A 71,920-nucleotide genomic window follows, 5' to 3' on the forward strand; every position below is an offset into this window, starting at 1 on the left:
CATAAATATTGGACATGTTCGGCGTTACATAAATTATTTAAAAAAACCAACTACGGGGCGAAGAAGTCGCTGAGCGCGGAGAAGTCGCCTACGTCGCCGCCGTCCTCGGCGGCGGCGGCGGCCTTCTCCTTCTTGATGGCGCGGCCACCGCCCCTGCTGGACCCCTGCCCGGCGTCTCCATGGCGGACCGGTGGCGGCGGCACGTCGTCGTCGTCGCTGTCGTTGAGGACAACCACACCTCCCTCGTCCCGACCTCGGCGCCGAGCTTCGAAGGCCTCGAAGGCGAGGCGCTGGCGCTGCAGCTCCGTCTGCGTCCAATCATTGCGCGCCCACTTCAGGGCCGGCGCGTCATCGAGCTCCTCCTCTTGGACGCCGCCGGCGAGCCCGGGCTCCGTCTTTGGCTTGACGTAGCCCGGAGGAGCCGAGGAGGGGGCGCGCCTGCCACCCTCGTTGATGACGATGCCGGCGCTGCGGGTGCGCTGGCCGAGCGGTGTCTCCGCGGCGGGCTCGGCCTTGACGCGGAACAGCGCCGGCGAGCCGGAAGAGTGGGAGGAGGAGCGGGAGGACGAGGAGGAAGAGGAGGAGGAGCCGAACCTCCTGGGGGCCCATGGCCCGGCGCTCCGGCGAGGGAGGGGGCGGGGGGCCCGCGGCCACCGCGGCAGGGTATGCGAGCGGCGGGTCATTGCCGCCCTCGAGGTACGCCAGCACCTCGTGGAGTGTGCGGCCGGGGACACCCCACCAGACGCAGCGACCGTCGCTGTTCTTGAGGCCGCCCAGCACCGGCGCCCCGTTGGTGGACGCCAGCCACTGCACCTGCTGGCACTGGAAGTAGTCCGCCCACACCGCGTGGTTGTTGGCGGCGTACTGGGGGAGGGCGCGCTGCTCGTCCGTCAGGGATGAACGCACGCGGTCGACCTCGGCGGCGAAGATGCCGGGGCGCGCGTCGGCATCGGGCACCGGGGGGATGGGGACGCCCCCGTTGCTGAGCTTCCACCCCGTCGGTACGGCGCGCATGTCCGGCGGCGCCAGGATGTTGGCCTCGAAAAGGAGCCACGCCTCCCACTCCTGGAGCGAGCGGTGGCCGAAGCCGTTGGCCGCCGCGGCGTCGTCGGGGAAGCGTTCAGCCATGGAGAGGGAAAGGGGAAGGGAAGGGAAGGGGAGAGCAGCAGAGCTTGGCGGCGGACGGGAGGGACGGCGTGTGACGCCCCCGATTTGACCGTACGCTAATCATGCACGCAAATATGTACGACCAAGATCAGGGACTCACGGGAAGATATCACAACACAACTCTAAAACATAAATAAGTCATACAAGCATCATAATACAAGCCAGGGGCCTCGAGGGCTCGAATACAAATGCTCGATCACAGACGAGTCAGCGGAAGCAACAATATCTGAGTACAGACATAAGTTAAACAAGTTTGCCTTAAGAAGGCTAGCACCAACTGGGATACAGATCGAACGAGGCGCAGGCCTCCTGCCTGGGATCCTCCTAACTACTCCTGATCGTCATCAGCGGGCTGCACGTAGTAGTAGGCACCTCCAGTGTCGTAGGTGTCGTCGTCGACGGTGGCGTCTGGCTCCTGGACTCCAGCATCTGGTTGTGACAACCAGATAGAAAAGAAAAGGGGGAAAAGAGGGAGAGAAGCAACCGTGAGTACTCATCCAAAGTACTCGCAAGCAAGGAGCTACACTACATATGCATGGGTATATGTGTAAAGGGGCATATCAGTGGACTGAACTGCAGAATGCCAGAATAAAAGGGGGATAGCTAGTCCTGTCGAAGACTACGCTTCTGGCCATCTCCATCTTGCAGCATGTAGAAGAGAGTAGATTGAAGTCCTCCAAGTAGTATCGCATAGCATAATCCTACCCGGCGATCCCCTCCTCGTCGCCCTGTTAGAGAGCGATCACCGGGTTGTATCTGGCACTTGGAAGGGTGTATTTTATTCAGTATCCAGTTCTAGTTGTCATAAGGTCAAGGTACAACTCCGGGTCGTCCTTTTACCGAGGGACACGGCTATTCGAATAGATAAACTTCCCTGCAGGGGTGCACCACATAACCCAACACGCTCGATCCCATTTGGCCGGACACACTTTTCTGGGTCATGCCCGGCCTCGTAAGATCAACGCGTCGCAGCCCCACCTAAGCACAACAGAGCGGTCAGCACGCCGGTCTAACCCTATGCGCGCAGGGGTCTGGGCCCATCGCCCTATGCACACCTGCACGTTGCGTACGCGGCCGGAAGCAGACCTAGCCTAGTGGCGTTCCAGTCCAATCCGGCGCGCGCCACTCAGTCGCTGACGTCAAGAAGGCTTCGGCTGATACCACGACGCCGGGATACCCATAACTACTCCCGCGTAGATGGTTAGTGCGTATAGACCAAATGGCCAGACTCAGATCAAATACCAAGATCTCGTTAAGCGTGTTAAGTATCCGCGAACGCCGACCAGGGCCAGGCCCACCTCTCTCCCGGGTGGTCTCAACCTGCCCTGTCGCTCCGCCATAAAGCAACAGTCGGGGGCCGTCAGGAACCCAGGCCCACCTCTACCGGGGTGGAGCCACCTGTCCTTTCAGCCCCCTCATCAGAATCACTTGCGGGTACTCCTTGAGCCGACCCGACTTTAGTCACCACATGTGTCATGTATATAAAGTATATAGTATATACCCGTGATCACCTCCCGAAGTGATCACGGCCCAGTAGTATAGCATGGCAGACGGACAAGAGTGTAGGGCCACTGATGGAACACTAGCATCCTATACTAAACAGTAGGATTGCAGGTAAAGGTATCAACAGTAGAAGCAAGGGCAGGCTATGCATCAGTATAGGATTAACGGAAAGCAGTAACATGCTACACTACTCTAATGCAAGCAGTATAGAGAAGAATAGGCGATATCTGGTGATCAAGGGGGGGGCTTGCCTGGTTGCTCTGGCAAGGAGGGGGTTGTCGTCGACGTAGTCGATCACAGGGGCAGCATCGGTCTCGGGGTCTACCGGAGAGAAGAGGGGGAAGAAACAGTAAATATAAAGCAAACATAGCATCACAAAGCATAACGTGGTAATACGACGTGTCGGGTGTGACCTAACGTATGTCTACACGAATAGGTGAAGGGGGAAATTCAACCGGGAATGTTTTCCCGGTTCCGGACCTGTGCCAGACAGATGACCGGAGGGGGAAAGTTCCATGTTCAGCATGCTAGAGGCATGTGACAAACGAACGGACCGCGTATTCGGATTCGTTGGATTTTTCTGAGCAACTTTCATATAGAAAACATTTTCATCCGAGCTACGGATTATTTTATATGATTTTTGAAAGATTTAACAATATTCTGGAATTATTTATATTAACAGAAAAGGAATATGACGTCAGCATTGCGTGGGGATGACGTCAGCAGTCAACAGACTCGTTGACCAGGGTCAAACCAGACAGGTGGGTCCAGTGGGACCCACATGTCAGCCTCTGTTAATCTAACAGTAATTTAAACTAAACTAACAGTCTAATTAGAGGGGTGGGCCCCATATGTCAGTGAGTGATTAGTTAATCTAATTATTTTTATTTATAAACCAATTGTTAGACTAATTAACAGAAGGGGGGCCCGCATGTCAGTGGCTGGGGGCCGCCCAGTCAGCACGTTGACCGCGGTCAACAAGTCAAGTGGGGCCCTGGGGCCCGTGTTTAGTGGCTGTGAGATGGGGCCCGAAGGGCCACGTCGGCGGGCGGCGCCGGAGACACGCCGGCGACCATCTCCGCGGCGGAGCATCGCCGGACTTCGCCGGAAAAACGCTACGGGGCACGGGGAGAGGTGCGGCTAGGCGCGTTCGATCGAGCGTCCGACGCCGCATCGATCTACGTCGGTCCCGTGGGCTAACTCGACCGGAGTGGCGCACTACATCGACGGCGGTGTCGACCGTGGCGGACGCCGGTGTTCTGGTGTCATCGCGAACAACGACAGAGGCTGCGACATGCCCAAAAGAGGGGTCCGACGGGGTCCTAGAGGTGCCCGGAGCACGACTACGAGCTCGGTTGAGCACTTTATCGTCGGTAGCGACGGCGACGAGCACCGCGGCGGAGTAAAGCTCGGGTGAAAAATGGAAGTGGCGGCTACGGGCATCTACGAGCAGCGCTGAGAGAGGGGAAAGGAGAGACTGCTCACCGGGGAGGCACACGGAGGCCACGGTGGTGGCTTAGGAGCCGCAGGGCGTCGGCAATCGGCGGAGGAGCGCCGGCGACCGTAGGCGCGGAAGAGCTCGATTCCGGGGCTGTGGTGGCGCCGAGCTCGAACCCTTGGTCAGAGATGGAGTAGAGGAAGCAGGCGGAGCTGTTGGACTCCTCGGCGAGGCGCGGGGAGCATGGTGGCCGCGTTAATGGCGAACGGCGGCGATGATGGTGTTCGGGCGAGATGGAAAAGCGAGGGAGAGGAGCAGGCGGGGGAGAAAGATCTCGAGGGTTGTCGACGAGGCCTAGGGGACTCGTCCTTATCCCCTCGGCGATGTGGCGGCGTGGGGCGGCGAGCAGGTCAGGCGGGGGCGGCGAGGGGCGTGCGCCCTCGGTCGGTTGAACAGAAGAGGAGGGGGAAGACGACAAGGGGAGGGGGGAGGTGCTGGGCCGCTGGACCGATTCGGCCGGCTAGGGTGGGTCGACGGCCAGCTGGGCCGAGGCCCAGCGGGGAGGGGGGTTTCTTTTCCTTTTCTTTTTATTTATTTATTTGTAGTTTCTTTTATTTTCTTGTTTTACAAAAAAATTACCACTAGTGCCTAAATTTGTATTTATCAACAAACTACTGTGAGATTAATCCTTAACCCATAATAAAATAGTTTTAGCATTTTATAAATTCAATAGGCATTTGTTTAATTGTTTTCACTATTGTTTTAATTGTTTTAGAGCCTTTAAACATTTTGTCAAAGCTTGGTTTCTCCACCATAATTGCTTATGATTTATTTGTCACTTTTAGAACATTTTAGTTTTGACATTTGAAAAGTTTTATTGTTTGCTATATTTTGAATTGATTTTTGAATCGGTTTTGAACTAACGAAGGATTAGAAACAGTAACGGAGGTGACGTGGCATCATTAGCAGAGTTTTACTGTAGCTTGATTATCCGGGCGTCACAATTCTCCTCCACTACAAGAAATCTCGTCCCGAGATTTAAGAGGGGAGTAAGGGGGGATGGTTTGGTAACGAATCTAGCGGGTCTTCTCATCCTGGCTTGCTCTTCTCGAAGAGGCTGGTCCAATACATTGATGTCTTCATTCTGCTGTTTCAGGTCATCATGATAAAGTTGTCGTCCTTTCTTCGGGAACTCCATCGTACTTACGACAGAGTAAGGGGGTATTCTGGAAGAACGGACTTCTGCAGGGTTTACTATCTGGTCAATATCATCGGGGAAGGTGGCGGAAAGTATCTCTCGAATTGCAACTTAAGAAATTATCGAGAGCAAAGTAAGAAGGTACAAAAATAGAAGTTTTCAAGCGCATAGGCAATCGTTCGTTGCCTGAAACAAAGTGTTGAAGGGGTTTAGAGCAATGTGAATAAGCATTGCATCTAATACGAGTATAGATCACTAGGCAGGTGGCCCGTGAATTACATACAAAGTCAAGAGCGAGGAATAACTCTGACAACACGGTGTACAGGAGAGTCAGTTTTCGATCCTGTGGAACTGTGGGTTATGGGCCCACCATGTGGGTTAAAAGTAGGAAGGGCGGTGACATCTTGCACGATCATGATAGCAAGGCATGTCAGAGGGTAGCCTGTCAGTTATATGTCAGCAACATCGTCGGTACCAAGGGTGAGGGACGAAGAGAACCATTTTCCTGCTCGTTGAAACGAGGCGGACCATTAGGCAAAGTTCTCGTCCATCGGTGGTTACCGAAATGTCACCAACAATAATAACAGGGTCTTACTGACAGAGTTGTACACCGAGGTGTTTACATAAGCAGGAGAATATTACTGCTTAGATCATATAGATCACTAGAAAGGTTAAACCAAACAATGGAAAGGAAAATACGATTATTAGATTAAACAGAAGAATGGAAAGGAAAATGTGTTTAAACACATATTTCAAGGTTATATCCTTCCCAAGGACAAGCTGAGCATGATATTCATGACAGGATATAATGTAGAAAACTCTTTAGGTAGGGGAGAGAAATTTCATGACATTACCCATACAACGGTGTTTGGATAATTGAGCAGGAACATTTAGCATTGGGCTTCAAATGTTCCTGTTTTAAAATCGGAGTACCATAGACATGATTCGAGGTAGCATTGACATGGTCAACAGGGGAAGATCAGACTTTGGAAACAAAAAGGATCCATCAGGAACAACTTATAGAATAAGTCTTACAATTTCCTCATGGAAGAACAGCTAACCTTGCTAAAAGGAAAAAAGAAAAAAAACTTATAACAATAGGGCCTCCGGCCAGGTGTGCTGGGTATCATCACCTTACCGGGTCATAAATAGGCCAATGTTATAACTCTTGGAAATATGTTCCAACCATCATATCTGACCGAGATTCAGATCTGATTGGTGTCAGGATAACTCAGACTTAGGAGGCCTGAGAAGAAAGGTGCAACACAAATTGTCGAAACGACATCGAAGATTCTCGGGAGATGAACTATGGAAGCGAGTTCCGAACAAGGGTTCATCATTACATCAAGGAGAGGTGAGGAGGTGACGGATTGACTCAGCGACAATCCATTGAGATTTCCAAAAGATGGATTTCCATCACTATGTGAACAAGGAGATAACATTAGCTAGATCGAATGACTTAATGATGTATGCTCGAGGAAAACATACACAGTTAAACATTGGTTGAAATGTGCACTCGAAATATGGGCTAGGTAGCACAATCAATGTCCGAATGATGATTCATTAAGCCATAGACGTAGAATGAAACTATAGACCAATAACTTCAAAGCAATAGGGTTGCTAGAAGTTTAGAATTTACACATCACAGACCATTGGTCGGTATTCCTTTTAGAAACAACACGGGGACCAAGAAAGAATGGTGATGGGGAGAAGTATCACTGTACCAAGATGTCATACGAGGTGGTGAAATTCTTACGACATACTTGACATAAAAGATGGTAATACTCCAAGGTAGAACATATCATAAGCTAGATAGCAAGGAAATTAAGGTACAACACAAAACACGAACAAGTTTGTGTTGAATGGAAGGCGATAAAATGGTCGATGATAAAACAAATCATCGAGGTCAAGGATGGTATTTCTCATCCAGAATTCGATAGATATCTTGGAAGAGCTCAGAATGTTGATGATGTTCACGACACATTTGTAGCGAGAATTTATGAAGAGGTAATCGATCGGTGATGACATCAAGTCAAAGGAATGATGAAGCGAAAAGTTATTGGAACCAGGGGTACGACACAAACTCGAAATCAAGCTTGCTGTCCAAGGCGAAATGATATGACGAGGAAAATCGACGTAAGCTTAGCTCAGCGTCGAAGGTGGTGCTCCGGGAATAAAGACCAGGTAGCACAGTTAAAATCAGCACGATAATAACATAGCCGAGCAGGCTAGGGATGACGTGATCGAGTACGAACTCGTAAACAAGGGAGATTATTAAGAGTTGTTTAACCATGATGCGGACTCGATTCAGTTATCGATGTCCTTGAGTGTTTAATAACTCGGAGCCCGCGAAAAATTGGAATCCATGAGAATGTAATACTTGATGGAGAACTCATAAGAAGTTATGCAGTTCCGTGATAATCTCGAGATGCCAGGGGGTAATACTCGACGACAAACCAAAGTAGAGGTTGGACTGGGGTATTGCTCTTACAGAAGACAAGTGCTTAAACTTGTACGAGAAATGGTATTTAAAGGAGAACATGGTCGGAACCATGATTGAAAAAGGCCAGATCCCAGATATAATATGAACTTATACCAATGGAAAAATTAATTTAAGAAAAGCTTTAATGATAAGATCTACATCAGGTCCATGGGCATGAACGCAAAGTTCAAGGTCGACCCCCACTTTTTCAATGCATAACCTTTCATTCACCTCTCGCGTTCGATGAAGTTGTATGGTAGAAAATTATCTGGTAAAATACCAGAAGGGTATGGCTTGTGAAAACCTTCGGGTTCATACGGTTTTTAGGGAAGGTATAGGTTCAACCCATCAAGGCATCTTAGGAACATATACCACAAACTTCGGAGTAAATATTACAAGCTCGAAAGAAGAGCATTGTGCAAAAACAGATGATACAATTTACCAAAGGCATTATATATCCATGGAAAGGCTCACAAGGTTATTCATTATGAAGGACACTGTCGGATAAAATCCAACAAAGGAACCGATGGTCCACAAGGGACCTGTTGTGAGCATCGGTACTCAACCAGAGGAAGAAGGATGCAAGGAGATCTGATTATAGAAACAACTGACTAACTCAAAGTTCAAATGCAAAGGAATTATGATTTCCAAATCAGGGGGTCAGAAGCAACGCTCTGATCAAGGATGGATAAGTTGAGTAGGCTTAGGGGTACCATCGATGGCAATTTGATAGGTCGAGATCCAGCTCACGTTTAGAATGGCGTCTGAGCCGGAAGAGTGAATTCTAGGATATGATTGAGGATTGCGAGCATTCGCAACAAATTGAATCAACGGACTCAAAATGATAATGACAAGAGATGCCAATAAGATTACGAGAATTTTGGGATTAACCATAATGCAAGCAAACAAGAATTTCAAGAGCAATAGGCTCCTGAGGATTATCGGAAGATCGAATAGTATTTTGAAGACTATTGTGGAATACTTGAAACAACTGGGGATGACCGGATACTCAGTAAGTGTGAGAATTATCCGTAGGGGTATTCAGGTGTCAAAGAACAGCATAGCAGTAAGCTCAAAGGATTCTTGGAACAACAGAGAGCATTACGGGGTATCTTGTAATAACAAGATCAACTGGGAAACATTGTATGAATGGCGAGTATACGTGGTTATCCATAGGAGTTTATCGATGAAAGGGAATTGCAAAAGCGATGAACACAAGTTCTCGGGTTATCAGCGGAGAGTATCTTCAGGGTCTTCACGTGCAGCAGACGATCATCAGTAATAAGGGGCTCTCCGGGTGAAAGTGATAACGAGATCCTAATGTTAGATTTAGCAAAATTCACTTAACCCGAATAGAAGAGAGATCAGAGTCCCAGAGTATAGACAAGGAGTAAAAGATCCTAATACCACCCAATGGCGACGTGGGCCCGTAAGCCACACAGTCATGTTAGTAAAAGTTTTTCAATGTCTAGACTCGACTTCGGCCAAGGAGTTGGAAAGGGGGATTCCTACAGGCAGTCGGCTCTGATACCAACTTGTGACGCCCCCGATTTGACCGTACACTAATCATGCACGCAAATGTGTACGACCAAGATCAGGGACTCACGGGAAGATATCACAACACAACTCTAAAACATAAATAAGTCATACAAGCATCATAATACAAGCCAGGGGCCTCGAGGGCTCGAATACAAATGCTCGATCACAGACGAGTCAGCGGAAGCAACAATATCTGAGTACAGACATAAGTTAAACAAGTTTGCCTTAAGAAGGCTAGCACCAACTGGGATACAGATCGAACGAGGCGCAGGCCTCCTGCCTGGGATCCTCCTAACTACTCCTGATCGTCGTCAGCGGGCTGCACGTAGTAGTAGGCACCTCCAGTGTCGTAGGTGTCGTCGTCGACGGTGGCGTCTGGCTCCTGGACTCCAGCATCTGGTTGTGACAACCAGATAGAAAAGAAAAGGGGGAAAAGAGGGAGAGAAGCAACCGTGAGTACTCATCCAAAGTACTCGCAAGCAAGGAGCTACACTACATATGCATGGGTATATGTGTAAAGGGGCATATCAGTGGACTGAACTGCAGAATGCCAGAATAAAAGGGGGATAGCTAGTCCTGTCGAAGACTACGCTTCTGGCCATCTCCATCTTGCAGCATGTAGAAGAGAGTAGATTGAAGTCCTCCAAGTAGTATCGCATAGCATAATCCTACCCGGCGATCCCCTCCTCGTCGCCCTGTTAGAGAGCGATCACCGGGTTGTATCTGGCACTTGGAAGGGTGTATTTTATTCAGTATCCAGTTCTAGTTGTCATAAGGTCAAGGTACAACTCCGGGTCGTCCTTTTACCGAGGGACACGGCTATTCGAATAGATAAACTTCCCTGCAGGGGTGCACCACATAACCCAACACGCTCGATCCCATTTGGCCGGACACACTTTTCTGGGTCATGCCCGGCCTCGTAAGATCAACGCGTCGCAGCCCCACCTAAGCACAACAGAGCGGTCAGCACGCCGGTCTAACCCTATGCGCGCAGGGGTCTGGGCCCATCGCCCTATGCACACCTGCACGTTGCGTACGCGGCCGGAAGCAGACCTAGCCTAGTGGCGTTCCAGTCCAATCCGGCGCGCGCCACTCAGTCGCTGACGTCAAGAAGGCTTCGGCTGATACCACGACGCCGGGATACCCATAACTACTCCCGCGTAGATGGTTAGTGCGTATAGACCAAATGGCCAGACTCAGATCAAATACCAAGATCTCGTTAAGCGTGTTAAGTATCCGCGAACGCCGACCAGGGCCAGGCCCACCTCTCTCCTAGGTGGTCTCAACCTGCCCTGTCGCTCCGCCATAAAGTAACAGTCGGGGGCCGTCAGGAACCCAGGCCCACCTCTACCGGGGTGGAGCCACCTGTCCTTTCAGCCCCCTCATCAGAATCACTTGCGGGTACTCCTCGAGCCGACCCGAATTTAGTCACCACAAGTGTCATGTATAATGTATATAGTATATACCCGTGATCACCTCCCAAAGTGATCACGGCCCAGTAGTATAGCATGGCAGACGGACAAGAGTGTAGGGCCACTGATGGAACACTAGCATCCTATACTAAGCAGTAGGATAGCAGGTAAGGTAACAACTGTAGCAACAAGGACAGGCTATGCATCAGGATAGGATTAACGGAAAGCAGTAACATGCTACACTACTCTAATGCAAGCAGTATAGAGAAGAAAAGGCGATATCTGGTGATCAAGGGGGGGGGCTTGCCTGGTTGCTCTGGCAAGGAGGGAGTTGTCGTCGACGTAGTCGATCACAGGGGCAGCATCGGTCTCGGGGTCTACCGGAGAGAAGAGGGGGAAGAAACAGTAAATATAAAGCAAACATAGCATCACAAAGCATAACGTGGTAATACGACGTGTCGGGTGTGACCTAACGTATGTCTACACGAATAGGTGAAGGGGGAAATTCAACCGGGAATGTTTTCCCGGTTCCGGACCTGTGCCAGACAGATGACCGGAGGGGGAAAGTTCCATGTTCGGCATGCTAGAGGCATGTGACAAACGAACGGACCGCGTATTCGGATTCGTTGGATTTTTCTGAGCAACTTTCATATAGAAAACATTTTCATCCGAGCTACGGATTATTTTATATGATTTTTGAAAGATTTAACAATATTCTGGAATTATTTATATTAACAGAAAAGGAATATGACGTCAGCATTGCGTGGGGATGACGTCAGCAGTCAACAGACTCGTTGACCAGGGTCAAACCAGACAGGTGGGTCCAGTGGGACCCACATGTCAGCCTCTGTTAATCTAACAGTAATTTAAACTAAACTAACAGTCTAATTAGAGGGGTGGGCCCCATATGTCAGTGAGTGATTAGTTAATCTAATTATTTTTATTTATAAACCAATTGTTAGACTAATTAACAGAAGGGGGGCCCGCATGTCAGTGGCTGGGGGCCGCCCAGTCAGCACGTTGACCGCGGTCAACAAGTCAAGTGGGGCCCTGGGGCCCGTGTTTAGTGGCTGTGAGATGGGGCCCGAAGGGCCACGTCGGCGGGCGGCGCCGGAGACACGCCGGCGACCATCTCCGCGGCGGAGCATCGCCGGACTTCGCCGGAAAAACGCTACGGGGCACGGGGAGAGGTGCGGCTAGGCGCGTTCGATCGAGCGTCCGACGCCGCATCGATCTACGTCGGTCCCGTGGGCTAACTCGACCGGAGTGGCGCACTACATCGACGGCGGTGTCGACCGTGGCGGACGCCGGTGTTCTGGTGTCATCGCGAACAACGACAGAGGCTGCGACATGCCCAAAAGAGGGGTCCGACGGGGTCCTAGAGGTGCCCGGAGCACGACTACGAGCTCGGTTGAGCACTTTATCGTCGGTAGCGACGGCGACGAGCACCGCGGCGGAGTAAAGCTCGGGTGAAAAATGGAAGTGGCGGCTACGGGCATCTACGAGCAGCGCTGAGAGAGGGGAAAGGAGAGACTGCTCACCGGGGAGGCACACGGAGGCCACGGTGGTGGCTTAGGAGCCGCAGGGCGTCGGCAATCGGCGGAGGAGCGCCGGCGACCGTAGGCGCGGAAGAGCTCGATTCCGGGGCTGTGGTGGCACCGAGCTCGAACCCTTGGTCAGAGATGGAGTAGAGGAAGCAGGCGGAGCTGTTGGACTCCTCGGCGAGGCGCGGGGAGCATGGTGGCCGCGTTAATGGCGAACGGCGGCGATGATGGTGTTCGGGCGAGATGGAAAAGCGAGGGAGAGGAGCAGGCGGGGGAGAAAGATCTCGAGGGTTGTCGACGAGGCCTAGGGGACTCGTCCTTATCCCCTCGGCGATGTGGCGGCGTGGGGCGGCGAGCAGGTCAGGCGGGGGCGGCGAGGGGCGTGCGCCCTCGGTCGGTTGAACAGAAGAGGAGGGGGAAGACGACAAGGGGAGGGGGGAGGTGCTGGGCCGCTGGACCGATTCGGCCGGCTAGGGTGGGTCGACGGCCAGCTGGGCCGAGGCCCAGCGGGGAGGGGGGTTTCTTTTCCTTTTCTTTTCTTTTTTATTTGTAGTTTCTTTTATTTTCTTGTTTTACAAAAAAATTACCACTAGTGCCTAAATTTGTATTTATCAACAAACTACTGTGAGATTAATCCTTAACCCATAATAAAATAGTTTTAGCATTTTATAAATTCAATAGGCATTTGTTTAATTGTTTTCACTATTGTTTTAATTGTTTTAGAGCCTTTAAACATTTTGTCAAAGCTTGGTTTCTCCACCATAATTGCTTATGATTTATTTGTCACTTTTAGAACATTTTAGTTTTGACATTTGAAAAGTTTTATTGTTTGCTATATTTTGAATTGATTTTTGAATCGGTTTTGAACTAACGAAGGATTAGAAACAGTAACGGAGGTGACGTGGCATCATTAGCAGAGTTTTACTATAGCTTGATTATCCGGGCGTCACACGGCGGCTCGGGCTGGTGTGGCCAGCGGCGAGGGGAAGCCTCTGGTTTTATAGCTCCAGGCCGTGTGAACGATGTGGCGGAAGGGAAGGCGTCGCCGCGCCTGCCAGCCCGTGACGCGCCGCCCGTGAGGAATCAATGGCAAGGCTGGCCGGCGGCAGCCTTACCATTGATTCCCCGCGGGAAACCGAGGCATTTTGGAGAAGACAAGGAGCGTGCCGCTGACTCGGCGGGCCTGCGGCGCTTTCGCGCCAAAAACGCTCGCCCGGCGCCCCCGGGCGCCCCCAGCGCGCCGGCTTCGGCCTGGGGCCGCCGGCGCCGATTTCGGTTCAAGCCGGCGAAAAACGGGTTTCTGGGACGCGACTGGACCGATTTTGAGCGCGGAAAAAACGCCTGAAAAGGATCTGTTGGGAGCGTGGCTGGAGATGCTCTTATACGCGGAGGGAACAGCGCACATGCAGCTGTGGGACTTTGTTTAGGCAGGCGGACTGAGGCATTGCCGTCACGCCAGGATGAGGTAGTGTACGGTTGGTACAGGATTGTACAGATGAAGCTGGACGCACTCTTTTTTACTGATATTCGTTTGCTTTATTTACTCGTTATTTGATGCAAAAATTGTACCATCATGCTACTAGTACTTTTAGGATCCCAAGGAACGAGCTCATATACATATCTTCTCCCCCGTGCAAGAAAATTTGTACTAGTCACATGGCAAATTTTTATGGAAATTCCTATCACAAGATCAATATTTCTTTAATTTACCATCTTGCAAAAACAAATTTACCTACATTTTCTTAGATGCAAACAAAAAATTATCGTGGTATACATGATATGTACAAAAGAGATTGCCCCAATCCCTGGTAAAAACTATATAAAAAAGTGAACTCAAATCACAAAGCAAATTTGCGGCAAAAAAATATAGGTGTGAATAAATGTGTCATGGTGTGTTTGACAATTTGACATGGTAAGTTCAATAAAAACGTTGTGGATAAGAAATTTGCCATGTGTAGGGAAGTGTAAGAAAATTTGTACTGGTGACATGGTAATTTTTTTTATGAAAATAACATGTCACTAGATCATTTTTTCTTAAATTTGCCGGATCACCAAAAGAATATACCTTTTTTTTTTCCTAGATGCAAACAAAAAATGTCGTGGTGCACATGTTATATACAACAAAAATTGCCATGATCCATGGAAAAAACTATATAAAAAAGTGAACACAAATCACAAAGCAAATTTGCCATGGAAAAAAATATGTGTCACTAAATTTGTCATCGTAAGTTCAATAAAAATGTCGTGGTACGTAAAACACATTAGTGGTGGTAACTTTTTTAAATTGTAAAGTTCCCCTAATTTAGTAAACAACAATTATCTAAATTTGCCATGTGACAAAAAAAACGTTTGTAAAAAATTGCCATGATTTAGAATGAAACAAAATTCCTAAATTTTCCATGTGACATTACAAATATTTCTCAAAGCCATGTGAGCATAGCATATTTCCACAAAAAGGATCCCATGATTTTGAAAAAAAAAATCATAAATTTTCCATGTGGCTTTGCATATTTGTAAAAGATTGCCACCATTTGCGGGGACAAAAATAAAAATCTGAAATCTCCAGTACAAAAAAATTTTTAATATTTTTTTCTGAATATGGCAAGCCTGAGTAAACAAATTTGCCATGTCACTTTACAAAAGATTGCCATCTGAGCAACAAAATTACCTCTAAAAATGTCATGCTTGAGTAAAAAAAATCTGAAACTTTCCATATGATTTTCAACAAATTGCCATGTCACTTTACGAAAATTACCATGTTTTTTAGAACATTTTCTCTTAATTTTACGATGGATCAGTACTAATAATTTCATAAGTTTGCCATGCTTTTGTGGATAACATAGGTGTGGTTAAAGCATGTCGTTCTGGTACTAGATATACACAAAATTTCCTGTTGCCCACGCCCAGGGTGTTGCGTGCATAAGAAAACACGGCAAGGCAACTCCAATGGGACGACGCATTTGGTCCACACGTGTCCGTTTGAGTCAAAACAGACGAGAGCGCCAGCCCAACGTGCCGGCGTGTGTTCGTTTGGGTTGAAATGGGCGAGAACGCCGGCCCAAACCCAAATCACATTCATTCTCGTGTCAGTGTGAATTCATTTCGGGCCTAAATTTGTGCCTGATTTGTGTCCACGTGAACACGAGTTGGACACCAGAAATTCTGAACACCGAGGCTCTAGCTCATTTAGCAGGGCTAAACTTCTATCTAAGCCATTACGAGCAGAATCCGGGAGCGCTGCACGTTCGTTCGGTGTTAGCCGCCCAACCACCACCGTGATCATAGTCAATGCAGCCCACCTACCTCAGGCCAGCATGACAGCCAGTGGAAGCATCCGGAGTCCACTCTCTTTCAGTTGCAAGCTTGCGCGGGGGGGGGGGGGGGGGGGGCTCATCCACTTCTCTTCCCCACTCCCGTCCACATCTGGCCACACGTGCCCCCTCGCTGCTAGACATGAACACTAGATGCCACGGCTGGCTTCTTCGGTATGGGCAAGGGCACTGGAGGATGAGCGGGCCGACGGGAGCGCCGCATGCAGCTTGAGCGCAAGGAGGAGGAGCGCCGGTAGCGTTGGATGTGTGGCGTCCTCGTCGTCGGAGCAGCGGGAGCAGAAGGAGGAGGTGTGTGCATGGCGACAGGCAGAGCCGTCGGAGAAGGCCGCGCCGGCGGCCTACCAAACGACATTCCCCTGGGCGCAGCCGCCGGAGTTCTTTGACCTCACCCGCTCCGACGACAAGGACGACACCTAGAATTGCAGGCGAGGATGGCTGGGCGGCTGCCTCTTTTTAAAAAAAGTTATTAATGTTTTATGTTTAATTATGTTCAAAGTGGACTATGGCTAGCGGTTTTATTAAGTTTTTATTAATTAGCATGTTTTAAATTTAAATATCTATGTACCTATTTAGTCTTTTTAAGGCCGTGCAGACTAATGCGTCGGCCATATTGAACGTACCGGCCTACCCAAATCTATCCGTTCGACCGACCTAAATAGACGAAAAATGGACAAAACCACGTCCATTTATGTATGCCCGGTTGAAGTTTCCCTCAGGTCAACTCCAGCGCATGACCTCATCCCGTCTGGCCCTGTCCGTTTGGGGGAAAACGGACAAACCCCACGGCTCAGTGCATGACGACCTGGGCCCATCTCGTCCGTTTTGTGTCCGGCCCGACCAATTTCCAGCGCAAACATGCGCCCGGTTTAGGTACAAGCGGACAACGAACGGACGCGCCTCTCGTCCGCATCGAGGCCGCGTGGCAGGCGGCCACCTACCTCCCACCGCCCAAATTAACTGCGCACGCGCGGTCAGCCCCACTTGTCATCCGCCCAGACGAGCGGTCGTCGTCCTTCTTAAATGGGAAGTCGTGGACCGGTCACAATCCATGCTCCTACTCCAGTCATGCTGCCTCCTCGTAACCCGACACCCAAACCCTAGTTCTCCCCTCCCCTTCCTCGAGCTCGCCGGCCGCCGGCAGCCATGGTGTGGTGGAGCACTGGCCGCAAGGGGGCGCACGGCCACGAGGATGGTTCATCCTTCGGACGCCGCCAGCTCAGAGCCCGCACCACCCCCACGGAGGCCCCTCGCACAGTCCGCATTCGCCATCGCCCCTTCGGCCGCCCCCGCGCGCTTCCGGCAGTACGTCCACGCGGATGGTTGCCGGTGTTATTGGGAAACAGCGACACCGCTCCCTTGGAGTGACGTTCACCAGCCCAATAACTGGCATCTATCCATGGATCGGGTGCCGATCTCGCGCGATCCCGATGAGCAGATCTGCCCGCCGCGAGGAGATCGACCGCCGCCGCCGCCGCCTGCCTGACGATCTGCAGTACTATGAACCCAGGTACGCGCACGACTCCGCACTCTGGGACACCTGGTTTTGGGATTAGCACGACGTGGGGCGCGTGTCCTACTTTGCCGGTCGCCCGCGCAGAGCACCGAGCGCGTGCTCCGAGCCCTCCCCAGGTGCGCGGGCGTACGTGGGTGCATGGCATCACGCCGACGTCGTCGCCTTCGCCCTCTCCGTCACCACCACCACCTCCTTCCATGACAGAGGAGGAGGAGGCCCCGCTCATTCAGCGTGTCATGGAAGACTCCATGAACACGCACGATGAGCGCCAATGGGAGGGCTTGGACACCATGTTGGCCCTCTCTGCGGCCGGCGACGTGGTCGTACCGGAGCTGGAGATGATGGACGTGAAGGAGGAGGTGAAGGAGGAGGTGCTGGAGGAGCAGCCCATCGTCGCGTTCCACCCGCGCCTGGTGAGCCGGCGGTGGAGTTGGTCGTGCACGGCCACGGACATGGCTGACGCCGTGGGGGTCGGATCTTGGTGCCCCACGCCGCCGCAGTCACTGGAGCACGAGCCGTCGCCACGGGGGAAGGTGGTGCAGGCGCCTCCCACCTTCCTGGGGCCACCGGCCCACCTCTGGACGCCGCCGCCCTACATCGACCTCACTGGCGACGAGGACGACAACGGCGGCGCGTGAGACGAGTACGGGCTCGGCAGCAGAGCGCAGGCGGCGCTTTTTTTTAGTTTTTATGTTAATTATGTTCTAAACACCATGGAGGCCGTGAAGACTATAATGTTTAATTATGTTTTAATTATTATGTTTGCGTATTTATTTTTTCGGCATTTATTTGAGTTTTACGATTTATTTTATATTATGGCCATTCCGGGCATGATTTGAGGCGCGGCCGCGTGTTGGACGCACCGACACGACAACGGCCCAATCTGGACATGAGCTACCCCATTGCCGCCCCAAACAGACGAAAGCAGACTGAAGCGGACGTCCGTTTAGAGTCGTGCGCTGTGAGTTGGCCTAACGCAACGTTTTGACTTCCAAAAATGACCATATAGAAAAGATTGGCACAGAGCACCGAGCGCGTGCTCCGAGCCCTCCCCAGGTGCGCGGGCGTACGCGGGTGCATGGCATCATGCCGACGTCGTCGCCTTCGCCCTCTCCGTCACCACCACCACCTCCTTCCATGACAGAGGAGGAGGAGGCCCCGCTCATTCAACGTGTCATGGAAGACTCCATGAACACGCACGATAAGCGCCAATGGGAGGGCTTGGACACCATGTTGGCCCTCTCTGCGGCCGGCGACGTGGTCGTACCGGAGCTGGAGATGATGGACGTGAAGGAGGAGGTGAAGGAGGAGGTGCTGGAAGAGCAGCCCATCATCGCGTTCCACCCGCGCCTGGTGAGCCGGCGGTGGAGTTGGTCGTGCACGGCCACGGACATGGCTGACGCCGTGGGGGTCGGGTCTTGGTGCCCCACGCTGCCGCAATCACTGGAGCGCGAGCCGTCGCCACGGGGGAAGGTGGTGCAGGCGCCTCCCACCTTCCTGGGGCCACCGGCCCACCTCTGGACGCCGCCGCCCTACATCGACCTCACTGGCGACGAGGACGACAACGGCGGCGCGTGAGACGACTACGGGCTCGGCAGCAGAGCGCAGGCGGCGCTTTTTTTTAGTTTTTATGTTAATTATGTTCTAAACACCGTGGAGGCCGTGAAGACTATAATGTTTAATTATGTTTTAATTATTATGTTTGCGTATTTATTTTTCGGCATTTATTTGAGTTTTACGATTTATTTTATATTATGGCCATTCCGGGCATGATTTGGGGCGCGGCCGCGTGTTGGACGCACCGACACGACAACGGCCCAATCTGGACATGAGCTACCCCATTGCCGCCCCAAACAGACGAAAGTAGACTGAAGCGGACGTCCGTTTAGAGTCGTGCGCTGTGAGTTGGCCTAAGGCAACGTTTTGACTTCCAAAAATGACCATATAAAAAAGATTGGCACAGAACCCTCTGCCTCCTGCCGTCTCGTGTTCTAACGGACGTCCGCTGGCTGCTCCAGTAGGACCGGCCATCTCATCTACAAACCTGATTAATTAGACATGCATGCATCTACACGTCCAACAACACGCTGTTCAGCCCACATCCCAACAAACGAGTGCCAGGAGATAACGTGAGCAGGCGCGCTCGTCCGCGCTTGTGCATCTACACCTCTCCTTATCCATTCCCTCAGCCGCTTGCTCTCCCATTCCATCCGACAACGCCCGCATCCAGTTCCTCTATGCCTCCGGGATCCCTATGCTACCTCCGCCGCCGTAATGCTATTTAGCTGACATTCGCTGGGAGAGATGGTACTCCCTTTGTCCAGAATTACTATATGTATCTAAACATATTTTTAGTTTTAGATACATCTATTTTTATCCATTTTTATGACAAGTAATTTGAAACGGAGAGAGTACTTGCAAACATTTTTTTATGGCAATTTATATTGTCGCGCTAAAGACGATTTTAGTTTGCAAGTACGGCAAATTCTGATAAAAAACAAAATTGAAGCAAAATTGCCATGCTCACTAACTAAAATTGTCATCCTCAGCGTCAAAATCATTAACAGTTGCCATCCCGCCAGCAAACATTAACCAGTTATGTGGGTCCAAAATTGTTCATCATACAATATAAATCTCTAGGAGTAGAGAATGGGCCAGAAAATGCTGAGGGTGCCAAAACGGTGTGTATATCTTTCATCACCTATTTTGGCAATTTTGTGTACTTGTTTAGAATTCCAGTGGCTTCTAAACCCATATAAATTTTCATAAATGATTTAGAAGTCAAATCGCGGCTTCTAGGGACTTCGGTACAATTTGAAGTACCTCTTGGCTCTTGCCATAAAAATATACGCGGCTTCTAGGGACTTCGGGTACAATTTGAAGTACCTCTTGGCTCTTGCCATAAAAATATACGCGGCTTCTAGGGACTTCGGGTACAATTTGAAGTACCTCTTGGCTCTTGCCATAAAAATTTACAGTACCAGCTAAACTGCAAATCAGCAGAAAATTATTATATTCCACGAAAACAAACTACATGCTTTTTGCTCTAAAAGAACATAGACCCAGAATTCCATCTCGCAGACTTCTCTATAGCTTCTACAAACAAACATGATGTTTTACACCACCAGTTTCCATACAACAATTTGTCTTTGCTTCAAGTCAATAATATGTAGACTGGAGCTTCAAAAATCTGATGGTGGTGGGCGAAGAAGCGTTCTTGTTTACAACAGAGGGTGCGGGTTTGTGCAAGAATTCTTGAGCCCAAGTACAACTAACTTGATCCATGTCGTTGAATCGCGACGACAACCTCATTACAGCGTTCACATCTGTAAGAACTTGTAGCTGCAGACCGCGTCCGTAGGCAATAATAACAATACCTAAAAGCAACAAAGAATTTTCCTATCAACAAAAAGCCAACATAAAAGATGTTGAGATACAAGAAGAATGGCATAATGATCAAGGTGACATGTTGTTCAGTAATTTGGTGGGAAACAAACACGTAATAAGATTTTGTGCGTTGCGCCCAAGTGCTGCCTCATATGAAAACAATATTTCACTAAAGTATGGCTGTGGCCACGAGCAAATACTGCCACATGATGCAACTAACCTAAGACCAACCTCAAGACAAGAAGGATTTTACAGTGCCGAGTACTGATGCCTTTATTTATAAACTCTTTAACTAATATTTCATAAATTTAACATCAATGCCTGGCTGCTTCTGCATCTAGCGTTTAGCTTCATCGCTGTAATACAATGTATGTATGCACTTCTGGCTAAAACGTGGTTTGGGGCTGCATAGGTCCATTACAACCAGCTAATTCAATATGGACAATGTTTTCTCAGGATTATATATGTGACCCAAAGGTGAAGTGCATTAAATGGAAGTAGTTGGCCGTAAAGGCTGCCAAGTTAATATTCAAAATGAAATCAAACAACTGCATCAACTGTATCACAAACGGAATATATGGAAAAAAAAACTAGAGGCAATAAGAAGCAGGGTACCTGTGTTGACATGGGAGAGCTACAAAGGGAATGCTAGGACTAGAGACACATATAGGACAGTTTGCTTCGTCACCAGAAGAACTTGCTGATTTATCCTTAGAGAAAGGAAGCAGGAACTTCTTCACTGAGGATGAGTTTAAGAGGGGGAGAAGCAAAAGCAACATTTCCTGCACAAAGCAATGTTAGACACCATTTGGAAGTACCATGAAACGTCCTACTGAGTACCAAACCAAGTCATTTGAAGTTCTACACTCTAGTATCTGGATTCATTACATAGAGAATAGGAAGCACGCAATCAAGATTCCATCAAACATTTTAAGACTAGCATCCTGGTATCTCAGGATTCGAGTAACATATAAAGTTGGATCGATGAGAAAATGTTGGATAATTAAATAATTACAGAGAAGTGATACATCCGTTAATTTTGGTACCTAAGACTAATTAGACATGCAGAATGCATGTGAAGTGTAAAATTAACTACATTTACCGCTAGAGTAGAAATATTGAACTATGGAATTAATCATGGATTTTCTCACTATTAAACCTTAACAGAAATTTACTTTTTATATGTGATAGGAACATTATAAGTTTAGAACCTCCCAAGAATTTTAGAAATATATGTGACCTACATTAGCTACATGTAAGGTGTCATTTTGCATACCCTAAATGCAAAAGCCTTCGTCTAGGTAGTGTGTAATACATTATACATCACTGCATAAGTGAAAATTCTAGTTACCAGCTATTTGTCAGATAGGCACATGCAAAAGGAGATTTACCGAAAACTCATTCCAGACCAGCTGCCGATTCATGTACTCAAAGCTTACGGCTCTGTTCATATTGGGGCTCCCATACACAAGTCTTGCTTTCAGAATCCTTTCCACGAGAGTTTTATACCTGTATAAACATACACAGAAAAGCTAATAAAACATACTTGTAATGAATAAAAAAACCAGCAGCATGATCCTATAAAATCTTAAATGGCTAGCCAATTCTTGAAGTATGCTATTCCAGATCATTCAAGTACATTATGTCGTGTATAACTAATCTTAGTGGAATGCCTAAGTTCACAATACTAAAACTGTTCCTCAATTGCAAAAATATATCTTCTGTGTTAACATAATCATAATCCCAGAATATACAAAGTAATGAACATAATTAAAGAGGTAGAGAAATGATACCTTCCACCATAAAGAAACGACAACAGATTAAAGAATGAAACAGCTCTGTATAGTCCTTCGGCGTGCTGCACCAAGCCCCACGCACGACGTGCTAGTGGTCTCTATAATACAAAATAAGAGTTATTAGCATGATCAAAAAGGATTTGAAGTTTCCAGAAATAATTTTTGAAAGGTAACCTGTTCAGAATCACCCCATCGACGGAAAGCAGAAAAAGATTGCAATCGGGACAATAGGTATTGGCCACCAACAGTGCTAATACAGTATAAGATCTTCTGAGAAACTGAAAGTCCAGGTCCTTCCAGACCTGTTCTGACTGAAAAATACATGGAATTCATCAGTTATTGCTCAGATAATATTAAACCATTAACAGTTAACAAAAGGGAAATCAATTATTTGCCCTCCACTTAGATTGCAATCTAGGATTAACCCTCATTCCCAATGTAGTTGATTCTTTAACCTGTTTCAATGTAATCTGTTCACGATTTTCCGTTACTTCTTTAACTTTCCATCCTTAATCCCCGCCAGAAGACATTTTTGCTCTTTCACACAAAGTCCAAACCAGGGGACTGGTCCAACTAATTCTCCCCTCCAAACCCTGTACACCTCCCATGCCACAGACAATCAGCCACAGCTAGCAATGGCAGAGGCTACAAGCAGCGGTGCTGCATGTCATCATGCCAACTCACTGCCCTGACTGAATGCTCACAAGCCCATTGGCATCTACTCCATCTGCATTGTCCAGGAAGGGGTTGTCTAAGGCCGGTCTCATGAGTCTTTGCCCCTCCCTCCTAAACTTTTACCACATCAAATTGCTTCTTTGTTCAATTGATCGTTTCTAATTGTGGGGCTTAAGTGTGTTGTTTTGTGCTAAGTGGAGATGAGGAAGTTAGAGACCGGTGTATCACTGGGGTATGACCTGGCACTCGATGCCAAACCCAAAATGAAGGCAACCAGGTGCAACAACAATGAGGCAATGAGTGGCAAAAGAAAAAAGAAAGGGAACCAAGTAGGCCTTCCCCTCTGGTACTTGTCACCACTCATACTCACTAGATCGTGAATTAATAACATAAACTTTCTGAGCTAATTGGGTATAAACATGAGAAAGCCTTAGGTTTTGACCCTTGTAAAAGGTTGATTTGGTTGAAATATAGTTTCCTAACTGACCTATATGCCAGTAACAACAGGATTTTTTAACAACATATTTTATCCAATAATAATTATCATCTAAATACTTTAAGTTTATGTCTGAGCTTAATGATTCTCAGGCAAGGCGCCTTTACTTCATATCTGAGGTCCCTTCAGATCATAAGCATCAAATGTGCCTCTCACTTTTGAATACATTGGGGAAAGGATACATAGAAAGTGTCAAACAACATGTATCTGCACACTGTATCTCGTTCTCCCAAATGAGAACTTTTGTAGGTGCGGTCACAGGATGTTTCGTTGTGTTTATGCTCAATGGATATTATAAAATTCAAAACACACATGCCCTGAGTTAGCTGCAAACAAGCTCACACCTAAGGATGCTGATCCATCCCAACTTCAACGTCATATACTCATACGTGACTCAACTGAAGTAAAATGGTATTCTGATGCCAGGGTGATGCACAGATCAGAATGCATTACAAGCAGCTGGTAACCCTGTACACACTTGACAACAATCTAAGTTATGTTGAGAACAATTCAAATTACGTTACCACTCTAATCAGCACGATTACCAAGAACAAAGGCACAAAACATATCATACACAAAGCGGAAACAGTTGAGAGAAAATTGTATGGTCAAATACCCTCTTTTCCTGCGATGGGTGCTGCCCGTTCATCTCTATACCTCAAGTTCATGAGTGCATTCCCTGGGGTTGGCTTGTCTACCCAAATTGAGAACCTCCAGATGAGGAACTCAAGGAACGCATCGAGTTCAGGCTCATACTGAAATAAGAGTCCTGGCTGATACCAACGAAAAACATCAACACTGAAAGCTATAAGGGGCAACGCACCTATGTGCAAGCCATGAGAGGGACACCCAAATCAAGATGATTACTGGAGAAAGTACCTTCATCAAAGAGAATACTTTGACTAACTGCTCTTTCAACATGGCGGACATTTCAACATCAAGCCTCGCAGCATCAAACTGGTTGACTCTAGATATTGTAATCGGTATCATGGTCTGCATTTACACGAAAGAAATCACAACATGTATAAGCCTCATGGCATAGTGACTATTATCCTGCCCATTTGGCAAACAAAATCATGAGTCTGCCCCCTTGTTAGGACAGTTATTAATTGTTTCGCTTAACAGTTCGGAAACAAGTTGTGTGCTCATCTTTTAAACTTGTGTGGAAAATAAAGCTGAAGTTTATGTTTGATGTGCAACAAAAGAAAGGTGGGCAAACACCCAGATATTGAAAAGCGGGTTCAGCAATACCAGTTCCAGCCTAGCAATCTTTAACATGATACATGATGGGGGTTCATCTGTGCTCCCAAAATTCGGGAGAATAAAAAGGATTCCCAAAAGGATAAGGCCAGGGGCGGACCTGGCTAACGTGGGGGCATGGGGGGCTCGGCTGAAGACCCAAAATTATGGAAAATAAACTAATTCTGGTCTCTACTCCACCACGCGGCAAACAAATCCACCACGAACTGGATGGACTAGAAGGAAGGAGAGGCAGATTTGGATGAGATCGGTCGCAGAGAGCAAAGTGAAGGTATGACCACGAGGAAGATGACGAGGGATCTCCGGCTAGAGGACAGTCACCGCGCGGGATGCGGTGGAAGGGGGTTTTGAGGGGCGGTGAACGGTCGGAAGAAAAAGAAGGGAAGGGAGAGGAGAGCTCACCGCGCCGGCGCTCCGGCCGCCGGAGAAGCAGGAGGTCCGCTTTCCTCCTCGTGGACCAGAGGTTTTCTCCTTCTTTTTCTCCGCTTTTTTTAAGGGCAGCTGGTTTAGTTTTTTTAGGCATATGGTGGATTGAGGATTTGTTCGGTTTTTGCAGGGATTCGCTTTTGTTCATTCCATTAGGGCAAATCATGTTCAAGCCCAAACGGATCGGTTGGGGTTATAAACATTATCTGGGCAAACCATACCTGGCCAAACGGGCCGGCCCGGCACGGCATGGCCCGGCCCATCGTAATCGTACCTGGCCCGGCACGGCCCGCCAAGGCATGATTACTATACGGGCCGTGTCGTGCCGGCCCGCGTGCTGCGCCCCCAGGCCCAGGCACGGCCCAGTTAGTAAACAGGCCGGCACGTTGGCCTGTTTAGCACGGTGGGCCGCATATTTTCAGCTTGTTATTTGACGCACTGAGCGTTTTTAGCCTATTTTTACATGTTGGGCCATATATAGATGTATAAAAAAATAAAAAATGTAATCGGGCCGTGCCGTGCCGGCCCGCGTGCCCAGCCTCCAGGCCCAGACACGGCCCAGGGCGTGCCGCGTGCCGGGCTCGGCCCGTTTAGCCCGTGTCGTGCCTGGCCCAAGGCGGGCCGTGCCGGCGTGCTCACGGGTCGGCCCGAAAAAACGGCCCATTTGGCCAGCTATAAGGCAAACATGTTTGTTTTTTCTTTTCTTTTTCTTCTTTAGCATAGAAAGATGGCAAAACCTGTTTAAGTAGGTCTGACTTTTGTCATTGTCTTTATAAGAAAGCGAATGAACGGTTTATGAGATATAGTTTTTTTTTGCGAATACGCCAAGCTTGCGTATCATTGCATTAATAGAAGGAATAGAAATGGTACAGATAGGGATACAACACATGACACGAACGCAGACAGGCGTGAAACATGGTGCCCGGAGCAGAAAGATGAGGGATGCTCGGCCCGAACAGAGGATACATCACAGCTAACCTACCAAACCCGGACCAAGAGCGGCAACGCCGAACCAACAAGAACACCAACATCTCGACAACCAAAACCGAGGACACCGCGAGCGAGCAAGATAGCGCCTTCAGGAAGGAGGACGACGCCGAGACGCCGTCGCCATCCGGTCTGGATGAACCAGACCTAGGGTTTCCCCTGAGCTCGAAGAGGGGCGCAGCCGAGGGCCTTGACAGCGCCTCCAAGAAGGAAACGACATCCACAGACGCCGCCGCTGCCAGCATCGGCAAGCCGAGCAGGGATTTCTCCCTGGGCTGAGGCCGAGCAATCCCATAGCGACCGTATCTGGAAATGAAGATGAAGAAGCCAACGCCAGTCGGAGCTACCATGTCGGAAGGGGGTTGGCGGGCTGCATCTGCCGTCGGAGGATGGCACCGCCTCCGAACCCACGAGCATTGGACCTGGCAAAAGGGGGGCTTTGAGGCGTACAAGGTAGGGCAGGTGACGGAGCAAACCAAGAGGGGGGTGGGGTGGCGGCGATTGGCAACGCTGACAAGGTAGGACTAGAGGTACGCAGATCCTAATTGTCGTGGCCATAGTTGTCGAGACGTCGGGGACCCAAGCGAGCTGGAAGGAACGCAGTTGCTGGGTCGCCGAGGCCGGAGCCGCCCAGCAGAGGATGCCGGCAGCCATGGACACCGGAGGGACGCGGGTCCAAGGTCGTCGGGGCCGAAGCAGCGCCAACAAGTACCCGCCTTGAGGGCTTCATGACTGCCACTAGCACTGTAGACTCGTCGCCACCGCGAAAGCCGTCGCCGTGGCTCAGGGGAGAGGACGGGCCGCCGGTGACGGGGGGCCCGCCTGCAGGCAGGCTGGCCGCGGACACCCCCGTGACCGGCCGCAGATCCCGTGCCCAACCAAGGACACCAGCACCAACAGGGTTGGGTTGCGTAGGGATGGGGAGGGAGGACTGCAGGGGGCGGCGCCCTGTGGATGTGACCGGCACGCCGCGCCTGTCGGCAGAAGCGTGCAACAGCTGGGTGGGGGGCGCCCACGCAAGAGCCTGGTGACGCGGGGCGCAGGGGACGGATCTGGCGCGCACGACCTTGCAGACCGACCCTCCTGCGGCGGCACAGCAGAGGCTGGCGGGGAGGTGGTGCGTCCCATGCGGTGGCGGCGGATCTAGGGACGGGGCGAGGTGGGGAAGTGCGTTGGGAGAGGGAGAACGGGTCCGCCCCGCCGCCGCCATCCCGAGGCGCGGCACGGCTTCACCGGACGGCTCTCCGGCGGCGGTGCAGCGGGGGCGGGCGGATGGGGAGGTTTCCTGACGGCGGCGGACGTAGTTTTCCCCGTGTCGCCAGGGAGGGCGACGCGGGGGCGTTTCCAGGAAGCAGAATTTCTTACTTTGTATGATATGTTTGATATAGCTTTCGTTCTTTATGAGATATAGTTAGTTTTCATCTCAGTAAAAGTTTGATTGTAATTGGGTCAATAAAGCCTGATTTAAAATCAATAAAGCATATTATGATAGCTTTTTTTATTGTGATGATGGTGTCATGGTGATCGAAAAACAAGTGGTGCCAAACCAAGGTAAAAACGACTATATGTAATTAATGACTATATGTTATTAATTGCGTAAAGAATATGCAAGAAGGGAATGTCAAAAGTTATTAAACATGTCACGGGGATAAAAGAAAGGCGTCAAACCTCCGTAAAAAGCGACTAGGTTCTATTCATGGCGCTAAGAGGATACGAGAAATAGGCGTCAAGTTTATTAATCGTGTAAGAGGATACGAGAAAGAGACGACAAACCAACCTAAAACACGACTAGGCTTTATTAGTGGCCCCATGAGGATACAAGAAAGAGGCGTCAAACTCATGTAAAAATAACATAGTTTTTCTCTCACACCGCCTGGCAAGGTCATTGTTTCCTACCGCATCCAGTCACTAATAAAGCATGTGTGTGTGGTGGGTGGGAGGGGTGGGCGCGCACGTGCGTGTGGGTGTGTGTAAGTGTTGGAAGGGGGAGCTTGCAAGAGTGTCATCTCATAGATTAAAGATCAAATCTATTGCCCGTGTGTCAAACGGTGGCGGTGGCCGTAGCGGGGGAAATTTGAACAATATTCTCCCGGTCGATTTCTCAGGGAAAACATTTCATTGGTTGGTAAAAGCATATTCGAATGGTCGGCAACACTACCATCAAATATGGTTGAAGCCTTGAAGGTGGAGGTGGTATATGATGTTTGTGTTGTTTGATTGTTTCTACCTTTGTATCTATTTTCTTACCATACTAGTCATTGTGTACGTGCAATGTATGTTAATTTGAAAGTATATTAAATGCATGCGAATATTAAGTAAGATATTAATTGCGTGTTATTATATGATTAGCACTATATTTGACATGAAATTAACTGCCGCTAAACGTGTTGAGCGTTCGTCATTGAAGCAGTCTAGGTCGTTTGATTGACATGATTTGATGGCCGAGATTAATTGAATTTGCCCTTTTGGTTTTTTTATATTGGTATAGATAAATTTGAACCAATAAGCTTATGGTTTTTTTTTTCTAAAAAAATAGTGGATTAAAAATGTCGTCGAATGATGTAGGCTCAGTAAATAAGATGAAGTCTGAAACGACAAGATCACAGTCAATCTCCACCTCCTACTCGCACCCTCCCGATTGTACCACGCCCCATTCTCCTCTTCTCCCGATCACCAATTCCCCAACCATAGGAACGGCCATGCTCCATTCTCCCGATCACCAATTCCCCAACTATAGGAACCACTCACTAGTGTCTCCACCATACAAGGAGTCGGCAACTACACCGCCACCCTTCATCATTGTGCTGATGCGTCCGATGGGTGCCCGCCGAACATGGATACCCATTGTCCATGGGCGCTCGATGGATAGGGTATGAATAGGATTTTCTATGACCATGAGAAAGATGGCATGGATATGGAATTTTATCCATTGCCCATGAGCGCTTGATGGATAGGGTATGAGTAGGATTTTCTATAACCATGAGAAAGATGGCATGGGTATGGAATTTTGTACCCGCACCGGACCCTACCCAATGCCATCCTTAACAATAAGGGGTGCAAATGGGTACAATCCTTTCGTTCAACCAGGTGAACTGAAATTTCAATAGTCTGTTGAATTGAGGGAACGGGTACCCCAAGGGTCACAAATTTTCATCTGTATAGACAATGCTGACAAACCTTTCCACTTCCAACATGTTCAGAAAAGAGTACTCTTCAGAAAATTGGATGACCACACCAAGAGAATTCTTGTGTATTTCATGAGAAACAGTAGACCTCACGAAAGTTTTCCAAGATCTGCACTGAGAACTCAAGAACTCCCGGTAAAACATGAATAAGATACATGATTTAAATCGAAATGATCATAAGTTTCTTTAATTAGCATATGGAATCCATTGTTCAAACTTCAAACTGCAAAATAAATGTTTCCATACCATCATTATCCTCCTCAACCCCTCAATGGATGGTCAAAGTTTATTTCAAGCTAGAAAATGGCGGATGATCATAAGTTTTATTAATGTGCCTATAGTTTATACCACCCAATGTTCAAACCTGCAAAAGAAAATATTCCCATTCCATCATATCTTCCTCAACCCCTCAAAAGGGTGGTCAAAGTTTATGCCAAGCTAGAAAATGGCGACTGAGGGGCATCTAGGAAAATTACAAACCCCGCATAGAACGGATACTATGGCCGCATTATTGTCATCGTAGTCCTGACTTTTCAAAATAAGCTGCAGTCCCAAACAGAAGAGGCCATATGTGTTGACAACTAGTTAAACAAAGAGCCAGACTAAAGAGAGCTTCTCGCGATCTCTAATGCATCTTCGACTGAAGTCGCACTCTTGAGCTTAGCTTTGTCGACAATGGGCTGTGATCTCGCGAGCTTTGGAAGAAGCGAGAATTCCTGAAATATTGCAGAGATGTTGTTAGGAATCCGGAATGGTTCTTATAAATGAAGTCCAGAATTGAAATACAATAGGAATTGCAAGTTCTTTGGTCATGGCAAGATTTCTCTTCAAGACTAGAGATTTTTTGTCCTCTCAATTATTTAGCATGATTGTAACTTAAACTGATTAATAAACTCTTTCCACAGAAAAGAAGGCCATCGCAAGTTTTTGTGTGTGTGTGTGTGTGTGAATAAGGGTCATGGCAAGGCATATGTGCTATCATTTAAATGGCTACTATCTCGGTATTAAGTCCAGTAGAAGTTGCAAGAAGATATTGCCATGTTGAAGGTGTTGTCCGCATTTTATTACCTCTGGGGTTCCACTCTCAAGGAAAACACCCTTCAATCGACTATCTGCAAGATATAACAAGGTAAAAGATTGTCATAAAGAAGTCCAACTGAGAGTAATGATAAATATTGAAAACAACAATTACCAGAGTCGATCCAGAAGGTAGCAATTTTAGGATCAAAGTTCCCTACTTCAATTGTTTCACCAACTGCGTAGTGAACAAGAGAGGACACAGATTTTGTGATTATTGATGTTCAATAACAAGGATCAACATTATAAGGTAGAAATTGGAAAGGGGCAACCATACCGTTATCTCCGTAGAATTGCCACCAAATTTTCCTGGAGCTTCCTTCATACTCAAAAACTCGAGAATAGAAATACGGAAGGTAGTCATACCTACATCAGAGATGGCAAATCAAGCACAGCACCAGTAGGTAAACTGATAGATACACCTTATAACCATTAACTTACGCTTTTGCCTGGGATGTTAACAGTGTTTCTATACAATGTTGTGCAGACTTTCTGGCATGATCCACATGCTCCACTCGAGCTATTCTATCATACATCTGTAGAAAAGCTCACAGAAAGTTGTATTCTGGGATCCAACATTTCCTTATTTGAGATAAATGCACAGAAACCTACCTTGAGCGGAAAAGCTGCCACATCTCCAATAGCAAAGATGCTAGGTATACTTGTTCTAAACATGGAATCAACCTACAAAGAAGAACCAACAGATCATCTAAGGGTGACAAAATTCAGACAGCAGCACATCTTTTACAAGGAAAGTGTAATGACAGTAGAGGTGACAGAGCTGAATCACTAAATTGATATCAAAGGTCTAACTGGAAAAATCATCTAATTTACTTTATGCATTGTTATAATTAATAAATACATCTAATCTTATCACTACTACAGGTACAAAATGACAAAGCAAGCAGTCCCTTAAACCTTCAAGCAACTAGAGAGGGTAAAACCACAACTTGGTGTCCAATAGAGAACAATAATGACCCATGCTACTAACATACATCATACTGCAGAGTATAGTCAAATCAAATAAGGTTCATTAACTTCTGGATGGAACAAACCTCTATTCCACCAACTTCGATGTTAACTCCCACAGCTTCGAAGGGGCTGACAGATGGTTTTGCTCCTATACCAACAATAACCTGCATTACATTGTAATGTCAACATAAGAAGATCTCATGATATGAATCCATACGGTTTCAGTAGTTTAAGAATACGTACATAAGAAGATAATATCAAATATAATAAATAGTAGCTGATGCTCCTACTGATAATATAATAAACTGTATGTAACTTCTGTTGCCTCAGCAGACATTTGATCACGACACACATTTTGGGCTAATACTACCTTTCACCAAACAGAGGCTGGCGCCAACAATATCCAACCACGACCAGCAGGGTTTCTAAGCAGATTAGTTTGTGGACAGCGAGAACAATACTGAGTCTGATTCTTGAGAAATCAAGTTGGTTTCCTAATCAAAGATTTAAAAGACTTCCTCATTCTCCCCCTCTCTTCCCCTCCACTAGAGCCACCACCATCAGCATTACCATGAAACCTCCATACTGAAAACTCGGCATTTTCTACCCATCACACACCAGAACTTACTGGTTTCCAGAATTTAGGACTTTGCTTGTCAGTCTAGTTTATTAGCTAACCATAAAATGTACTCCCTCCGTTCCGAATTACTTGTCGCAGGTATGGATGTATCTAGATGTATTTTAGTTCTAGATACATCCATTTCTGCGACGAGTAATTTAGAACGGAGGGAGTAGAAGGATAGACACCTATCATAGACTCTACTTCACTTCTGAGGAATTAGGTTGTCTACATGCTTTCTACTAAGAGGATTTCAAAGATAAGTTGGTTATTATCAAATGCCTTTCGAACATAATATCAAGTGGATCTAAGTGGTCATAATCTTGTCATTAAATAATCTAATATAACGGGTGCTCTTAATAAGGCCAAGACCAACAGTGGGAACTCAAATGCAGGAATCTCGATGATTTTCATGGTTTAGGATTTGGTACTGCAGCATAAGAACGTGTTGAGAAAATAAAGATCGTAACTGTATCAGCTTCAACAACAGAACCATCTTTAAGTATAGCTGAAGACACCCTTCCATCAGAGCCAGCATCAAGTTTGTCAATAAGAGCTCCCTGGATACCATAAATATACACATTCAACATGATATAGTAGGAAAAATCAAGACAAACAAATGATGTTAACGGATTGGTGGAACTCTGTCACCTTTACGAATTTAACGCCATTTTGCTCATACAGTTCCTCATACTTCTTAGCAAGGGAAGGCGTAAACAATCTTGGCATTATGTGATCTTCTGGGAATATTATCTATATACAAAGCAATTTTAGTTATACAACTGGCACTTGCAATGCATAAAGAGAATAAAAACATGCTTCAGATATATCAGAACTGAAGAAAATAAGATAGTGTCGTTACAGTTGTGTCAAGATTCCAGCCACAAGCTGCAGCAGCCACCTCCATGCCAATATAGCCCCCACCAATAACAACAATTTTCTTTGCTTTTCCCTACCAAATTAACCCAAATATCAGTTCAGCAGAAAAGTTAAAAGTGTGAATATACAAAACAAGGAATAATTTTAGATCACTATTGTCATGTCGCACGAGAGAAACCTATTTTAGTACATGAGAAACATCTATCGTTATTTTTGTACTGAGCATACCAATGAAGATACTAGAGAATCAGCATCAGCAACATCACGTATATAGTGAACTCCAGGTAAGTCTCCTCCAATTTTCTCAGGTAGTCTGAAACAAGCATCAACATTACAAGCACGAATAAGCAATGACGAAATTCATGAAAACCATGTGAAATGTACAAGGCTTCTATATCTACTTGTTCAGTTTATTGCATCATTGCAAAAGCGTGGGAATTTTATTTACCTTGCCTCTTAGGAGCACAAAGTTATAGCAGGAATTGGTATCATGGTAACTTGGTAAGGATATTACAATCTGGTTTTCCACATTAAAACCACTACTAATATATGCATAATGGATTGTGATATACCTTGCAGCTGCACAACCAGTAGAAATGATAAGTGACCCATACTTCAGAATTTTCCCTGATGAAGTTTTCAAGGTCTGTGTTTTGCCATCAAATGCTTCAACTGGATCCTCATACAGCACCTTTCAGAAAGGAGAAATGGTTTCAGACCAAGGGGATTCTTGTATTATTATGCAACACACTAAACAAAAAAAGGACAGTAGCATCAAGTTCATAACTACCTCTATGCCATTCTCCTTGTACCATTCAGCAGTCTGCCTCTGGCCACCAGATCCAACACAGGTATGGAATCCCTGCCACAAGAGAAACATTCGAGTTTTAAGGCTGCATGCCTGCATTTGCAGATTTTATCTTGATGCTGAACTATGCAGGACACCAATGTACCATATAAGCTAAAAGAATGCTAATTCACGGATAGCAACAAATGATGACAGTGTAATGTTTACATATTGGAGTAGATTTCACTCAAGTCGGAACAAATGACATGGTGATGACTTAAGTAAATTTCTGTCCATTATTACGTCAAGAATGCTCAACAGAGAAAGAGGTTAAAAAGATTGGTAATCCCAAATCAACAGACTATCACTACTGTCACTTCCTGTTGTTAAATTGTCCAAACTCCAAAGTACTTACAGGTAGGCGTGCCGGCTTCTTTTCTGGTGGAAACAGATAGCCTTTGGTCAGTGCCGGTCGCTCGTATGGTGGAACAGCCTGCACCACAACAAGCACACACCATCAGAAATCAGCACACATAGGCTCAAAAGAAAAATGTGGAAGTACTGGTAGTTTCTAGTACGTCCACATATTATACTCCCTCCGTTCATTATTATAAGATGTTTTGGATATTTCAATATGGACTACGTAGGGACTGAAATGAGTGAACAAAAACAGTAAAACTTGTCTATATACATCTGATTCAGAAAAAAAGTTAGAACATCTTATAATAGTGAACGGATGGAATAGCAATTACAGAACAAAATTATGCGCTGGGCAGGGAATAACAATGAAGAATCCACTTGTGTAATTAATTAACTGATGCGCGATGGGCATTACCTCTTTGGAGACGATGCAGAGGCGGCCGTCGGCCATGCCATGCTCGACGAACGTCCTGGCCGCGTAGCCCGCCGCGTTCCCGCCGCCCACGATCACGTACCTGCAGATGGTCGATACATGAACCGTAAGTAGGGACAGGCTTGGCAGAGGACAAGGACTGAAGCAGCCGGACTCGGATCAAGAGAGCCTGGCCTAGGGGGTAAGAGGGAGGGAGCACCCACTCGCGGTTCTGGTTGTCAAAGACGGCGGCCGCGACGGAGCAGTTCCTCCTGCGGGTGGCCGCCGATGCGAGGGCGCCGCCTCCGGCGCCAAGGCGTCGCAGCGCCCAGGACGTCTGCGAGTAGCACCCCATCCCCGCCGCCGCCGCTGCCGCCGCGGAAGCCATCTGCGCCGCCTTTCGCCGGAGAGCTAGAGCCACCTCCAAGGAAAAAACTGACCAACGGGCGGCGAATCAGAACTCGGAAGGGTTTGGGGGGAGCTGCGGGGTCGCGACGAGAACCTGAAGTCATGGCCTCTCCCCACAGGCGGCGCTTATAGGAGAGGGAGCGAGTAGAGGGAATAGTTTAATGGTGGGGGAGGCTCTCAAAGGGACGCTGGCCGTTGCGGCGGGCCAAGGGGCGGGACGGCGACGACGAACGGGCAGATCAGACGGACGGACTGGGGAGAGAAGACGCTCCACGTGTACTCTAGTTTTTTTTTTGCTAATCTGCCCTCCTAGAATGTTTAATTGCGTGTCATGCCACTTGAGATTGGTCATGTTTGTATTTTTATACAGCAAGAATAGACTTTATTAGCACACTTAGATCATTCAACTCAACAAAATTGCCTTGCCTTGCTAGTTATAGTAGTAATAATATATTGATCATTTTAAAAACTATGATGCTTTTTGTGAATGATGGTCAAAAAAATTTACAGGACCAAGGAAGGGCTACATCAGGTAAAGAATAAGGATAACACACAAAAAATTACATTGATTCATTTCAATAGACAAAACAAGTCCGAAGGATAAGATCATCACCACATCTCATAAGCAGAATGTACAGCTCTTCGAGATCGTCGACACATCCTCATGTTATTGTTATCCTTGTCACAGCAATTGAACTAAAGGATAAGATCATCAACACATCTCCAAAGCAGAATGTGCAACACTTCAAGATCATATCAAAAAAACATGGCATTTTCTTGCTTCCAAATGTTCCAGTGGACACCATTAATTATTGTAGATCGTACGTTGTTGTTACGGTTGTTACTCTAGATTTCTCCACCGAAGGTGGTTGGCCAGGCTGGTAGTGACGGATCTTGGATCCCACTATTAGCGCACCGGCGGCGAGTTGGGGAGACATAGTCACCGGTGAAAACCGAGCCGACTCCGGTCATGGCGGGCGATGGCGGCGTCTACGTCGTTACCTTGATGAAGGCATCATCAAGCAACTATCATCAACCTGCTCGTGCCGCTCCGGGAGAAATCCTAAAATCACCGGATCGGACGATGGCGGCGCTACGGTGTCGTGTTCCCTATTGGGGGCATCGTTTGTGGAGCGGCGCCGGATGGAAGAGGCGTGAGGTGGTGTGGTGTGCCTTCTCTCGCGTCGACGACGACGGGTCTCGGCGGCATGGAGCAGTGGGGTCTCGCCGGTGGGTGATGATGGACGAGCGCAGGATGGTGGCGTTGTCTGGCATCGTGGTGGCGTCGACGACAGCTAGACCGGCAAGGTAGATGCAGCAGTACAACACTAAAGATGGATTGGTGGCAGGTGACTGCGGCGGCCTCATACCCGGCAGGCGTCCTGGTTGAGGAGTGCGTCGGACTGGTGGGTGCCCCATACCCGGCAGGAGTCCTGGTTGGGACCTCAGGTCTTAGATGTTAGGTTTGGCTGCGAGGTCTGTTTGGTATTAGGCCCAGACTATCAGCATCCCTTCATCAACTGGGTAGGAGTAGCGCCAGATGTTGCCTTAGACGGTGGCTTTAGTCTTATTGTTGTATGACTTTGTAAAATCTTGTGTGAATAATTAATAAAGTGGCTGCATGCATCGTCCAGATGCAGAGGCCAGGGGTCCTCCTTCTTTTCTAAAAATAAAAATAAAAATAAGCAGTTTAGATTGCATCTTCATGTGGTATCTTCGGAAGGGAGTGGTGCTAACCAAAGATAACCTTGCCCGTCGCAACTGGCATGGAAGCAAGAAGTGTGGCTTTTGTACTCATGACGAGACAATCAGACACCCCTTTTTCCAGTGCAAGTTTGCGCATTCTACATGGTCAATCATCCAAATAACATCTAATCTTTATCCGCCCATAGGTGTTCCCAATATTTTTGGTCATTGGCTGGATGGTATTCCTTATAGATTGAAAACGCTAATAAGGGTGGGCGCTTATGTCTTATTATGGTCGATTTGGCTATGTAGAAATGATCTGATTTTTAATGACAAAAACTATTTTCCTTTGCGGGTTATTTTTCGTTGTACGCAATCGCTTCGTACGTGGTCTATGCTTCACCATATGGAGTTCCAACCGATGTTCAAGGCGGTGTGTACGCAATTGGAGCGAGTGACCATGGAGGTCTTTTCCCAACATGGGTGGCAACATAACCTCCGTATCGGCCCATCACCTCCTTCGACATAGGCATAGTGACGGTCCTATTTGACTCTACTAGTGCCGATATGCCAACTTTTTATTTTCTTTCGGACTGTTTATGCTTGGCTGTGTGCATCCTAACTATGCAGAGGCCGAGTATTGCTCATCATGATTTGTATCTTCTTGATGCTATATTTTAAGTTAATAAAAACGTCCTTTATAAAAAAAGCAGTTTAGATTGCTCCAAATAGGTTGCAGAAGAGAACATTAGATTAATGTGTTATCAGTTTCCAGAGACAAGTAAAAAAGGCACCGATCATACCTAGCAATGCACCTCCTAAACTTGCGCTCATTAGTGAATAGCTTATTTCAAAGCTAGCCAAATGAACATGCAACATTTATTTGGCGAGTAAGTCTTCCATATAGCCATGACCCATGGATCATTAAGCCTACTTGCAAAGGCAACGTCATATGCCGATCTCGTAGACAGAGTCTTTTTTTGTTTGCGGGGTAGGGAGAGTCTTTTTATCGAGTCTCCCTACATGGAAGTCTCGTGCCTACAAATTCAAGATTACGATAGCCGATATCGCACGAAGCTAGGTAAGTTCTTTCTCAGCGGCTTAGAAATCCTAGATTGTAAATCATTAACCATAAAAAGTGGAGCTAAGAACTCTGGCGACACAATGGTCTTATGTGTATTCTAGAAGAAACAAAATTGATATTCACCAACTATGTTTCCCAATTGTAGTAACAATCTTCGTGTAGCATCATCGATGGTCCTGTTGATCATCCACCATCCTGCATGGTTTTGCTTTGCACCACCTCCAAGCAAAATGAATTTCTCCTACAATATGCATCTGTGACCAAGAAAGCAACCATGGCACAGAAACTGCAGGAAGCGTTTTGTAATCTTATTTGGTTTGTAATTCCTTGTGGTTCCATGCAAAGACCTGCTACACAACTGTTCATTTTGATTATTCAAAAGGTAAAATTCAGTTTTATCCCCCTCTTTTGGCATTTTTTTTCTACAAGAATTAGCACAGAGATTGAAAGTGGTTTTGCATTTTACTTTTATATTTATTTGTAAGCACATTAGGTCAATATGATCCCACCTGTCAAGGCACGTACATGGTGCGCCATGTCCATGGTTTTGTTTTTCAATATCCGGTTTTCTGCCCACCTGGATGTTTCAGCTTCACGCCCGCTGGTCCTACATCGCGTTCCCTCTCCCACGGTACGTAGTTGAGCCAGACTCCATCCTTTCCCGCACGATCTTTTCTTGCCCATGAGTATCGACATTTTCTTTACCGTTTGAAGGGAGGTGACTTTTATGTATATAGACATACATACACGTGTGCAACTAATAATAATACTACACTATTTATGCATGTGTGATATTTGTGCATATCTAAGCCGAAAATGTAAGTTTGAATGATGTCAGAACATATATCTAGTATCACTAATATTTTGAATATACGTTTTTTGTTAAATGTGCTAAAACAGATGAGAATCTCTTAAATGGGTCAATTCCTATCAAAAATGCCAAAAGAGAGGGCAATTTTTTTTTTGAAATTTACTCTTCAAAAAACATATGCTAATTAAACTTGATTGACCTTGACAAGAGAACTATAAGTTTTGTTCTAGAAGTTGAGCAGACAGTGTAGCTTTCCACTAAACATTATTTTCAGTGGATCTAGAAGTTGAGCACCTACTAGTAGTTGCAAATAAACTAGTACATGGTGTCTCTTCATGATTGGATCGTGTCACGGTGTCTCCAGAAGAACACACGCCTCTTCTAGCACCTACCAGGGTGTATCAAGAATACAGAAACCAAAGTAACAATTAGCAGGACGGGAATTTTGAGAATAATATAAAAAATAAAATATGTTCACATGTAGTTCAGTGTATTGTTGTTTTTGTCACTTTTTTTTAGCTCTGTTGTTTTTGTCACCGAAGCTGTTACGTGATCCCAAAAGTGAACAAAAAAAGAGAAAAATTCACTGAAGGTACTCATACTTGTCGCGTTGGCCAATTTAGTCCTCGTACTTACAAATACCCAAAATACAGTCATTGAACCTGTCTCAGGTGATCATCTATGGTCCAATCTACGGTTTCTTGTACGTACGCGCTGATTTGGCAGTTGACTCGCATGTCCACGCGGGTGTTGACCGCCAACTCATCAGCACTTGATCTGGGCCGATCGATTCGAAGGAGTGCCGAGGGGGGGGGGGGTGCAAAATCGCCAGGGAATAAAGCAGCAGCCCATCTAGTCGGACCAGACCGAGTCGCTCTCCTCTCCCCTGCTCTGCTCCGCTCCCCCGTTCGTCGTCGCTGCCGAGGTGTGACCTCGAGCTCGCCGGCGTGTCCGAGTGTCGGTGCAACAAACCATGGGTCCGTTGCCCAGACTGTGCACATGCACGAGAACAAGATCAACATCACCAAGGTCGGATTGGAGCACAAGGGACCAGTCCTTTGAAGGATCCAAGTACAGATCAGGAAGACCAAGAAGAGCTAGAGAAGCAAGATATTGCTAAGGGAAAACCTCCCTTGCCGGGTAGGCGAGCTTGGCGAGGACGAGGTTAGTCCCCGGAAGCAAGCCTTCGGACCGTCCCGGCAGGCCTGCCGGGGCTTATGGAGGCAGAACCACCTCACCGCACCACCTCATCATGACGCATGTCGTCGATCAGTGCGATGTCAAGCTCCAAAGTGACTAAGTGGCTACTATTCGCCACATGGCAGCCACTTCCTACAGAAAACACCTCCAAATGACACCCGTCTTGAACGTGTCAAGCAAGCAGGCGTGAAGCTGGCAAAACAGCCCGGCAAGGCCTGACGAGCAAGCTTCGATATGACATTGAGCGGCGCATTTAATGCGCTCGATCAACCTGCAGAGTTGGGTATGATAGCACTGTTTGCTATCTAATCAGTGCATGATGACCGATTTGCCACTGTGGTGACCCCTTGATCTATAAAAGGAGGCCCAAGGCAATCATAGAAAGGGTTGGAGGGTTGGTTGGCTAAACCACACCCCCACACACTCATACGTGCACAACCGCTCTCGCCCCTAGGCAAACCCTGTCGGGCAAGTGTGCTGCGCTCACCACCATTTTTTCCACCATCAATCCACCAAAGTAGGAGTAGGGTTTTACACCTCACGGCGGTCCGAACCTGGGTAAAGATTGCCCGCGTGATCTCTGTCGTGCTGTTCCACGCTCCTCTGCTCTTTGTGCAACGTGCCATCCCCCGCCGAACCAGAAAGGGGCTCTTGGTCCCATAGGCGGCCGTGGTTTCCCGTGACATCTTTGGCGCGCCAGGTAGGGGAATCACTTGCGCGAACATGAGAACGTGAGCAACGCGTCATCTTCATCGCCATCTTCATCATCGCAGCTCCATCGACCATGGTGCCCAAGAAGAAACCCGGTGCCACAGCTCACCCGTCCACCTCGAAGGCTCCGCCACCCCGCGACCGCTGATGCTGCGAGGAACGCGGAGGCGCACGAGGATGTTGGCGCTGGGGGGGACGCAGTCGGCGCAGGCGGCGTCGTAACCACTGTCGTGGTTCTAAGACTGACAGTAGAATGGGGGGTAGGTATGAGGAGGCAAGATCCTAGCTATGGCGAAGTTGTACACATGAGTTTTACGAGTTCAGGCCCTTCGCGGAGGAAGTAATAGCCCTACGTCTCGGAGCCCGAAGGTGGTCGACTGGATTATGCGTGTGTGAGTTACAGGGGGTGCGAACCCTTGTCCCGGAGGAGGGGGGTGGCTTATATAGAGTGCGCCAGGACCCCAGCTCCCCTCCGTTACACAGGGTTCAATGTTCATAAAGAGGAAGCGTTACAGGTAACGTCCGCAGTAAAGTGTTATAAATGATAATTAAGTCTATGAGTAAACGCCCGACCGTTGCTATGTAGAGTGACTTTAGATCTTCTGTATGTCAAGTGGTTCCTGTGACGGTCGAGTGACATTGATTCTTCCGAGTGGAATGTCTCTGGTCGAGTGGATGATGGTACCCTTTGAATGCTTCTGGCTTTAGGGTGATGTCCTTGGGGAGGGTGTCTAGGTCAGGCCTATGACCCTACCCTAGGTACATGGCTTCATCATTAGCCCCCGAATGGTTCAGGGTTTGAGTGGAGAAGGAGTTGAAAATATTCCCGATTCAACTTCCGCGCTTCGGAAGTGCCTTGTTGGGATCAATGAATCAACACGGTGACATCAACTTCTTTTTCAGTCGCCTTGATCCATTCTTGGTTTTGTCGAGTGAACTTTTACTGAAAAGCTTCGAGCGTTGATATGGAGAAAATCTTCCATCTGACAGGTTGCTCTGTTGCCCGTGGATCTCGCGGGATTTGAATTTTTGGGAAGCGCGCGGGGCGGAGGAGGCCGCAGCAATCGGGCTGGATAAGGCAAGGCCGCCTCGATTTCTGCGCCGCCTTTTTCGCCACGTATCACTCGCGCGACTATTGCGGGATTTGATAAGATCGCCCGGGTCCACAGGTCAGTTACTCGGAAGCAACCTCATATAAGGCGTCGGTCCGGGGTTTTTGAACAGTGCGTTCCCATTCTTCCTCTTGCTTCTCTGTTTTCTCCACCGCATCCGCTCCTGCTCCGACGCAGCTGCTCTGTTCGAGCTCCGTCCGCTGCGATGGGGAAGGAGAAGACGGTGGCTTTGGAGCGCGCGAAGAAGGCGACGACGAAGGCGAAGGGGAAGAAGTCCAGCCGGGGCGGATCTTCGTCGAGGTCCGGTCTGCCACGCGGTTGGATCCAGGGAGATTGGATCCGGTCGACGATTCGCCAGGACGACATCGATGATCTGGCCGAGGAGGGATTGATCCCCCACGGATCCGCGCGGCTCCCGGCGGACGAGACTGAGCCCCGACCGCAGGAGGGTGAGTGCGTCCTCCTCGCCACTCACGTCGACCGCGGGTTTTCTTTGCCTCCGCATCCTTTTTTCCGAGCTTTCTTGAACTTCTTCGGAGCACAACTTCTCACTTTTCCCCCAACACCATCGTGTATCTTGCCGCTTTTGTGTCTATGTGCGAGAATTTCTTGGGTTGTCGACCACACTGGGGCCTCTTCAAGCACATTTTCACGTGTCGCTCCCAGTCGGTCAAAAAAGCTAATCTGAGTTATGAGAGGACAAAAGTGATCCAGATGTGTGGGGGTCTTGGAATCCAAATGAGGGGTAAGAGCTCTTTCCCAGCCATAATCCTACCCGAGTCAGTCCGAGGGTGGCAGTCGACCTGGTTTTACTGCAAAGACCAGCCGACTCCAGGTCAGTCGACTAGACTTCCCCCCTTTTCCATGGCTCGAGTAGAGAAGCCCTCCGCCTTGAAAGTGACCCCAGGGGAGAAAGCAGAGGTGAAGGTGCTGGTCGAGCGAGTGGTCCAGCTCATCCGTGATGGCGTGACCGGCATGGATCTGTTGGAAGTCTTCCTCAGGCAACGCATTCAGCCGCTTCAAGCCCGTGACCACCCGATGTGGATGTATTCGGGCATTGACGATTCCACTCGGATCCATCCAGAAGAAGTCGACGAGGATACGATGGAGAAGTGGTTGAGGGGTATCACTGGCAACAAAGATAACCCCAGGGGGGGCGGGAGAGTCCCTCCACTCGACAACTCGCACCAAACAGACAAGGTCCAATTCTGAATTGCCAAGTGTTATCTTGATTTATCATGTAACTGCTTGCAACCAACCGACTGACTTTTGTCTTGCTTGTTGTCTTCTAGGCTCTTACTGAGATGTATTCGATGCCCAACGGAGAGCAGGAGCAGGACCCGGAGGGGGAGGCGAGCGGAGGCGAGAGCGGCGAGTGGCATTCCGATAGTGAAGGGGACGAGGAGAGCTCCGACCCGAGTGATGAAGAAGAGGTCGACTCACCTCCCCGTAGGGAAAGGCGATCCAAGCTCACTCACGATCCGGCAAGCGCCCGCGACAAGGCAACTGTTCATACCGGGCAGTCGTCACAGCGTCCTCGGACGTCTTCTCCGGCGCCGACTGAAAAGGCCCCGAAGCAATCCAAGGTTGTACCGCAGAAGACTCGAAAGGCTCTGCCCAAAATCAAAATCGACGTCCCTGTTGCCTCTGCGTAAGTGTCCTGTCTTCAGTTTTACCCGAAATTCTTGTGTTGTCTATTTTTCCTTGGTTTGACCGAATGAATCTTGAAACCAGCAGTGCCGCTACCTCTGGGACCTCTGCTTACAAAAACGAGGATGAGGACATGGAGGATGTGGTCACCTCCAACCCAGGTATAATCTTCGTGATCTTGTCTTTGCTTTGTCGGTTGACCTGCGGTATACCCAACGAGGATGAATTTTTGGCGACTGATCTTTTTACAGCTCCTCCCAACATCATTGATCTCCCAGACGATGACGAGGATGAGCCACAGAGGCCCTTGGGGAGAAGAAGCAGGAAAACGTCCGCTGGCAAGACGCCTCAGTCGACGCCGGTGGCGGAACCGGTAATCCAGGAAGCCGGCGATGCCAATCGGACTTCCATCACCTTCGCCATACCACTGTCGAGTGCTCAGCCTTTAGCGTCAGCCGCGCAGACTCCCGCCGATCCACCTTCACTTTTTGCTGCACATCACGTCCCAGAGGACCAGGTGAGTGCTGCCAAAGAGGCTATACGCCAAGTGGGCATTATGATGGAGAAGATGAAGATGGTGCAGGAAGCCAGCCAAGCTGCTTATGACGCCAGCTCCGCTCTCCAGAGCAACGTCCAGGTTAGCAGATTGCCGACTGACTCTTTTAGCTTGTTCTGTTAGGATATGCTACCTGAAAACTTTCTTCGAATAATCTTTTCATCTGTCTGTGCTTCGCATCCGTACACCCACTGGGTGTTTTGATTTGCCACTGAGCAAACTTGTACCTTGAGTCGACTAGGTTGTGTCGATTGGATTTTTGAACTAGTGGGGGCACGCTGAGTGCACCCACTGGGTGTAGTCCCCGAGACCATAGTTGACTACGAGTAGTCGACTGTGGTCTGAGAAGCTAAATTTTCCACTTGGTCTAGACGGACCATGTCGAGTGGAATCCGAACCAGTGGGGGCACGCTAAGTGCACCCACTGGGTGTAGTCCCCGAGACCGTGGTCGACTGCGGGCAGTCGACTACGGTCTTAGATCCTCTTTTTTTTTACACTCGGCCTGGACAGACCACGTCGAGTGAAAACTGGACCAGTGGGGGCACGCTAAGTGCACCCACTGGGTGTAGTCCCCGAGACCGTGGTTGACTGCGGGTAGTCGACTACGGTCTGAAAACAACTTGAATTTATCGAACCATTGTTCTGAAGTAACTAATCTTTCCATCTGTTGATTGACTGTCTCTTGATTACAGAAATCTTGTGAACTCGGAGTTCGTTTTGCTGAATTGGAGAAAAAACAGATTCAGCTCAACCTCGATCTGGAACTGGCCAAGACAAATCTACAGAAGGCCAAGGATGAAGCTGCTGGTAAGAGAAAACTTGCCGACTGATTTTTCTCTGAACCTGATTCCATTTTGCTTTTTCTGAACCGAACGTTGTTTCTTTCAGAGAAAATGAATCAAGCTCTGGCGAAGAAGGACCAAGATCTTGCGGCCGCACAGAATGCAGCTGACGAGAAAACTGCACTCGCCGAACAGAAACTAGCTTCAGTCGGCAAACTGAAGGAAGAAAACGCCAAGCTGAAAACTGCCCTTGATGAAGCCAATAAGGAAGCGACTCGCCTGAAGAAGGACAAGAACAATCTAAATGAGAAGATGGAAGGCATTGCTCGCAAGAGGGACGATCTGGAGAATTATCTGGGAGGTCTTGCCAAGAAGCTGTTCGTCATGCTTGAAGGTATTTTCTTTGAACCGACTGGCTTGTTATTGTCGACTCGATATACAACCACTGGCTCATCTTTGAATTGTACGTGCAGAATTTTGTCGGAACTTCGAGGAAGAGACTGGGCGAGTTGAGACAAGCTTGGACCCTATCCATTCTCTAGTGAAAGACGAGGCTGCCATGAATGTACTCCGATTGGAATCTCGTGTTGCTGGTGTTGTTGATTATCTTGCTCGCCTGAAGGTCGCAATGTCGCGGATCGACACAACACTCTGGCCAAGGGCAACGCTCTAGAATGACCTCGAGTCTCTGATGACTCAACTTAATGAGATTCCCGGTCGAGTGCAAGAATGGAAGAAGTCTTCTGCCCGGTGCGGCGCTGATGTGGCTCTATCTTTGGTTCGTGTCCACTGCAAGGAAGCGCGAGAAGAGAAGTTGGCAGCGATCAAGGTTGCCAACACCAAGAAGCACGACTTCCAATCTTTCATGGAGACCTTCATTGCTGCTGCCACTCGGATTGCCGACGGAATCGACCTGGACGAATTCGTCGAGCCTGCCAGCCCTCCTCCTCCGGAGTGAACAAACTTTTATGCCTCACCTTAAATTTGCCTCGGAATGCCGAGTGATTTTGTAACCATCAAACTCCTTCGGGCTTGATGCCCGAGTACTTTAATCCGCGGTCGAAACCTTAGGATTTATCTGGATTTGGTTTATCTCCGAATATGCTTGTGCTTGCCTTCGAGTGGAATTTGTTCTTCACTCGGAATATTTTTTGTACTTGAGATGCAGCTCTGAGGAAGAGATTCCAGTCGACCTGCACCTCGCCATCCTTGCGGATGAGGATGGAGCGCACATTATACTTGTGGCGCATCTCTGAGGAGAAGGTTGCAGTCGACCTTCACCTCGTCGTCCTTACGGATAAGGATGGAGCGCACGTTATACTTGTGGCGCAGCTCTGAGGAGAAGGTTGCAGTCGACCTGCACCTCGTCGTCCTTGCGGATAAGGATGGAGCGCACATTGTATTTGTGGCGCAGCTCCGAAGAGAAGGTTGCAGTCGACCTGCACCTCGTCGTCCTTGCGGATAGGGATGGAGCGCACATTGTATTTGTGGCGCAGCTCCGAAGAGGAGGTTGCAGTCGACCTGCACCTCGTCATCCTTGCGGATAGGGATGTGTTTCAAACTTAGGCGAGTACTGGACTACAGCTAAGCCCCCCGAGTGGGAGAGTTGCTCACCACTCGGTGGGATTTTTCAAACTTAGGCGAGTACTGGACTGCAGCTAAGCCCCCGAGTGGGGGGTTGCTCACCACTCGGTAGGATTTTTCAAACTTAGACGAGTACTGGACTGCAGCTAAGCCCCCGAGTGAGAGGGTTGCTCGCCACTCGGTAGGATTTTTTAAACTTAGGCGAGTACTGGACTGCAGCTAAGCCCCCGAGTGAGAGGCTTGCTCACCACTCGATGGGATTTTTCAAACTTAGGCGAAACAGATTCGCAGCTAAGCCCTTGAGTGGGAGGGTTGCTCACCACTCGGTAGGATTTTTTAAACTTAGGCGAAACGGATTCGCAGCTAAGCCCCCGAGTGGGAGGGTTGCTCACCACTCGGTAGGATTTTTTAAACTTAGGCGAAACGGATTCGCAGCTAAGCCCCGAGTGGGAGGGTTGCTCACCACTCGGTGGGATTTTTCAAACTTAGGCGAAACGGATTCGCAGCTAAGCCCCCGAGTGGGAGGGTTGCTCACCACTCAGTAGGATTTTTTAAACTTAGGCGAAACGGATTCGCAGCTAAACCCCCGAGTGAGAGGCTTGGTCACCACTTGGTAGGATTTTTTAAACTTAGGCGCGTACTGGACTGCAGCTAAGCCCCCGAGTGGGAGGATTGCTCACCACTCGGTGGGATTTTTCAAACTTAGGCGAGTACTGGATTGCAGCCAAGCCCCCGAGTCGGAGGGTTGCTCACCACTCGGTGGGATTTTTCAAACTTAGGCGAGTACTGGACTGCAGCTAAGCCCCCGAGTGGGAGGCTTGCTCACCACTCGGTAGGATTTTTTAAACTTAGGCGAAACGGATTCGCAGCTAAGCCCCCGAGTGAGAGGCTTGCTCACCACTCAGTAGGATTTTTTAAACTTAGGCGAAACGGATTCGCAGCTAAGCCCCCGAGTGAGAGGCTTGCTCACCACTCGGTAGGATTTTTTAAACTTAGGCGAAACGGATTCGCAGCTAAGCCCCCGAGTGAGAGACTTGCTCACCACTCGGTAGGATTTTTTAAACTTAGGAGAAACGGATTCGCAACTAACGCACCCACTGGGGGATTTGAAACATATAACAAAGAAACAGCAAACATTTAGGAGACTGTAAAACTGTGTCTTTGATAATCAAACTAGAAGGTATTTCTTGTTACATCTGAATGCTTAAGTATAAAAGGGGCGGAGCAACTCCGCATTCCAAGCGCATGGCTCGTCTTTCTTGTGCTCGACGTTGTAAAGGTGGTATGCTCCATTGTGGAGCACTCTTGTGACGATGAAGGGGCATTCCCAAGCAGGAGCAAGCTTGTGTGGTTTCTGCTGATCCACTCGAAGAACCAAGTCTCCCTCTTGAAATGCTTGACCCCTCATGTTTCTGGCGTGGAATCGACGCAGGTCTTGCTGATAGATGGTCGACCGGATCAGGGCCATCTCTCTTTCCTCTTCCAGGAGATCAACTGCATCTTGCTGTGCCTGTTCTGCTTCATCTTTTGAGAAAAGCTCAACTCGGGGTGCATTGTGAAGCAAGTCACTCGGAAGTACGGCTTCAGCTCCATAGACCAAGAAGAATGGAGTTCGGCCAGTCGACCGGTTGGGAGTTGTCCTCAATCCCCAAAGCACTGATGGAAGTTCATCGACCCAGGCGCCTGCTACATGCTTGAGATCACGCATCAGTCGGGGTTTCAGTCCTTTGAGAATCAATCCGTTTGCTCTTTCAGCTTGTCCATTCGACTGGGGGTGGGCGACCGAAGCATAGTCGACTCGAGTGCCTTGGGAAGCACAGAAGGCTCTGAACTCACCAGAATCGAAGTTCGACCCATTGTCTGTGATGATGCTGTGCGGAACACCATATCTGAATGTTAACTCTCTGATGAAGCTGACAGCAGTACTGGCTTCAAGACTTTTGATAGGCTTGGCTTCGATCCATTTGGTGAACTTGTCGACTGCCACGAGCACATGAGTGAAGCCGCTCCTACCAGTCCTCAGAGGTCCAACCATATCCAATCCCCAAACAGCAAAGGGCCAGACGAGTGGAATGGTCTTCAGGGCTGATGCAGGCTTGTGAGACATGTTGGAGTAAAACTGGCAACCTTCACATTTGTCGACTATTTCTTTTGCCATCTCATTTGCTCGCGGCCAATAAAATCCCGCTCGGTATGCTTTGGCCACAATGGTCCGAGAAGACGCATGGCGACCACAGGTCCCCGAGTGGATGTCATTGAGGATCACTCGACCTTCTTCTGGTGTTATGCATTTCTGGCAGACTCCAGTCACACTTTCTCTGAACAACTGTCCTCTTATCACAGTAAAGGCTTTGGATCGACGAACGATCTGTCGAGCCTCTTCTTCATCCTCTGGGAGTTCTTTCCTAAGGATGTATGAAATGTACGGCACTGTCCAGTCGGGAGTGATGACCAAAACCTCCATGATCAAGTCGACCACGGCTGGGACTTCGACTTCAGTTGGATCAGTGGCGCTTTTTGGTTGTGGGGGTTCTTCAGTGAAAGGATCTTCTTGAACTGAAGGTGTATGAATATGTTCCAAGAACACATTGCTGGGAATGGCCTCCCTCTTGGAACCGATCTTTGCCAGATCATCGGCTGCTTGATTTTTTAGTCGGGGTATGTGATGGAGCTCTAACCCCTCGAACTTCTTCTCTAACTTTCTCACTACATTACAATAGCCAATCATAGCTGGGCTTCTGACGTCCCACTCCTTCATACTTGATTAACCACTAAATCCGAATCGCCGTAGACCATGAGGCGACGGACGCCGAGTGAAATGGCCATACGCAACCCGTACAGAAGTGCTTCATATTCAGCTTCGTTGTTGGAGGAGTCAAAATGAATCTGGAGAACATAGCTGAGTTTGTCACCTCGGGGGGATACCAATACCACCCCAACACCGGAACCATTCAGCATCTTGGATCCATCGAAGAACATGGTCCAATGCTCCAAGTGAATCTGAGTCGGCAGTTGCTGTTCAACCCACTCGGCGAGGAAATCTGCTATTGCTTGGGACTTGATAGCTTTCTTTGCCTCAAACTTGATATCCAAGGGAAAGAGTTCAATCGCCCACTTTGCCACTCGACCAGTTGCATCTCTGTTGTTCAGGATCTCTGACAATGGTGCGTCGCTGACGACTGTAATGGAGTGATCAGAGAAGTAATGTGCAACCTTCTTCGTGGTCATATAAATCCCATAAACAAGCTTCTGGTAATGTGGATATCTTTGTTTGGATGGAGTCAGGACTTCAGAAACATAGTATACTGGGCGCTGAACTTTATAGGCTTATCCTTCTTCTTCCCGCTCGACTGTGAGCACCGTACTGACAACTTGTCCTGTGGCTGCAATACAAAGCAGTAAAGGCTCTTTGTTGATTGGGGCAGCAAGCACCGGCTGGGTGGAAAGCAGCGTCAGCTTCATCTGTCCACTCGAACTTGTCAGATTTCTTCATCAGTCGGTAAAGAGGCAGGGCCTTTTCACCGAGACGAGATATGAATCGACTCAAGGCGGCCAAACAACCAGTAAGCTTCTGGACATCATGTACACGCACAGGGCGCTTCATCCGGAGTATGGCACCAACTTTCTTTGGGTTTGCGTCGATCCCTCGTTCGGAAACGAGGAAACCGAGCAACTTTCCGCCAGGAACTCCGAATGTACACTTTGATGGATTAAGCTTGATATCATACCTTCTGAGGTTGGCAAAAGTTTCAGCAAGGTCAGCCAGCAGGTCGGAACCCCTTCGTGACTTGACCACAATGTCATCCATGTATACTTCCACATTCCGACTGATTTGAGTGAGCAGACACTTCTGAATCATCCTCATGAATGTGGCTCCAGCGTTCTTCAGGCCGAATGGCATGGTGACATAACAGAAGCATCCGAATGGAGTGATGAAAGCCATTTTTATCTCATCGGGTCCATATAGTCGGATCTGATGATACCCCGAATAGGCGTCCAGAAAAGATAATCGCTCACACCCCGCAGTTGAGTCGACGATTTGGTCGATGCGGGGGAGAGGAAATGATCTTTCGGGCAGGCCCGACTGATATGCTTGAAGTCAATGCACATGTGAAGTGAATCGTCCTTCTTAGGGACCATGACAACATTGGCGAGCCACTCGGAGTGGTAAATCTCTCGGATGAACTCAGCTGCCAGGAGCCAAGCCACTTCCTCACCAATTGCTTTTCTCTTCTGTACGGCAGACCGTCGAAGATGTTCTTTGACTGGTTTTACTTTCAGGTCGACTCGCAAGCGATGCTCAGCCAATCCCCTGGGTACACCCGGCATGTCAGAAGGTTTCCATGCAAAGATGTCCCAGTTCTCACGGAGGAACTGGATGAGCGCTTCTTCCTATTTGCTGTCGAGTGATGTTGAGATATGAGTAGGAGCAGCATTAGGGTCCGTCGGGTGAATATGAATCGGCTTGGTTTCACCGGACGACTGAAATGCAGAATCAGTGGCAGTTCTTGGAGTGCAACAAATCACTCGGATCTGCATTCTTCCGGTATTCTTGCATTTCGACTGCTGCCATTTGTGCATCGGCGATTTTTTAGCCCTTCTGGAAGGACTCTTCTTCCTTCTGTCGATTGCCAATGATAGTGATCACTCCTCTGGGACCAGGCATTTTTAACTTGAGGTACACGTAACATGGTCGAGCCATGAAACGTGCATAGGCAGGCCTACCCAGAATGGCATGATAAGCACTCTGGAAATCCACTACTTCAAATGTCAACTTTTCTTTGTGGTAATTCCTGGAATCACCGAAAACCACATCAAGGGCGATCTGGCCGAGTGATTCAGCCTTCTTGCCAGGTATGACGCCATGGAAACTCATATTGCTTTCACTAAGCTTGGACATCGGAATGCCCATTCCCTTCAAGGTCTCATCATACAGGATATTCAGGCCACTACCACCATCCATCAACACTTTAGTCAGTCGAGTGCCTTCAACAACTGGGTCGACCACCAGTGCTTGTTGGAAATATGCCCTAGAGGCAATAATAAATGGTTATTATTATATTTCTTTGTTCATGGTAATTGTCTATTATTCATGCTATAATTGTATTGTCCGGAAATCGTGATACATGTGTGAATACATAGACCACAACCTGTCCCTAGTAAGCCTCTAGTTGACTAGCTCGTTGATCAATAGATAGTCATGGTTTCCTGACTATGGACATTGGATGTCATTGATAACGGGATCACATCATTAGGAGAATGATGTGATGGACAAGACCCAATCCTAAGCATAGCATAAAAGATCGTGTAGTTTCGTTTGCTAGAGCTTTTCCAATGTCAAGTATCTTTTCCTTGGACCATGAGATCGTGCAACTCCCGGATACCGTAGGAGTGCTTTGGGTGTGCCAAACGTCACAACGTAACTGGGTGACTATAAAGGTGCATTACGGGTATCTCCGAAAGTGTCTGTTGGGTTGGCACGGATCGAGACTGGGATTTGTCACTCCGTGTGACGGAGAGGTATCTCTGGGCCCACTCGGTAATGCATCATCATAATGAGCTCAATATGACTAAGGCGTTAGTCACGGGATCATGCATTGCGGTACGAGTAAAGAGACTTGCCGGTAACGAGATTGAACAAGGTATTGGGATACCGACGATCGAATCTCGGGCAAGTAACATACCGATTGACAAAGGGAATTGCATACGGATTGATTGAATCCTCGACACCGTGGTTCATCCGATGATATCATCGTGGAACATGTGGGAGCCAACATGGGTATCCAGATCCCGCTGTTGGTTATTGACCGGAGAGGCGTCTCGGTCATGTCTGCATGTCTCCCGAACCCGTAGGGTCTACACACTTAAGGTCCGGTGACGCTAGGGTTGTAGAGATATATGTATGCGGAAACCCGAAAGTTGTTCGGAGTCCCGGATGAGATCCCGGACGTCACGAGAGGTTCCGGAATGGTCCGGAGGTAAAGATTTATATATGGGAAGTCTTATTTTGGTCGCCGGAAAAGTTTCGCGCTTTATCGGTATTGTACCGGGAGTGCCGAAAGGGGTCCGGGGGTCCACCAAGGGGGTCCACCAGCCCCGGGGGGCCACATGGGCTGTAAGGGGTGCGCCTTGGCCTATATGGGCCAAGGGCACCAGCCCCAAGAGGCCCATGCGCAAGAGATAAGAAAGAAGGGAGAGTCCTAAAGGGGAAGGCACCTCCGAGGTGCCTCGGGGGGGAAGGACTCCCCCCTGGCCGCACCCTTCCTTGAAGGAAGGGGCAAGGCTGCGCCCCCCCCTCTCCCTTGGCCCTATATATAGTGGGGGGAAGGGAGGGCAGCAAGATCTAAGCCTTGGGCGCCTCCCTCCTCCCCTGCAACACCTCTCTCTCTCTCGCAGAAGCTCGGCGAAGCCCTGCCGGAGACCCGCTACATCCACCACCACGCCGTCGTGCTGTTGGATCTCCATCAACCTCTCCTTCCCCCTTGCTGGATCAAGAAGGAGGAGACGTCGCTGCACCGTACGTGTGTTGAACGCGGAGGTGCCGTCCGTTCGGCACTCGGTCATCGGTGATTTGGATCACGGCGAGTACGACTCCGTCATCCACGTTCATTGGAACGCTTCCGCTCGCGATCTACAAGGGTATGTAGATCCACTCCTTTCCCCTCGTTGCTAGTAGACTCCATAGATGCATCTTGGTGAGCGTAGGAAAATTTTAAATTATGCTACGATTCCCAACAGTGGCATCATGAGCCAGGCCTATGCGTAGTTACTATGCACGAGTAGAACACAAAGAAGTTGTGGGCGTTGATGTTGCCAATTCTTCTTGCCGCTACTAGTCGTTTCTTGTTTCGGCGGCATTGTAGGATGAAGCGGCCCGGACCGACCTTACACGTACGCTTACGTGAGACAGGTTCCACCGATTGACATGCACTAGTTGCATAAGGTGGCTAGCGGGTGTCTGTCTCTCCTACTTTAGTCGGAACGGATTCGATGAAAAGGGTCCTTATGAAGGGTAAATAGAAATTGGCAAATCACGTTGTGGTCATACGTAGGTAAGAAAACGTTCTTGTTAGAAACCTACAAACCACGTAAAACTTGCAACAACAATTAGAGGACGTCTAACTTGTTTTTGCAGCAAGTGATATATGTGATATGATATGGCCAGAAGATGTGATGAATGATATATGTGATGTATGAGATTGATCATATTCTTGTAATAGGAATCACGACTTGCATGTCGATGAGTATGACAACCGGCAGGAGCCATAGGAGTTGTCTTTATTATTTTGCATGACCTGCGTGTCATTGAATAACGCCATGTAATTTACTTTACTTTGTTGCTAAACGCATTAGCCATACAAGTAGAAGTAATCATTGGAAGCCAGTTACCGGGAAGAAGTCAAAGAATGGACCCAAGCCCGAGACTGAGTGCTTTTACTGCAAGGGAAGTGGTCACTGGAAGCGGAACTGCCCCAAATATTTAGCGGACAAGAAGAAGGCCGGCAACACCCAAGGTATATGTGATATACAAGTAATTGATGTGTACCTTAGCAGTACTCGTAGTAGCTCCTGGGTATTTGATACCGGTGCGGTTGCTCATATTTGTAACTCAAAACAGGAACTACGGAATAAACGGAGACTGGCAAAGGACGAGGTGACGATGCGCGTCGGGAATGGTTCCAAGGTCGATGTGATCGCCGTCGGCACGCTACCTCTGCATCTACCCACGGGATTAGTTTTAAACCTCAATAATTGTTATTTAGTGCCAGCTTTGAGCATGAACATTGTATCTGGATCTCGTTTAATTCGAGATGGCTACTCATTTAAATCTGAGAATAATGGTTGTTCTATTTATTTGAGAGATATGTTTTATGGTCATGCCCCGCTGGTCAATGGTTTATTTTTGATAAATCTCGAACGTGATGTTACACATGTTCATAGTGTGAATACCAAAAGATGTAAAGTTGATAACGATAGTCCCACATACTTGTGGCACTGCCGCCTTGGTCACATTGGTGTCAAGCGCATGAAGAAGCTCCATGCAGATGGACTTTTGGAGTCTCTTGATTACGAATCATTTGACACGTGCGAACCATGCCTCATGGGTAAGATGACCAAGACTCCGTTCTCCGGAACAATGGAGCGAGCAACCAACTTATTGGAAATCATACATACCGATGTGTGTGGTCCAATGAGTATTGAGGCTCGCGGAGGATATCGTTATGTTCTCACTCTCACTGATGATTTAAGTAGATATGGGTATGTCTACCTAATAAAACACAAGTCTGAAACCTTTGAAAAGTTCAAGGAATTTCAGAGTGAGGTTGAGAATCAACGTGACAGGAAAATAAAATTCTTACGATCAGATCGTGGTGGAGAATATTTAAGTCACGAATTTGGTACACACTTAAGGAAATGTGGAATAGTTTCACAACTCACGCCGCCTGGAACACCTCAGAGAAATGGTGTGTCCGAACGTCGTAATCGCACTCTATTGGATATGGTGCGATCTATGATGTCTCTTACCGATTTACCGCTCTCATTTTGGGGTTATGCTTTAGAGACTGCCGCATTCACTTTAAATAGGGCACCGTCTAAATCCGTTGAGACGACACCGTATGAATTATGGTTTGGGAAGAAACCTAAGCTGTCGTTTCTAAAAGTTTGGGGATGCGATGCTTATGTCAAGAAACTTCAACCTGAAAAGCTCGAACCCAAATCGGAAAAATGCGTCTTCATAGGATACCCTAAGGAAACTATTGGGTACACCTTCTACCTCAGATCCGAAGGCAAGATCTTCGTTGCCAAGAACGGGTCCTTTCTAGAGAAGGAGTTTCTCTCGAAAGAATTGAGTGGGAGGAAAGTGGAACTTGATGAGGTGATAGTCACCCCTTCCGAGTCGGAAAATAGCGCAGCGCGGGGAAAATGTTCCTGTGGTGCCTACACCGACGGGGGAGGAAGTTAATGATGATGATCATAAAGCTTCGGATCAAGTTGCCACTGAACTTCGTAGGTCCACAAGGACACGTTCCGCACCAGAGTGGTACGGCAACCCTGTCCTTGAAATCATGTTGTTAGACAACGGTGAACCTTCGAACTATGAAGAAGCGATGGCGGGCCCGGATTCCGACAAATGGCTAGAAGCCATGAAATCCGAGATAGAATCCATGTATGAAAACAAAGTATGGACTTTGACTGACTTGCCCGATGAGCGGCGAGCCATAGAAAACAAATGGATCTTTAAGAAGAAGACGGACGCAGATGGTAATGTGACCATCTACAAAGCTCGACTTGTCGCTAAGGGTTATCGACAAGTTCAAGGGGTTGACTACGATGAGACTTTCTCACCCGTAGCGAAGCTGAAGTCTGTCCGAATCATGTTAGCAATTGCCGCATACTATGATTATGAGATATGGCAGATGGACGTCAAAACGGCATTCCTTAACGGCTTCCTTAAGGAAGAGTTGTATATGATGCAGCCGGAAGGTTTTGTCGATCCTAAGAATGCTAACAAAGTATGCAAGCTCCAACGCTCAATCTATGGGCTGGTGCAAGCATCTCGGAGTTGGAACATTCGCTTTGATGAGATGATCAAAGCGTTTGGGTTTACACAGACTTATGGAGAAGCCTGTGTTTACAAGAAAGTGAGTGGGAGCTCTGTAGCATTTCTCATATTATATGTGGATGACATATTATTGATGGGAAATGATGTAGAATTATTGGAAAGTACAAAGGCCTATTTGAATAAGTGTTTTTCAATGAAGGACCTTGGAGAAGCTGCTTATATATTAGGCATCAAAATCTATAGAGATAGATCAAGACGCCTCATTGGTCTTTCACAGAGTACATACCTTGACAAGATATTGAAGAAGTTCAGTATGGATCAGTCCAAGAAGGGGTTCTTGCCTGTATTGCAAGGTGTGCAATTGAGCACGGCTCAATGCCCGACCACGGCAGAAGATATAGAACAGATGAGTGTCATCCCCTATGCCTCGGCCATAGGGTCTATTATGTATGCCATGCTGTGTACCAGACCTGATGTAAACCTTGCCGTAAGTTTGGTAGGAAGGTACCAAAGTAATCCCGGCAAGGAACACTGGACAGCGGTCAAGAATATCCTGAAGTACCTGAAGAGGACTAAGGATATGTTTCTCGTTTATGGAGGTGACGAAGAGCTCGTCGTAAAGGGTTACGTCGACGCTAGCTTCGACATAGATCTGGATGACTCGAAGTCACAGACCGGATACGTGTATATATTGAATAGAGGAGCAGTAAGCTGGTGCAGTTGCAAGCAAAGCGTCGTGGCGGGATCTACATGTGAAGCGGAGTACATGGTAGCCTCGGAGGCAGCACAGGAAGCAGTCTGGATGAAGGAGTTCATTACCGACCTAGGGGTGATTCCCAATGCGTCAGGCCCAATGACTCTCTTTTGTGACAACACTGGAGCTATTGCCCTTGCGAAGGAGCCCAGGTTTCACAGGAAGACCAGACATATCAAGCGTCGCTTCAACTCCATTCGTGAAAGTGTTCAAAATGGAGACATAGATATTTGTAAAGTGCACACGGACCTGAATGTAGCAGATCCGTTGACTAAACCTCTCCCTAGGGCAAAACATGATCAACACCAGGACGCAATGGGTGTTCGATTCATCACAATGTAACTAGATTATTGACTCTAGTGCAAGTGGGAGACTGTTGGAAATATGCCCTAGAGGCAATAATAAATGGTTATTATTATATTTCTTTGTTCATGGTAATTGTCTATTATTCATGCTATAATTGTATTGTCCGAAAATCGTGATACATGTGTGAATACATAGACCACAACCTGTCCCTAGTAAGCCTCTAGTTGACTAGCTCGTTGATCAACAGATAGTCATGGTTTCCTGACTATGGACATTGGATGTCATTGATAACGGGATCACATCATTAGGAGAATGATGTGATGGACAAGACCCAATCCTAAGCATAGCATAAAAGATCGTGTAGTTTCGTTTGCTAGAGCTTTTCCAATGTCAAGTATCTTTTCCTTGGACCATGAGATCGTGCAACTCCCGGATACCGTAGGAGTGCTTTGGGTGTGCCAAACGTCACAACGTAACTGGTTGACTATAAAGGTGCATTACGGGTATCTCCGAAAGTGTCTGTTGGGTTGGCACGGATCGAGACTGGGATTTGTCACTCCGTGTGACGGAGAGGTATCTCTGGGCCCACTCGGTAATGCATCATCATAATGAGCTCAATATGACTAAGGCGTTAGTCACGGGATCATGCATTGCGGTACGAGTAAAGAGACTTGCCGGTAACGAGATTGAACAAGGTATTGGGATACCGACGATCGAATCTCGGGCAAGTAACATACCGATTGACAAAGGGAATTGCATACGGATTGATTGAATCCTCGACACTGTGGTTCATCCAATGATATCATCGTGGAACATGTGGGAGCCAACATGGGTATCCAGATCCCGCTGTTGGTTATTGACCGGAGAGGCGTCTCGGTCATGTCTGCATGTCTCCCGAACCCGTAGGGTCTACACACTTAAGGTCCGGTGACGCTAGGGTTGTAGAGATATAAGTATGCGGAAACCCGAAAGTTGTTCGGAGTCCCGGATGAGATCCCGGACGTCACGAGAGGTTCCGGAATGGTCCGGAGGTAAAGATTTATATATGGGAAGTCTTATTTTGGTCGCCGGAAAAGTTTCGCGCTTTATCGGTATTGTACCGGGAGTGCCGAAAGGGGTCCGGGGGTCCACCAAGGGGGTCCACCAGCCCCGGGGGGCCACATGGGCTGTAAGGGGTGCGCCTTGGCCTATATGGGCCAAGGGCACCAGCCCCAAGAGGCCCATGCGCAAGAGATAAGAAAGAAGGGAGAGTCCTAAAGGGGGAAGGCACCTCCGAGGTGCCTTGGGGGGGAAGGACTCCCCCCTGGCCGCACCCTTCCTTGAAGGAAGGGGCAAGGCTGCGCCCCCCCTCTCCCTTGGCCCTATATATAGTGGGGGGAAGGGAGGGCAGCAAGATCTAAGCCTTGGGCGCCTCCCTCCTCCCCTGCAACACCTCTCTCTCTCTCGCAGAAGCTCGGCGAAGCCCTGCCGGAGACCCGCTACATCCACCACCACGCCGTCGTGCTGTTGGATCTCCATCAACCTCTCCTCCCCCCTTGCTGGATCAAGAAGGAGGAGACGTCGCTGCACCGTACGTGTGTTGAACGCGGAGGTGCCGTACGTTCGGCACTCGGTCATCGGTGATTTGGATCACGGCGAGTACGACTCCGTCATCCACGTTCATTGGAACGCTTCCGCTCGCGATCTACAAGGGTATGTAGATCCACTCCTTTCCCCTCGTTGCTAGTAGACTCCATAGATGCATCTTGGTGAGCGTAGGAAAATTTTAAATTATGCTACGATTCCCAACAGTGGCATCATGAGCCAGGTCTATGCGTAGTTACTATGCACGAGTAGAACACAAAGCAGTTGTGGGCGTTGAGTTTGCCAATTCTTCTTGCCGCTACTAGTCTTTTCTTGTTTCGGCAGCATTGTAGGATGAAGCGGCCCGGACCGACCTTACACGTACTCTTACGTGAGACAGGTTCCACCGACTGACATGCACAAGTTGCATAAGGTGGCTAGCGGGTGTCTGTCTCTCCTACTTTAGTCGGAACGGATTCGATGAAAAGGGTCCTTATGAAGGGTAAATAGAAATTGGCAAATCACGTTGTGGTCATACGTAGGTAAGAAACGTTCTTGCTAGAAACCTACAAACCACGTAAAAACTTGCAACAACAATTAGAGGACGTCTAACTTGTTTTTGCAGCAAGTGCTATGTGATGTGATATGGCCAGAAGATGTGATGAATGATATATGTGATGTATGAGATTGATCATATTCTTGTAATAGGAATCACGACTTGCATGTCGATGAGTATGACAACCGGCAGGAGCCATAGGAGTTGTCTTTATTATTTTGTATGACCTGCGTGTCATTGAATAACGCCATGTAATTTACTTCACTTTGTTGCTAAACGCGTTAGCCATAGAAGTAGAAGTAATCGTTGGCGTGACGACTTCATGAAGACACAATGATGGAGATCATGATGATGGAGATCATGGTGTCATGCCGGTGACGAAGATGATCATGGTGCCCCGAAGATGGAGATCAAAGGAGCATGATGATATTGGCCATATCATGTCACTATTTGATTGCATGTGATGTTTATCATGTTTTTGCATCTTATTTGCTTAGAACGACGGTAGTAAGTAAGATGATCCCTTATAATAATTTCAAGAAAGTGTTCACCCTAACTGTGCACCGTTGCGAAGGTTCGTTGTTTCGAAGCACCACGTGATGATCGGGTGTGATAGATTCTAACGTTCGAATACAACGGGTGTTGACGAGCCTAGCATGTACAGACATGGCCTCGGAACACACGCAATACACTTAGGTTGACTTGACGAGCCTAGCATGTACAGACATGGCCTCGGAACACGGAGGACCGAAATGTTGGAAATATGCCCTAGAGGCAATAATAAATGGTTATTATTATATTTCTGTGTTCATGATAATAGTCTTTTATTCATGCTATAATTGTATTGTCCGGAAATCGTAATACATGTGTGAATACATAGACCACAACCTGTCCCTAGTAAGCCTCTAGTTGACTAGCTCGTTGATCAACAGATAGTCATGGTTTCCTGACTATGGACATAGGATGTCATTGATAACGGGATCACATCATTAGGAGAATGATGTGATGGACAAGACCCAATCCTAAGCATAGCATAAAAGATCGTGTAGTTTCGTTTGCTAGAGCTTTTCCAATGTCAAGTATCTTTTCCTTGGACCATGAGATCGTGCAACTCCCGGATACCGTAGGAGTGCTTTGGGTGTGCCAAACGTCACAACGTAACTGGGTGACTATAAAGGTGCATTACGGGTATCTCCGAAAGTGTCTGTTGGGTTGGCACGGATCGAGACTGGGATTTGTCACTCCGTGTAAACGGAGAGGTATCTCTGGGCCCACTCGGTAATGCATCATCATAATGAGCTCAATGTGACTAAGGCGTTAGTCACGGGATCATGCATTGCGGTACGAGTAAAGAGACTTGCCAGTAACGAGATTGAACTAGGTATTGGGATACCGACGATCGAATCTCGGGCAAGTAACATACCGATTGACAAAGGGAATTGCATACGGATTGATTGAATCCTCGACACCGTGGTTCACCCGATGATATCATCGTGGAACATGTGGGAGCCAACATGGGTATCCAGATCCCGCTGTTGGTTATTGACCGGAGAGGCGTCTCGGTCATGTCTGCATGTCTCCCGAACCCATAGGGTCTACACACTTAAGGTCCGGTGACGCTAGGGTTGTAGAGATATATGTATGCGGAAACCCGAAAGTTGTTCGGAGTCCCGGATGAGATCCCGGACGTCACGAGAGGTTCCGGAATGGTCCGGAGGTAAAGATTTATATATGGGAAGTCTTATTTTGGTCGCCGGAAAAGTTTCGCGCTTTATCGGTATTGTACCGGGAGTGCCGAAAGGGGTCCGGGGGTCCACCAAGGGGGTCCACCAGCCCCGGGGGGCCACATGGGCTGTAAGGGGTGCGCCTTGGCCTATATGGGCCAAGGGCACCAGCCCCAAGAGGCCCATGCGCAAGAGATAAGAAAGAAGGGAGAGTCCTAAAGGGGGAAGGCACCTCCGAGGTGCCTCGGGGGGGAAGGACTCCCCCCTGGCCGCACCCTTCCTTGAAGGAAGGGGCAAGGCTGCGCCCCCCCCTCTCCCTTGGCCCTATATATAGTGGGGGGAAGGGAGGGCAGCAAGATCTAAGCCTTGGGCGCCTCCCTCCTCCCCTGCAACACCTCTCTCTCTCTCGCAGAAGCTCGGCGAAGCCCTGCCGGAGACCCGCTACATCCACCACCACGCCGTCGTGCTGTTGGATCTCCATCAACCTCTCCTTCCCCCTTGCTGGATCAAGAAGGAGGAGACGTCGCTGCACCGTACGTGTGTTGAACGCGGAGGTGCCGTCCGTTCGGCACTCGGTCATCGGTGATTTGGATCACGGCGAGTACGACTCCGTCATCCACGTTCATTGGAACGCTTCCGCTCGCGATCTACAAGGGTATGTAGATCCACTCCTTTCCCCTCGTTGCTAGTAGACTCCATAGATGCATCTTGGTGAGCGTAGGAAAATTTTAAATTATGCTACGATTCCCAACAGTGCTTGCCTCCCAGGGGTGGCTATACGTGCTGGATGATCAGACTGGTCGAATGTGATGGCAGTCTGGGACCACTTCAAATAACTTGGTGTTGCCGGAGCAACCATGTTCACCTCTCTGTTTATAACTTTCAGTCAACTTTTGCTTTCAACATCAGCAAAAATCATCAGAGTGGAATTGACGTTGGGAAAACCATCATCATCTTCTTCCTTATCCTCACCCTTGTCCGACTCCTTTTCCCTCTCCTTGGGTTGTTTCTCTCGGAACTGTTGGATCAGGAGCCGACACTGTCGAGTGGTGTGTTTAGGGTAAATCAGATTACCCTCTTCATCCTTCTTGATGTGAATGTGACAGGGTAAATCCAACACATCATTTCCGTCTTGATCTTTTACTTTCTTGGGATTCCAGGGCCCTTTGGGCTTCCCCTTGAACTTTCCTTGAGCCACAACTAAAGCCTCACCAGGAGCAGCTGGTTCGGCCTTGCGCTTCTGCTTCCGACTGGAATTCCCTCCTCCGGTTTCCTGGGCGACTGTTTTATGCTTGCCACTCCGGAGTCGGTCTTCCTCTTCACCATTAGCATACCTGGTGGCGATCTCCATCATCCGGGTCAGAGACATATCTCCTGTCCGACCGAATTTCAGATTCAACTCTCGATACTTAACACCCTCCTTGAAGGCACAAACTACTTGGTGATCTGACACATTCTCCACTATATGGTGCAATGTGATCCATCTCTGGATGTAATCTCTCAAGGTCTCATTCGGTTTCTGCACGCAGGACTGCAGTTCTGTTAACCCTGCCGGCCGTTTGCAAGTACCCTCAAAGGTTCTGACAAACACTCGGGCGAGTTCTTCCCAACTGTATATGCTGCCAGGTGCTAACTGATTCAACCATGCTCTGGCTGAGCCTTCCAACATAAGAGGAAGGTGTTTCATGGCCACTTCATCATTGCCGCCACCGATCTGCACAACCACTCGGTAGTCCTCAAGCCAAGTGTCAGGCTTGGACTCACCAGTGAACTTGCTGACTCCAGTCGCCAACCTGAAGTTGGGAGGAACCACCGCAGCCCTGATGGCTCTGCTAAAGCACTCTAGGCCTGAAACATGTACTCTGCTGCCAGTCGGGTGATCTCTGTCATGACGCTCTCTGTGCGCTCTATTTCTGTCGACCAGACCTTGAACAATAATAGATCTCGCATCAAAGCCCGGCTCCCTGGGGTCGACTGGAATTCTTCGCCCGCCACTGTGAGGGCGTTTGTCATCGTGCTGCCGAGGCACATATGACCCACTCCTCGAGGGAGGTGTGGGCACTCGACGACGGTCATCGTGGTCGAGTCGGCGATCATATTGCTCACGGTTTCTGTACTGATCTCGCTGATCCCCATGTCCCTCACGCCGCGGGGGCGATCTTGGGCTGTGAGCCGACTGAACTGTGTCTGCCATCACAGACCTGCTATGAATTCTATTCCGTGACCGTGATACTGCTGTGTTCTTCTCTCCTACAGCCTGGAATAAAGCCCGGATCTGCATCAAAGCTCTGCCAGCTTCCGACTGGGAAGGCTGAATCGACTCTGCTATTCGGGCTGCAGCTGTGAGATTTTGAATCGGAGTTCGGTATACCTGAGTTGGAGGCGAAAAAAGCTGTCGTCGACTGGACTCAGGAATCCGCTACCGAGCACGCTCGTCGAGTGCGTGCTGGAGGTTCTCCAGTCGAGTGCGCTCAGCCAAGTTGGCCAGGCGCGCCTCCTCCAAGGCTCGGGCCTCGGGGGTTTCTCCAACGATAGGAGTGTGAAGTGCATCCATGTTGCGGCGGCGAAGCTCTTCCCTCTGCTGCGAAGAGAGGGGCTCGGGGCGGTACTCCTTGTGGACGCGCGTCGGATCGCCGCCGCCATCGCCACCGTCATTGCGGGGGAAGTCAGGAGGACTGTGCAGTCTGTTGACCATCATGACTTCCGCCGCGGGGTCACTGCTGTCGCACTCGGATGCAGTCTCGACGGAGCCAGTCGACAGGTCGAAGAAGCCGTAGAGAGTTTCGTCGGGCTCGATCGCCGCGACTTGAGGGGTGGCCGATTGGTGGGCCACCGCATGCCTCACCCATCGCTGCAGCCGCGACCGACCGGAACGCTTGCGCCGGCGAACAGCGCGGAGCGAGGTGTCAGGACCCCGATTCCAAGTCACATCGATCTAGCCGGTAACACCTCATATCACTTTGCGACCTCACGCACGGTATTCCCACGGGTGTCGCCTTACCATGGCCCGGGACCGTTTGCGCCTTTTGGCTCACGTATATGATAGTGTCGCTAGCATCCATATGACAGAGAACCCGGGCCAACATGACTAGTCGTGAACCCAAAGTGGCACTAACTTACGGGGACAGGCACACATGAATCAACATCGAGCATGTCGGTCAACAGCGTGCGAATCCGGGCTACAGCACTGGGCTAACAGGACTCCGGTGAACCGGGCTGTAGCAGGCTAGGCAGGACTCCGGATGTCACCGCGTGACATTTCCCCGAAGGGACAGACATAGGAACGAAGTGAATCACATGCCGGCCAGTCAAGTGTTCCGGAGTAGTAGTGCTGGGCTAGCAGGACTCCGGTGAACCGGGTTGTAGTGGACTACTATGGCTCATGGAAGCACAAGACTACATTTCCCCATAAGAGAGGCTACCAAGGATAAACAACTAGGTTGTCGGATCCCACACATACCAAGCATTTCAATCATACACACAATATGCTCGATATGTGCAAATACAACATGGCATCACAACAAGACTCTATGACTCAGAGTATTTATTCATTAGGCTCCGAGGAGCGAGATATTACAAACATGGGTCTCATGACCCAACATTCAGAGCATACAAGTCAAAGCACATGCGGAAGCTTAACATGTCTGAGTATAGACATCTACAAATGAAAAAGGCCGAGAAGCCTGACTATCTACCAGATCCTGCCGAGGGCACAAGATCGTAGCTGAGGTATCAAGCTAAACATCGAAGTCCACACGGAACTACTAGCGAGACTAGCGTCTCTCTGCAAAACATAAAATAGGCAAACGTGAGTACAAATGTACCCAGCAAGACTTACATCAGAACTATCTACATATGCATCGGTATCAACAAAGGGTTGGTGGAGTTTAACTGCAGCAAGCCAGCTTTGACTCGGTGGCTATCCTGAACTACGACTGCAAGTAACTCTTTTGAGGTGGCGCACACGAGTCCACAAATTCACCATATAAATACACCACTATGGATCCGCTCCCGTCTCCCTACGAGAACGCCATCCATAGCACTCACGCTTATCTTGCGCATTTTAGAGCATCCACTTTCACTTGTCTATGAACTATACAGGCAATCCAGAAGTCCTTTTCCGCGGACACGGCTATTCGAATAGATGGTGTTAACCCTGCAGGGGTGTACTTCTTCACACACGCTCTCGCCACTTACCACCATGTACACGTCGTGTATCTCGGCAACCTTCAAGCGGAAGCCTGGCGAGGGAGTCGGCCACGACCTGACTAACCACACAAGTCTCTAGTCCAGGTTTATCGCCTATTCGGGTTCCATCCGCAAGGAGATCCGGCCGGGGTGTCGCTCATGGCCCCAAACGATGTGTACAGGGTTCCAAGCCCACCAAACGGGCGACGCTTGGCATACCCGGCCACGGTGCCTACTCTATCCCAAGCCCACCTGTACCGGGTGCCACTTGGTAGACTACTAACACTACCTACAAACACCAGAAATTAGTTGCAACTCCTGGACAGAGATCGAGTTGATTAATAAGCCGAGAGGGGTCGAGTTACCGGAACCCAATGTGTGGTAGTAACTGTTCATGGATCACAAACACAGAACTCAGTTCCTGAGGATGGCTGCAATGAGACAACCCACCATGTACTCCTACATGGCCTCTCACCGCTACCTTTACCAAATCGTGTTCACACACTTAGCTCTCAACTGTAGGACATGTTCACAACTTTCCAATTCATCCCCGATGAATCAGACCTGACACAACTCTAAGCAATAGCAGGCATGGCAAACAAGCATGAATGAGTTAGGCACATCAGGGCTCAAACAACTCCTACTCATGCTAGTGGGTTTCATCTATTTACTGTGGCAATGACAGGTCATGCAGAGGAAAGGGGTTCAACTACCGCAGCATGTAACAGTTGAATCGCTGTTGTCCTAATGCAGTAAAAGAGAGCAGGAGCGAGAGAGTGGGATTATATCGGAATGAACAAGGGGGTTTTGCTTGCTTGGCACTTCTGAAGATAGTATCACTCTTCATCGGTGTCATCGATCTCATCGTCGGAATACGTCTATCGAGAGGGGACAACCACCGGCAACAGAGAGGAAACACAATCAATGCAATGCACAATATGATGCATAATCATGACATGTCAATATGCTATGTGTTGGGCTAATGCAACTAAAACCAGGGTGGTTTGAGCTTATTTGAATCAAAGATTCAAATACAAGCCTAAACTATGAACTCATATAAGTGCTTATCTTGTTTCATCTAAACAGCAAGGTTAGGTTGCTCTAACATGCATGAAACCAGTACAGATGGATAGATTGGATTTTTCTGATCATTTTTCATATATAATTTGTTTGATTTGGAGCTACGGTTGATTTTCTATGATTTTTAGAAGTTTTGGCTATTTTCTGGAATTTCCTGTATAAGAATAAATCCAGAGAAAGAGTTACTGCGTCAGCACTACGTCACTGTGACGTCAACAGGTCAACGGGGCGGTCCAGGTCAAACTGACCAGTGGGTTCCATGTGTCAGTAACTAAACTAAACTAACTAGGTTTAGTTAACACTAATCTAGGTTAGTTAGCAGGGCGTGGCCCGCATGTCAGTGAGAGGGAGGGGTCAAACCCCTGGGCAGACGGGGTCAAACCCTGCCGGTCAAAGGTAGTAAATCCGCCGGCGTTTAACTGCCGGCGGTAGCAGACGCGGTGGAGCGGCGCGGGTTTCGCGCTCCGGCGACCAAATGGGCGGCGGAGGCCATCTACGGGGAGCTGGAGGTGCGCCGCTTCCATTGGTGGTGGTGGTTGGTCCGGAGGTGGCCGGAATCGTCGTTGACGACGACGTTGGCGGCTGCCGGAGCTCGGGGTTGTTGCTACGACGAGCGTGGAGGCGCGGGGTTAGCACCTACGTGCTCTACGTGGTGCGGCGAGCAAGGTGGACATGACGGCCAGGCCGTTGCGTGGCCGGAGTCACGCTGGCGACGAGCACCGGCGGCGGCGGGTGCGGGTGAGCTCGGTGCGGTGCATACGGTGCATGAGAGAGGTAACGGAGAGGAAGAGGACGGAGCAGGGCTCACGGCGATCGCAGCAGGCGTCGAAGCGGGCTCGGGGAAGGCCGGAGCTGAGCGGGGCAGCGATGGCGATCTCGGCGGACCGAGCTTGAAGACGACGGCATCGACAGCATCCGGGGGCGCCCAGCGTTGAGTATCTCATCGAGGAGGTCGAGGATGACACGCAGAAGCTCGGAGACTCGTCGGTGAGGCGTGTGATTGCCGGTGGCTGCGGTAACGGTGAGCGGCGGCGACGGCGTGTTCGGTGGGGCTGCGGAGAGGGAGCTAGAGGAGAGGGAGAGAGCTCCAGAGTGAGGGAGAGGCAGAGGGGGTCGAGGCCGTTCCTGTGGCGCAGAGACAGGGCGAGGAGGAAGCAGGAGGTGGAGCTCGGGCACGCGCGCGTCGACACGCCTCTGCCTACTGGCAGAGGTTGAAGACAGTGGGGCTCCTGGTGGGCTGGCCAACAGTGCCAGGCCAGTGGGCTGGGCTGGCCACTTGGGCCGCCAGGTGGGCTGCGCAGGTAAGCCAGTAAGTCTCTCTCTCTCTCTCTCTCTCTCTCTCTCTCTCTCTCTCTCTCTCTTTTATTTCTTGTTTTCTATTTCTTTCTGCAAGTTTGTGGCATTTCTAAAAATACCTAGGCATCTCCAAAAATCACCAAACTGCACATGCTCACTGTATGGAACATATCCAACATGGAACATTTCAGTTTGGGATTATTTGGACATTTACAATATTTACTAGCATTTAAATGCCCCAATGCAAGTTACATATGATTTAATTCAATGACCCTATGATGTCCTAGAAATATGTGCACCATTTTTGTCAGAGGTTCCAGACCAAGGCAAAGATGATGAACATTTTAGAAGGACATTTCAGGTTCATTGAAAAAGATTTTAGTAAACCCTAGTTGGATTAAGGGGGTGTTGGGGGTTTTCTATCATCCCCATTTCATATTCATTTGAATTTAAACATGATGCACACATGAAGCTACCCTAGTGCATTGCCAGAAGCTAGGGATGTGACAACTCACCCCCACTAAATAAGAATCTTGTCCCGAGATTCAAGCGTAGGGTAAGATGAAGGGGGAGCGCAAACTAACACAATCTTCACCATCCAGGTTGCATCTCATAAGAACGTTGATTCGATCACCATCTTTGTCTCGACGTCTTGCTCTGAGAACTCCAGCTATCATGACAACGAGAGGAAAGGGAAAACTCTAGAAGGATCGATCTTCTCGAAGATCGGACAACCGACGATCAACTCACGAAATGAGACATTGAACATTTCTCGAGCTGAGACATGAAACATACATCCAGAGGGATGGAGTGTAACAGATGAGGAAGGTTCACTATGTAGACACAATTCCACACTTAAGAAGGTGGTGAACGGTTGTCAACGTAGCGAGGAGTTGAGTTGCCATGATACCATAACGAGACATCTTAAGGAAGGTGACTTGCAGAAATATTCCCTTAAGTGGCAAAAAGAATTACTTTTGATTGGGAGATCATTGAAACTCCTTATACCAGCCTAAGGAAAATCACAACAATCGTTTGGCGGAGTACGGAAGAATGACATACCTGGACCAGAATGGATGATGTGGACTACCTTGTTGAAGGCAACGCAAGGAATGATTTTGCTTATCACCGGAAATGGATGGGACCCAAAGTAGAATGGCACAATGGCGGTGCAACCTGGGAACAAAATGCAAATGCTGGGAATGATTCTGGTAACTAGGGGATAACTCAACAGTCGAGAGCAATTCCACCGTTTGAATGGTTATAGCATAATCGAGGAATACTAATAGCACAAGAATCCCTAAGGAGCAACTTCTAAAATAAGTCGCACAACATCCTCACGGAGAGGATGGTCAAATTGACCAGTCAAAATGCTACAATAATAGATCTTCCGGCTAGGTGTGTCGGCCAGAACATTAACCTTGTCGGGACCTACATAATAGATCTTGGAAAAGTTCCAACCATCATATCTGCCTGAGATTCAGATCTGGTTGGTAACAGAATATTTTAGACAACAGGTCTGGAAAGGAAAATGAAAGTTTGCAACACAAATCGATGAGATGGCGTTGCGAGATTCTCGGGAAATGAACTACGATAGCAAGATCCAAAACATGAGCGGGTTCCGCTACAAACATGTGAACGCGCTGTCCCAGATAAGCATGACCACATGGTAGTCTTACAATGAAACACTACCGAGTTCTTGTTGGGAACCATCAACGAGGATATTGAAGTCCTTGCATAAGGCATGCTCTTAAGAAGGAACTTCTTCTCCTTGAACAAATCAATCAGTGGCTTGGTGTGCTAGGGAATACGAATGGAGTGGAGGTAATTAATCTACCAAACCATAGAATACCTCGCACGAATGCATGACTGACTTGGGATGATTCCAAAGGAAGCAAAACAAACCTTTCTCAAATTCATGGCGGCAACTTACACCTAAAGCACGTGAACTTGGAGAAAGTCACTTCTTTCATCCAAGCATAAGCTTCATGAACGGAACACGAAGGCATTGCTTACAAAGTTTTCAACACTAGGTTGATGTTCAACATGAATCATGGGGGAGACAAAAATGTTGCTGATGGGTTCAACAACAACTCATCGGAATTTCCATATCACTGGACTTCCACCATCATGTGAACACGGTGATAGCATTGGTCAGACCAAAAGATATAATGGTGTATGCCCGAGGGACAACCGCGAGTAAGACAACATTACGAATACCGTTGGTTCTGATTTGATTTGACGATAGCCCATACTCAAATCAAAGTTTTGATAAGACAATAGGTTCAACAACTGATCACGAGGACCAATCGATGAAGATATCATCTTTCTTCAACACACACACAAACACAAAGGTATCCCTTCAGAATGAACTAAATTCGGCAAAGCTTTTATCTTCCAACTCTCCAAGTTGTTGTTTAGCTTAACCAACCAGCTCAGGGATATCCAACACGGATTCTTGGAGAAGGGGTGGTTTACAAGAAACCAACTTGATCACGAACTTAACATAGCGGTCATGTGACAACCTGGTAGCACTTCCGAGAAGATATTCGGAAAGTCACGAACCACCGATATGTTATTAAGCTCGGGAGCAATCTTGCTTTCGAGGCAAGACGATATGATCAAATAAGCAAGGATTGACACTAACTTAACTCATTGATCGAAAAGTGCACCGGAAACAAGGACTAGGTCGCATGATAAATCTTAGGATGATGATTCAATAACCAACACGCTAAGAATTAAATTATTGTCCTTTAACTACCTAGCAACGAGTTGCTCGGAGTATTGTTTTCACACATCACAATTCACTTGTCGGCATTCCGGTTACAACAACACGAGGACCGAGGAATGAATGATGATGGTGAGAAGTATCACTCCATCAAGAATTCATAAGAGATGGTGGAATTTCTATGATATTCTTGACATAAATAGGGTAATCACTACAAAAAATACACTTCCGTGATGATACGTGTTTGTCACAGTAGGTCGCATTTTCTGTCATGCATGTACATCCATGACGATTTTATGACAAAATCAAGATAGTCATACCTGTGCTGTCGTAGAAGTGTTCCATGACATTACCAAAATTATCATCACGGAAGTGTCCACTTCCATGACGATAAATCCCGCGTCACAGAAGTGCTTTCGTCAAGGGTGACCGACACGTGGCATCCACCGTAACGGAACGCCGTTAAGCTATCGGGTCGGGTTTTGGATCCGATAACCCATTAACAGCCCCGACCAATGGGGATTTTCCACGTGTAAAATCATCATTGGCTGGAGGAAACACGTGTCGGCTCATCGTTGGGACAGATGTCATCCACTCATTGGAAGAAGGCGCCTATGATACGTCGACACGTGGCACGGCCCAACAGAGGCCCATTCCTGTGAAAAGGCCGGCCCGTTTGACTTGGTCAAAAGGTGGCGGCCGGCCCATGTAAAGCCTGTTAACGGCCTGTTCGCATATAGCCCATTTACAGCCCGCTAACCCAAGGCCCATTACGCCCTATCTGAATTAGGCCCAGTAGCGTCATCTGGGCCACCCAATATGATTCCAGCCTGTTTTCACTTCTGGCCCATGTATGGCCCATGACGTCTTTCGGCCCATATGAGGCCCTATGTAACTCTTGGCCTATTAACGGCCCGTGGTGAAACTGGCCCGTAATGAACAGTGTATCACTTTACACCCATTAACGGCCCGTGGTGAAACTGGCCCGTAATGAACAGTGTATCACTTTATACCCATTAACGGCCCGTTATTCCGTTGGGCCGTTTCCAGCCCATGTTATCTTTCGGCCTTCTCAGAGCCCATTTATTCTTGGGCTCATTTCCAGCATTCGTTTACTTACGGCCCGTTACTGTCATTTTCTGCTTGTGGGCCAAATTCAGCCCGTGGTTACAGTCGGCCCATTTGTGGTCCGTTAATACGTTGGGCTGTTTTCATAGCGTCATCAAATATGGCCTATTGACGATGGCCCGTTATGGTCGGCCCATGAACGGACGATTCCAACTCTAGCCCGTTTACGGCCATAATGCGGCCTGTTATTGGCCCATGTTTGGCCAATCGAACATACTGCCCGTATAAGGCCCATTGATGACACGGCCTGTAGAAGGCCCATTGTTTCTACGGCCCGTAGAAGGCCCATTGTTTCTACGGCCTGTAGAAGGCCCACTGTTTCTACGGCCCGTAGGAGGCCCAGTGTCACTACAGTAAATATTAGCCCATTGTTATTGTGGCCTAGTTTTAAAAAATAGGTTATTGCAGCCACTAGCAAACCGCGGAAAAAGAACTGCAATGACTACAAGCAAACAAATAAACAAGACAACAAGGAAATAAATAAGCAAGCAACTTACGCTAGGCTATCACGGCTATCACACATATTACATCCACTGGGCATCAAAGTTCGCCACCAGTGCAAATAAACGCGCCGACAAAAGAATATACAAAACTGAGAGCACTTCAGAAGGCACTAGGCCTGGCCACGTCGCCCCCCCAAACAACTGAAGAAGCTGAGTAGACCTCAGTTGTGTCAACGATAGATGCATCAACACTAGATTTAAGGCATGATGGTGCGCACGGCAGTCCTCTGACATCTTCATTGCATCTTTGACTTCAAGTCGGAGCTGAGCTGAAGCAAGCCTTTCCGCTTTAAGTTGAGACTGAAGAAGTCGAACTGATTGAGGCAGCGACTACACAGAGGTTGTCTCACACCTGCTGGTGAGTAGCTTCAACTCACTGTCTTCATCAAGACAGGACCTTGGGGTCATCTCGCTGTCCTCAAGATGGTTTGGCTCACT

General features: G+C 48.4%; 2 protein-coding genes across 4 annotated transcripts; both read right to left on the minus strand.

Moving 5' to 3' along the window:
- Positions 1–20,056: 20,056 nt before the first annotated feature.
- Positions 20,057–25,331, minus strand: LOC123165933 (peroxisome biogenesis protein 2). 3 transcript variants are annotated; one of them, XM_044583692.1, is made up of 8 exons: positions 25,145–25,331; positions 24,362–24,475; positions 24,099–24,255; positions 22,486–22,622; positions 22,309–22,409; positions 21,907–22,024; positions 21,131–21,297; positions 20,057–20,505 (listed from the first exon to the last, which is right to left on the minus strand). In XM_044583692.1, the coding sequence occupies exons 2-8, from the start codon at positions 24,470–24,472 to the stop codon at positions 20,400–20,402; spliced, it is 897 nt and encodes a 298-aa protein (XP_044439627.1). In that variant the 5' UTR covers positions 24,473–24,475; positions 25,145–25,331; the 3' UTR covers positions 20,057–20,399. The 3 variants fall into 3 exon arrangements, with proteins under 3 accessions (XP_044439627.1, XP_044439629.1, XP_044439628.1); XM_044583694.1 differs by lacking the exon at positions 25,145–25,331 and adding an exon at positions 24,843–25,101; XM_044583693.1 differs by lacking the exons at positions 24,099–24,255; positions 24,362–24,475 and having other exon boundaries at positions 25,145–25,311.
- Positions 25,332–29,644: 4,313 nt separating this feature from the next.
- LOC123165032 (monodehydroascorbate reductase 5, chlorplastic) lies at positions 29,645–35,198 on the minus strand. The gene is made up of 17 exons (XM_044582661.1): positions 35,009–35,198; positions 34,731–34,941; positions 34,510–34,609; positions 34,090–34,167; positions 33,678–33,749; positions 33,460–33,578; positions 33,116–33,200; positions 32,871–32,960; positions 32,660–32,761; positions 32,479–32,568; positions 31,473–31,553; positions 31,030–31,101; positions 30,859–30,953; positions 30,695–30,783; positions 30,533–30,595; positions 30,409–30,452; positions 29,645–30,056 (listed from the first exon to the last, which is right to left on the minus strand). The coding sequence occupies exons 1-17, from the start codon at positions 35,016–35,018 to the stop codon at positions 29,943–29,945; spliced, it is 1,515 nt and encodes a 504-aa protein (XP_044438596.1). The 5' UTR covers positions 35,019–35,198; the 3' UTR covers positions 29,645–29,942.
- Positions 35,199–71,920: the final 36,722 nt, after the last annotated feature.

This window comes from Triticum aestivum, chromosome 7D, assembly GCF_018294505.1.
Source record: "Triticum aestivum cultivar Chinese Spring chromosome 7D, IWGSC CS RefSeq v2.1, whole genome shotgun sequence".
Classification (NCBI taxonomy): domain Eukaryota; kingdom Viridiplantae; phylum Streptophyta; class Magnoliopsida; order Poales; family Poaceae; genus Triticum; species Triticum aestivum.

What these genes read in the sequence shown, in the direction of transcription:
- LOC123165032 (XM_044582661.1), bottom strand. An exon ending in ACTGGTTGTGCAGCTGCAAG is followed by an intron (nt 33,201 to 33,459) that starts GTATATCACAAT and finishes TGCTTGTTTCAG; the next exon opens with ACTACCTGAGAAAATTGGAG. An exon ending in ATGGCGTTAAATTCGTAAAG is followed by an intron (nt 32,569 to 32,659) that starts GTGACAGAGTTC and finishes TATGGTATCCAG; the next exon opens with GGAGCTCTTATTGACAAACT.
- LOC123165933 (XM_044583692.1), bottom strand. Translation starts at nt 24,472, where the DNA reads ATGATACCGATTACAATATCTAGAGTCAACCAGTTTGATGCTGCGAGG. An exon ending in TCGTTTCTTTATGGTGGAAG is followed by an intron (nt 22,025 to 22,308) that starts GTATCATTTCTC and finishes ATGTTTATACAG; the next exon opens with GTATAAAACTCTCGTGGAAA. An exon ending in TGGTCTGGAATGAGTTTTCG is followed by an intron (nt 21,298 to 21,906) that starts GTAAATCTCCTT and finishes TGCTTTGTGCAG; the next exon opens with GAAATGTTGCTTTTGCTTCT.